We start from the raw sequence: 69,594 nt of genomic DNA, 5'->3' as shown, positions 1-69,594 counted from the left end.
ACGGATTCCCTAAAGCCGTTAGGGAATATTCCATTAAATATTAGAATATACCATTAAAGATACCAAACGCCATTAGAATATTCTGTCAACTTTGACGGAATATTCTCCTCCTTCTTCCTTGGTTCGCAGAAGTCCGGCGTCGGCCACCGTTACTATCGCAATATTCTGGAAAACTTCAAACCTTAATAACTCATCCATTTCTCAACCAAAATTCAAAAAATTTGCACCAATTTGAAGTTTAGGACGAGAAGAACATATCCTTACCACTTTTTGGACCTAAAATCAACGAAATCTCGCAGGAAAAATCTCGATAATCCGGGCACCCCCACAACTTGTCGAACTCAAGTGTTCCAATGTCCAAAACCTTCCAAAACTCCTCCCTAAGCTTCATGAGGAAGTTTTAGGACTTCCTAGGACTCTAAAACTCAACGAAACCTCCGCGATCACGACGGATGAACAATGCACTTCGTCGAAGCTCCCTGGTTCTAGAGTTTTCGAGGTTCTCACGTCCAACCCAAGGTATAGCTGAGTTCCAAAGGTTACAAGGAAGGTGATGATGGTATCCACAAGCTCAATCCGTGAATGGAGAGCTGGTTTGAAAGAGTGATCGTACAATTGTACGAAAAATGGAAGAAAATCCAAGAGGGGGAGAAAGAGAGAGAGTCAACGTTTTGTGTGGGTGTATGTGTGTGCTCCAGGTTTGGGCAACCAAACAAAACAACTAAAAAACTTAATTTCTAATTGGATCCAAAACTTAGGAAGAAAATGGATTGGTCCCAAACCTAAGTTCAATTACACTATCACAACCAAACGCCCAAGGCAAAATTGTCATTCCGCGCTTTCAGAGAATAAAATAGATTATATTTCGGGACGAGCTGTCACATATACCTTGTTTTATATGAACTAACAAAAAAAATAAGCTATTATTACGATATTTTTCTTTTAATATTATGGAATCTTCCTCTTGAATATATATACCTTGTTTTATATGAACTAACAAAAAATTAATTGGTTTAAAAGAAATTAGAATGTTGGCAGAAGGGTAGTTATATATGGTAATTGGTAAAAAAAAAGCCTAAAAGTAGGTTTTGGTCAGCAGGCGTCGACCCCAGGACCTAATCAAACCACTAAAACCTGATATACCAACACACCACATGTACATTACTGCAAAAGTCACTACACAATCGATGTAACTTTAATTCCAGGATGGGCCCTAGACTACCCTAGTTTCCATGTGGCTTCACCATTGAAAATGAGATTTTTGAAGTGCTAATAATATTTTTCATAATAAATGGTCATAATCAGTATACTTAAGATGTGAAAAAAGAGAAAATCGGTGTGCATTAATCAGTTCACAAAAAGTATTGGGAATTGTTATTAGCACTCAAAAATCACATTTTACACTCCTCACAAATATATTTTTCTTTCTAATTATAGAAAGTTTGGAGTGCCAAATGAAATTTTTAAAGTGCTAATATCAATTTCTAAATTATTAATATATAATAATAACAATATCCATGTATTGTTAATTAGAAACACGACAAAGTTTCAACGGGGACCAAAGGACCCCAACCAATTCCTCATTAACCTTCACTATAGATGTACAATATTAAAATGAAGTACCTTTGCTTGTGCCATATTGAGACCATAGCATCCAAGGAGCTAAAAATTGAAATTACTGGAAACATAGTTTGTATATCATATGATGTAACGGCTGATGGTTTGACTATTTTTTAAGTATTGAAAAATAATCTGACCATGAACCGCCACATCATGTAGCTTATAAATGTGGTCGGAAAACATGGTTCAAACCAATATTGTGGACCAAGAAATGTTTTTTTTTTAAAGAAAAGAATAGTTGATGGTTTCATCATGGCAGTCCACCCTTCTAAGGGCCAAGAAGACTCACAAAGACATTTTAGCGTTCCTTTAGTCACCATCGTGTGAGTCACCAGTGCTAGAAATCGAGCTTAGAACGTATCGTGTGGAATACATTTTCATTTTGCATTAAAAGCTCAAACAATATCATGATTCATCCACGAAACAAACCGAAAACGTAATAACAACACTTTGTTTTATACATTTTTGAAATAATTCTTGGTCTACATGTTCATCATAAATATTGTTAGATTTAGAGACATAGTGGTCACTACCATTTTGAAGCTCAGATGAAAACTAACTTTTTTTTTTTTGAACAAACAATATTAGCTACATTAAAAAAGAGGGGATGAGCTTAGTCTCACAATGTGTTAGCAATAATGTGGTTCAAATTTGTCTTTGGCAAAAATCGAACTTAAAACCTCTCACTTACAAGTTACAAATAAAGAGGAATACCATTAGACTATAATACTAAATGACGATGAAAACTACTTTTTGAATACAAGCGATATGTTTATTCAATTTACAGTAGGAAGAAGAAATATATCTTATTCACCAGAGAAATCCAACGCTTACAAATTTAGATGAAAACTTATTCCCAAAGTAAAGAGGGGTGCATAACTCTAATGGCAACTCCACTCTATATCTTCTTTTTCCCCAATCATTAGACCCATAAATTAAAAAACAATAAGAGAAAGAAAAGCAAAAACTTTATCTCCAAATTAGGAAGACACTCAACCTCAGAGTGATAGTATATGAATTAAACTATAGGATACACATCAAAAGTTGCTAAATCATTTTCCAACTATGCGTTACACAACAATTGGAAGATGAAAAAGAGACATCACAAAAGTTGGAAAAAGTCGGGTAAAAATTAAGCAAAATAGTTGGTGTGTCATTGTGTGCTTAGAAAATTAAAAAAGGTTTTTCTTTGGTAACTTTCCTGCTTCAAAAGGTTAAATTGTTTTTTTTTAACCCGATTGTCTCTTCATAATTTGCAAAAGGGGTGTACTATCCACACACCCCATTTTACTTCTCACACACCTCTTGATGATTTCTGTCCATTGATCTTCTTCAATTCATCTGATCCGACGGTCGAAAATTAAAAAGATGTGTGAGAAGTAAAATGGGATGTGTGGATATCACACCCCTTTGCAAAATCATCCGTTCCTTTTTCGTATAATTGGACTCGTTCGTAAGTGTTTTTAAATGTTTGAAAATGTTTTTAACAAAAACACTTTTAAAATCAATTCTTAATAAAATAAAAAATAAATTCTGAAAAAAAACATTTAAAGTGCATGAAGCACATAACTCCTCATTAGTACCTTGTACCAACTAATTTCTTAATAATCTCTTTTATAATGTTTTTACATAGTGGATGCGTATAATGTTCTTCTCAATCCCTCTCTTTAAATTAGGAGCCTACATGACAAACTATTGTTTTTCCCTTGAATATGGTATTATTTATATATATATATATATATATATATATATATATATATATAATTCAGCTAGTAGCTTCGTCACAACAGTTCACCTTTTCGGATGCCGACGATGACTTATAGAGGCATTTTAACCTTTCCTTAGCTATCACCATGTGATTCACTTATAGAGGCATTTTAACCTTTCCTTAGCTATCACCATGTGATTCACCAGTATCAATAATTGAATCCAAAACATATTGTGTGAATTAAAGGTTTGAAATTCGTTTATAACCACTGAACTATACCATAGTGGTTCTTTGAATAGGGTACTTAATTTCATAAAGAATGTAGTCACTAAATTGTGAATTATTGTCCACTAGTTGACAATTATTGTGTTATACTTTACATAACGAAATGAAATCTCTACAAACAAGCATATTAAATCATCAAATCTTCTTCTTTTTAAAGAATATCAACAACCATGTCCATGTCCAAATGCCATATTTAACCCAAACACATCCATATTAGAGACCAAATTATTACACCATCATAAATCTTTTACCAAAGTAATTAACTTTTGTATCTCGCTAATGTGCCGTCCAAAATTATATTATACTTTGCCAATCCACCACAAATTATTAAAATGTGAAACCCTAGAATGGTTGCATTTGTAGAGAGATTTTTCAGTGTCTTAGGAATACGGTCAGGTACACTAAATGTATATTACAATTGGTTGGAAAATTAAAAAGAAAAAAAAAAGAAATTTCAACCATTTGTATACGACATGTAGTACTGAGCTCTCTTCCCGGCACATTAAAAAACTTATCGTATTAGTAACATTTTGTTTATGTGGACATATGGAATTTTTGTACATGTGAGGTTGACAAGCAATCTGCCAGTGGACAAAACGTTGCCGTCTGAGGCTTCAATAATATACGAGAGGGGAGAAAGAAAAGTGTGTTCACGCGGCACACGCGCGCTTTAAGAGAGTGACGTGGGGGGGGGGGGGTGTTTTTGTAGCTTAGCGTAGAACTGAGGGCATTCTTCGTGATTTTGTTCTTTGTAAAATCGGAGGACACCGACAGCTTGCAGTGAAGCCTTTTGAGCTACCCACACGCTTCGGCTTCGGCTTCGGCTTTATTCACCAACTTACATGCCACCTCATCTTATACCAACTCTTTCTAGGTTATAAAAAAAATAAAAATAAAAAGGACTTTTTAATTTATGTTTTTGCGAAAATAACTTTCTTTTTTGTCAGAAGAAAATAACCTAGTTAGTCCCTTAAAATACGAAACCTCTTTTTACTCCCTCAAGGAACCCCTACCAAAAGAAATGAAAAAAAAAAAGAGCTGATGCAACCCAACGATGTGAACTTTGTATAGTAGACAAATTTTTTTATATAATGGGAACACGGCTTGATACATCAAGTCTCATAATACAATTGGTTGAAAATTTATTTTTTAAGTTTCTTATTAATAATATTACTACATTTGGTGTAGCGGGCCTCTGACACATTAAAAAATCTCTTTATTGTTGTGCACTTGTGTTAAGTAGAACATTAAAGTAATTAGCTGCATAAAAAAATAATTTGTCTGAAATGACGCAACACGAAATAATTAAAAGGTTACCAATGTAATCCCTCCAAGAACAAATATGGAATTCACCATAAAATTGAGAGAAATCTCAAGGGTTGATTGTGTTAATTGATAATTGAATGAAAGGTTATTACACTAGGAGCCAGGCAATGGCTTAAAAACCTTGGGGTAACTCAAGGGCCTTAGAAAAATTAAATGAAATCAAAATGATAGTAATTGGACGACAAACGAAAAGTCTGATTTTTGTTACAAAATTTAAAATGCAGTTTTGAAAATTTAAACTACGTCGGATGGCTTTAAACACGATGGACTCATGGCTATAAACCACGAGTCTTGTTCTTCTCACAATTCTCTTCAAAATAGACATATTGTACGTACTTTTTGAACACGTGACAATCACGACAGTGACGCTACTAAAACTTCATCTTGCTTGCATGAGAGAATCTCTTCTACTACATCTCTTAAAACATTCCATGCTACTTTACCATCACAATACACCACAACATACCATGGGTGGTATAGAGTTCGCTTTATACTTAGAGACGATGGACAAACTACGTATGAAAAATAAAATGAAACTAGCGAGAAGGTCACATTTTATCAAGGGACCCACCTGTGGAAAACAAAAACAAAAGGTAACAGAATATTTAAGCCAATAAGAATTGACTAATCCTCCAGCCGACACAGTCAAAACTAAACTGCAACCGAAAATCCTCTATTATTTCATTCGACAACCCAACACACACACACAACATCCTCTTTTTTCCTACATTTTTCTGTCAAGACAACAACAACAACGCCAACTGGCGTGGCTTCGACTTCAACTCCACAAGCTTCGCTTCGCTTCCACACAACTCAACTCTCTCAAACCCAAAGCATTTTAGTCTGAGAGAGAGAGAGAGCACAGCAGCAGCAGGTGGGGAGTGCTTGTAGAGAGAGAGGAAGTCTCCGTGTGGTCCCCACCTCCAGCCTGTCAATGAACTTAACTCTCATGCCTCTCACCACTTTCTGAAGCCTCTTTATCTCACAAACCCCGAACTCCTCTCTCTTGTTCTCTCTTCTTCTTCTTCTTCTTCTTCCACTTCCCACCACCGCCAAAACTACTACTGCAGCATTACCAGGGCCAGCCAGCGAGCAGCAACTCTGATTTGTTCGCCGTATCTTTCGGGCGCCATGGGCTCCCAGATCTATGGTCGCTGCTTCTTCTTCGTCTTCGCCCTCATCCTCTCCGCCGCCTCCGCCGCCTCCGCCGCATTGCCATCTAACAAATCCTCCACCACGGCGGTCAACTCCAACTCCGTCCTCGTCGCCCTCCTCGACTCGCATTACACCGAGCTGGCCGAGCTCGTCGAGAAGGCCCTCCTCCTCCAGACCCTCGAGGAGGCCGTCGGCAACCACAACGTAACCATCTTCGCCCCCAAAAACGAGGCTTTGGAGCGCCAGCTCGACCCGGAATTCAAGCGGTTCCTGCTCGAACCCGGCAATCTGAAGTCCCTCCAGACGCTGCTCATGTTCCACATTATCCCCAGCCGTATCGGGTCGACCCAGTGGCCGGATTCCGGGTCGGGTCGCCACCACAAGACCCTTTCCGGTAACCACGAGCACCTTCATTTGGCAACCCACAAGCCCACCGGCCGCAAATCGGTTAACTCCGCACAAATCATCCGACCCGATGATGTGACCCGACCCGATGGCGTCATCCACGGAATCGAGAGCCTCCTGATCCCGCGCTCCGTCGAGGACGACTTCAACCGGAGGCGGAATCTTCGGACCATATCCGCCATTCATCCCGAGGGAGCTCCCGAGGTCGACCCAAGAACCCACCGCTTGAAGAAGCCGGCTCCGGTTCCTGCCGGCGCCCCGCCAGTTCTGCCGATTTACGACGCTTTGGCTCCCGGTCCGTCTCTAGCTCCGGCTCCCGCCCCAGGACCCGGCGGGCCCAAACATCATTTCGACGGTGAGAGCCAGGTGAAAGACTTCATCCACACTCTCCTCCACTACGGTGGGTACAACGAGATGGCAGACATTCTGGTGAATCTGACGTCTTTGGCGACGGAGATGGGGCGGTTGGTTTCGGAAGGGTACGTGCTGACGGTACTGGCGCCGAACGACGAGGCGATGGCGAAGCTGACCACGGACCAGCTGAGCGAGCCGGGGGCGCCAGAGCAGATTGTGTACTACCACATCATACCGGAGTACCAGACGGAGGAGAGTATGTATAATTCGGTGAAGAGGTTCGGGAAGGTGCGGTACGACACATTGAGGCTGCCGCATAAAGTGGTGGCGCAGGAGGCTGATGGGTCGGTGAAATTCGGGCAGGGGGACGTTTCGGCGTATTTGTTTGATCCCGATATTTATACGGACGGGAGGATTTCGGTGCAGGGCATTGACGGGGTGCTTTACCCGACGGAGGAGGAGGAGGCCAAAACGGAGAAGAAATCTGCACCGGTTGTTAAGGTTGCTGCTAAGCCGAGGAGAGGTACTTTCAGGAGCTTTTTTCTTTCTCTGCATTACTAATTTGCTTCCTGTTTTTCGATTCCTTGCTTAAATCTGTGTTTGTGAGTAATTAGATTTGTAATGTGTCATAATTGATGTTTTGTTTGAGGTTAAATTAGGTCAAATTCTACTAAAGATTGGTGTTCATAATGGAGTAGGTCGAAACAATTTAGAAATGGTCAATTATGGTATGCTAGATGTTAGAAGTGATTAGGATGATGTGATCATTGATTTATTGAGGGATGGTTTATCACTAGTTCTCTCTTTCTTGGATTATCGGCTCGATTTGTCCAAGTTTTCGTCAATTGAGCTATCAGTGTGCAATGTCAATGAAGTTTCGAAGAGGCTGATGGCATCTTCAGCTATGTTTATAAAGCCGGAAAAACCCCTCTTCCGGCCTTTCTCCCTCCCGATATAGCACCTAATAACCCTTGTTTAGATCAGTCCCATCCTCCTCTGTTGATATTCTTGTTTCCAAAGCTTTTCATGGACCTCTCACGACTGCTGCTACAGTTGCTGCTAGCTTAAGCCAAGGAGCGCCGTGCCTTGTCTTTCTGCGATTTGTTTCAATTCGTTTTCGATTGATTGATTCAGTTAATGTTTGTTATGTGTTGTGAGGGGCTGATAAAAATGCATTTGATTGCGAGGTTAGGCCGGAACTAGTAAAAATTTCACTAGTCATTTTGTTTTGTTTTCGGTTGAATTCTGGAGAATCAGTTTACAAATGGGTTGGTACTAATTCATTCATAAAAAAAAGGGCAGTTTATTATATGCTAGATGCCACAAATGATTAGAAGTGAATGGTTGATTAATAGATGTTTTCTAAGATTCGTCACTAGTGTGATTGGCATAGACATATAGACAAGAAAGCGACACCCAACAACCCTAACAAGTTGTAGTCTTTCATGTAAACCATTTATCAGCGTGAGATTCACATCAATCAACGGTTATGGGTTCCCTAATCGTGCACAAGCAACATAAAACACGATGTTTTTACTCGTGTTTTATGTGTAGAAATGTGACCATGGAGTTTCTTGGGGGCTAGAAACTGTGACCATGGGTTAGGCGGCAAAGACTGTTGGTGCAAAGGCATAAAATGTTTGATGTCACGGACTTTGGAGTGTGGGAGAGGACAGGCACACTTCCACTACCACCGGTCTCTGATTCCATGTGACGCCAGCCGAGCAATACCCAGCTGTGACCTAATGCTATATGACCCACCACACCACATCCTGTCCCTTAATTAACTCCCATTTGCTTCTGCTAATTGAGAAGTCAGCTGGCATGTCTTTTATTTTCCCTTTTTTTATTTAATTTTTTTTAAATTTTATATATTTGCATGTGATATTACAGATTTATTCAGTTGACTTATTATTTTTTCCCTTTTCCACTTATATTTTCAGGGAAATTGATGGAAGTAGCTTGTAGAATGCTTGGAGCTCACTTCTCTACTTGTCAATGAAGATACTGGTCTCTCTCTCTCTCTCCCTCTCTCAAAATTAAATTTCTCCCCCGACGAAAGAAAAAAAAGATGAATGTCTTCACTGTAAACAGTAATCGATAATGGTAAATACAGTTCTTTCTTCTGCGTCGTTGTAATTTGTTTTTCGAAACACGTTTGGTTTTTTGGGGGTAAAACAGAGTTTTGGTAAGCATGTCAGTGTAGGATGATCGATCATGAGTCTGCATATTATATAAAGATGAACTGAATGAATGTATAAACAGAGGGAGCGTTTGGGTTGCGGGATTTCTTTGGATATCCATATCCACCCAAACAAAAGAATCTCCACCCCCTCTTGATTTCTCTCCCTTGATTTGTTATCAAAACTGTAATTACATACTCAATTTTTTAATTATTATTCTTATTTTGTTTGGGTTACTATGTTTGCACCAACTTCCTTTTTGCTCCATTGGCTTTGCTTGTGAATCAAAACTTCATCCTGATTGCTTGCGGTTCAAACAAACAAAGTTCTTGTGTCCTTTGGAATTAGATCCTCTCCGGATCTCCTCACTGGGGATCCCAGGAATCAGTTAATACCAACCGGTTTTTTTATGAACGGTAGGCCTCGTTTTGAGTAAAAAATATATAAAAAAAAGAAAAAAATTGTGACTACGATTTTTGATGAATGGTTGGTATTAATTGATCTCCGGGATCCCCAGTAAGGAGATTCGGAGAGGATCCAAGTCCTGTCCTTTTGGCGTTGTCCGCTGACGTGTCACCACGCGACCTAATTTAGCTGAGGTGTCACCACGACACAACCTAATTTAGACGACGTGTATGCCAAGCAAAAAAAAAATGTGACTTGTAATCTAAACTTGTGTTACAAGCAAAACAACAGCCTACATGTTTTAAGTGTATGTTTGCTATGTGTTTTTATAAACAAATGATATTCCTACTCTAAATTAAACTACAGTAAGGGTTTAGGACCAATTCATAGTGGATTGAAGAAAAAAATCCTAACCACCGAACCAATTTACACTTGGAAATCAATAAATGAAGATCTATATGATCATTGAGGCATTGACCAAAGAGGAGATAATAGAGTTGATAAAATGTATTAATCAATGAGATATGATTATGACATAGGAAAAGTGTGAACACTAAAAACTTAAAAGTAAGCACTCTTTAAGCAACTGATCAGCATTAGTCGTCCCTTTGGATTGCTAATTTGGTGTTCTTTCAAAATCATGTCATGTTGTTCTCCAATCTAACCTTGAGATTGGACTTTAGACACAAGTTGTATCGCAGTTTGAATGGAAAATGATTACGTGTAACTGATACATTACGTGACATGTTGGCATGATGTTTTTTATTTTATTTACAAGATATATTCTTATTTTAAACTACACTAAGAAGAGGTGAGAGAGTTTAAACTTGAGACGTAGTGTGTTGAAGAGAAATAGTTGGGAATGAATTTCAGACCGGTATTTCACACGGCACATTGTGTGTGTCGATTCCTAGTATTGGTGAATCGCACGATGGTAACCAAGAGGAGGTTGAAATGCCTCTGTGAGTCTTCCCGGCCACCGAAAGGAGAATTGCCGTGGGGAAAGCCATTAGCTGGTTCCCTTTTCTAAAAAAAAATAAAATAAAAAAAAAAAAAAGCAATCTACTGTATGTGTGTGTTATAAAGAATCAAACAAGAACCAAAATCCATTATAAATCATGATTCTCCTATGGGTGGTGTTGTTTATTAACAAGAATCAAATCCACACGAAACATAAAACTTACAATGTGACTTTAGTTGATAACTATTTCGTTTTTAGTTTTTTCATTTTTTTTAATTGAATATTGACATCTTGTTTGGGTTAACTTTCATTTTTAGAAAAATGAAAAATGAAAACCAAAAAATAAAAACTCAAGGCTAAATTTAAAAAGCTCAAGAAAGTAATTTTCAGTTTTCAATTATTTTAACTGAAAACTGAAAGTAGATACAACAAAATTACAGTTTAAAAATAATGAAAACAATAACTGCAAACGAAATAATTATCAAACCGTCCATTAATAATTCTTTTTTGCTATATGAATGTAGACCTCAAATTTGGTTTTGCATTAATTTAGGATATAAAAAATATGTTGATATTGAGGCTGTGGTTGGGTACAGGAATTAATAAAGGAATCACAAGTTGGTGGTCTTTCATGGTATGATCAGTTGGTATTATTTGTCACTGTGTGATCAAATGGGAAGAAAAAAGAAAGAAAGAAAGAAGAGATTTTGGTCAATCAGTGGTACTTGTTTAATTAAGGAAAACCCCTTCTTTGCATGCTCATTTTATATCATAAGTTTGTTCTTTCTAATCATACTTAGCATATATATATATTTTTTAAAAGGAATATATCACCAATCTGAGTATCATTAGTAGCAAGATCCTTTAGAAGTGGAATCATCACTGACTAGTCCCCACGTGGAACATGTAATTTTGCATTTTATTGTCAAAAAATGTAAAGTGACCATAATGTAATATCATCATTTTCGTGGTTCTAATATTACCAATTCATTCATATTGTAATACGTGTTTAAACACAAATTTGACTTTTACTATGTTGCAACACGTAAGTTAAATAGCACCACCTGACACACATGGGGATTCACATAGGGACCTCAGTGGTTTCAAGACCCTCCGGAAGCCGGAGATAAATAATGATAAAGGTCTTTCAGGGATCACTCGAATGCTCGGTGCAAACTCGTTTGTGCCCACCTAGTGTTCGAGGGAATGCATGTTCAACATATCTCGATAGCACGAGGAAGGAGGCGTCGACATCCCTTGACAAGATGCGTCGGCATCACTCGGCAACGAGTCTCGACAAAACTCAACATGGCCTTTCAGTAGAATTCATCAGATATCAATATCTATCAGCACACATCATGGTTCGACAAAAGACGACATATATACCAAATGCTCGACGAAATGGCCAGCTGAAAAAATTGATTTGTTTTTTAATTTGTGAATGACTCAATATTAACAAAAAAACACAAATCTATCGTTCAAACTGTTGCAACAAGTAAGTTAATAACACAACCCGACACGTCTAAAGTGGTTTAGTCTCAACTCGTGCCTATGAAGAAAGAAGAAAGAAGAAAGAAGAAAGAAGAAAGAAAAAGAAAAGAAAGAAGAAAAAGGTTATAAGCCAAAGTCTACGTAAATATAAGAAACCCAAATTCTCAGATGCGTAATAAAATGGGGTTTTGCACCAATAAATTCAACCTTCTTAACATCATTGATTGGTCAGTAATCAGTGTCAGTGTCAGCTGCTGCCCTCATCTCCCTTCTAAATTATGTAGTAGGACCCTTAACCTTTATCAACAGACAAAGCTAGGAACAATTTTTTGCTTTATTTTCTTTGGGGAATTAATATGGCTTCGTGCTTTTTACACACTTATTTTTATTTTATATATATATATTTTTAATTTTTGATTGTCCAATCAAATGAATTGAAGAAGATTAATGACAAAAAATTAACAAAAATGTGTGAAAAGTAAAAATATGTGAATGAATAACGCTATCCTTAATTTAGAGACTACTATTAAATAAAAAGAAAGACCATATTTTTCATTGGAATTTAATTTATTATATCTATTTCTATAAAGACAAAAAAAAGTGAATCATTCATAATTTAAAAAAAATTAACCGAATTGACAAAATAAAATTAACCATGCCGTGGACAGTTTTTTTCTTTAACTATTTAAAATAAAAATATAAAAAAATATTTAAAACAAAAATAAAAGAAATAAATTACAAGTAAAAATATAATAAGAAAAAGAGCAAATTGCCAAGAAACTAGTGTGTGTGTATTTGATTACCAAAAATAAAAAGTCAAAGCTAGAGATAGCCTTGGTTAATATTATGCTTAGTCGGATCATTTGGCTGACTAGATAATTTGACATTTGGCATTTCTTATGACATCACTTACCTAGTTGTTAAGGGGTTGATGGTACACACATTTGGACATAATCAAAGCTTAAAACTTTATTAAACATGTGGCAAAAAATTGATAAAACAAATAAAAAAACTAAATCAAAAATAGAAAAACAAAAGAGTAACTCCAAAGCCAATGCTATTATATATGTATATTTTCTTTTTCTTTATCTTAAACATTAAGGTGTGTTAAGCGATTTTTTTTATACATAAATGGTAGGCTCTTACAATTTTTTAAGTAAAATTGGTGAGCCCACCTACCCTTTGGTTTTGTGGTGATATTAACATAAGCAATAGTTGTTGGTACTGCAAAAAGTTACTAAGAACTTCTCCTTTGTAAAAATATAAAGAATAGATTGCAATTTGATATGACAAACATTTTTTTTTGCGTTCCAATAAGGACTTCCTTTGATCATAAGAAAACACTTTGGTTCTATAGGTACTCATTCTTACTTGCTAATTACAATTTAACATATGCACACACATTTTTGTTTGTTTTCATGTTTTTTGATGAAACATATATGTCAGAAATGTAATTTTAACATGAACATATTAGTTTTTTCATGGTCAAAGAAGCATAAAACATGTGCAATATCTGGAACTGAGATCCTTTTCGAATTTCTATGTTCAGTTCCGACGGATCTGAAAATCTGAACCACTCAATTAAAATCATGTGGTGCCTACTAGCCAATCTCACCAGCCTACTTCACACAAAACCAAGCCCTTGAATAACTTGAATTTCCTTTTCTTTTTAACAGTCTAGATTTTTAAGTCCGTCGACTCCGAACATACAGATCCGTGGAGTATCTCAACTTCAATATATGCGGTAAGTTTCAATCAATATCCTCTTTGTCATGGGGCATGTTTTTACTTTCGATGACAAACTTGAAAATTATCTTAAATATCTTCTTCTATTTGTCACAAAAAAATTCAAAGATCTTAATTTCTCAAAATTCGACAGGCTGTGCCCAGCAAGTGCAGTGGAAGTGGAATCAAGAATTTTGTTTGATTAGGGTCAAAGCAAAGCCTTATTCCTGAACCACTCGATTTAATATTTCAACACCAAATATTGTAAAGCGAATATTAAGATCCCAATAGGCAACTGCATGGAACGTCTCATTTATTAAAATAACAAAATGCATGGAACATGTGGTTGGGAAAACCGTTCAAACGTGTTGATTTGAAGACAAATTCATGAGATGTAAACTTAATGTGTTTGAAACTCTTTTTAGGGACTTGGCTTGGATTTTTAGGTCCAGTTTGGGATTGCTGTGCTTTTTTAATAAATGGTTATTGTTATGTTTTAAGAATAATCAGCTGCAAAATAAAGCAATTGAGCGTTTGATATACTGTATTTTCTAAAGGCTCAACTCCACTTTTTATTAAACCAGCTTTTAAGAGCAACCTACAGGCTGCTTTTAAAAACTGTTGTCGAGAGGCCATTGTTTTTAAAATAAGCGGTATATTTTATATTTACCAAACATTTTTTTTAATACATTGATATATTTACACTAAGGGAATGAAGAGTTCGGCTAAACCATACAATGGGCAACCTAATTTCATATCGAATTCGCCATCCACGAGATTCGAATCTAAGACCTCTCACTTCCAAGTGAAGAGGAATGTCACCAGACCATAATAATGAGTAGCTTACCAAACACTTTTTTACCGCTTAACTTTAAAGCGAAACAATTTTTGATGAAAAAAAACAATACCAAACTGGGTAAATCACTCAGTAGTATTGTAAAGACATTCAACAGCCATATCTAATTGTCAATGAGTGATTATATTAAGGGCTAGTTTGGTATTGTTGTACTTTGAAAAAAAGCTGATGTGAGAATAAGCGGTTGTGAAATAAATCAGCAGAGTGTTTGGTAAACTTTTTTGTAAAAGTGCTTTTGGAAAAAAAAAAGTAGTCTGATAGTGGGTCTTTTCATTAAAGGAGCATTGTAGCTCCGTGTGCTTTGAAAAAAAACCAGTTTTCCAAAGCTGCAAATAGCTGCTTCAATTTTTTCCTTTGATTTCAGCTTATTCTCACAACAGCTTCCAAAATAAGCCTTTTTTTTTTTTTTTCAGTTTACCAAACACCTAAAACCCTCACAGCTTTTTTTCATGGGTGTTTTTTTTTAAGCACCTCACTCCCAAACCACCCCTAAGTACTTCAATGTATTAGAAATGTTATCTTTCATTTCATCAAGATAAAATTATACAATGGTATATACATATATATACTAGTGACTCACTAGTCTTAGCTAACCAGCTAATTACAAAAATACCCAAACAAACATTCACTAATTACAAGCTGTCATAACCACCTTATAACAATTCTAACTAACTGTGCTTTTAACAGTTTTATCCTTATTATCCCCCCGCAAACCTAACTGAGGGAACCGAAGAGAGAGTTTGGTGCGAAGGAAGATGAACCGAGGCTTGGATAGAGGTTTAGTACAAATGTCAGCAAGTTGATCCTCCGTGCAGACAAAAAGAACTTGCACTTGATTGGCGAGCACCTTTTCTCGGATATAGTGATAATCTATCTCCACATGTTTGGTTCATGCATGAAAAATAGGGTTCTTAGCCAAGGAAATTGCAGAGATATTATCACACCAAAGCTGTGGAGAAGAGGGAAGAACAAGAGCAACATCAGTCAGTAACTTGCAAATCCAGGTGAGTTCAGCCGCAGTGTTTGCAAGAGACCGATATTCAACCTCAATTGAGGATCAAGCCACAGTAGGCTGTTTCTTTGCACTCCAGCTAATAAGAGAGTCTCCCAAAAAAATTACAAAACCACTAGTGGATCGTTTGTCAATACTGCAACCTGCCCAATCTGCATCGGAGAAGGCAGTGAGAGTGAGAGACTTGGAACACTTAGGAAACCATAAGCCAATTTGCAAGGAACCCTTAAGATATCGAAGAATGCGCTTGACGGCCTGGAAATGTGCTTGCCGAGGACTATGCATGAATTGACAGACCAAATTCACTGCATAAGATAAGTCGGGCCTAGTCCAAGTTAAATACTGCAAACCACCAACCAAAGATCGATATTCTTCAGGATTATCAAGCATAGGAGATTCATGATCCAATTTAGCTAATCGGGCTAACACAAGGCTTGGAACCCTCCATATGAGCTTTAGTGAGTAGATCAAGAATATATTTGTTCTGAGAAAGCAATATCCCCGAGGATGATCTTGTTACTTCAATGCCAAGAAAGTAATGAAGGGGGCCAAGATCTTTGACAAGAAATTGAAGGAAAAAATTTTGTCCTAGCTAAGAACATGTGAGAATATTTGAACACATATGCAAACTATTAACACATTAAGGTAGGCATGCATTCAAAAACAATTCTAAAATCCATGACTTTCAAAGCCTAGTTAATGGTGAACCAAAAGACTCTTTAACAACATTAAAGAGAAGGAAGGATTTAGAGATTTATTACCCTTGAATCTCATCCTTGTTTACACAAGGGATTCACCCAAGTGGAGGGCCTTCAAGTCACCTCCTTGCTCCTTGGATCTTGCTTGTGATTTCCTTCCCCTTTTGTGCTCCTTTGGTCCTTGAGGATGTGAGGAAAGGATCTCCAAAAACACCAAAGATTTGATGTCTCTAAGTCTCCACATCAAGGATGTGATGTGAAGATGGAATGGATGACATAGAGAAGAAAAGATTGCTAGCTAAAACTTCCCTATGTGGCCAGCCTCTTTGTAGAGAGAAAGAGAGAAAAATGTTTCACCTCTTTGCCTCAAAGAAAACCCTTAAAATGAAAATAAAGCTATAAAGTTGAATTTATACTTCATCACATGTGAGTGGCAAACTTGTAATTAATCCAAGTTTGCATCCACTCACCTTATGGCCGGCCATGTTGATTTTATTGGGCTAATTGCCCATTTTGTTTTAGTTGTCATACAACTTAAACATAATGGGCCTTGTGGACCAAAACGCTTTTGGGCCCCGAAGCCCAAAACCAACTTAAAAGCCCAATACGAACATTTCGTATAATTAATTAACTTTGACCATTCTTCAATTAAACCGTTTAATTGCATATCCATTTCATTTAATTTCTTCACTTTCATCCTTACTCGGCGTACGATCCATTAGGTTCCATTTAGCGAGGTAGTGGGCGATTGTTACTCTTAACGATCGATTGTGAATTGAAACCACATTTCAACTCTCCCCTTAAAATTAGTGTTTGCTAATCATTAGGGCTTCCACAAACCATGAGTGACACCTAGCAGCATGTCATGGTTACCCAAGCTAAGTAGAATTGGTTGGAGAACCTATCAGTTACAACTACAATGCAATACGGTTCTTCTATAATACAATACTCTTAATCACATTGTTTAAGTGATAGTTTGTTTCATGTCTACTATCCAATGTGATACTTCTCCATATGATTCTATTGAATAAGATTTGGAACAAACTTCCTAAGTCATATTCATATGCTTTGGCCAAAGACTCTCGAATCATATCTTAGAGTATTCTCCTTCCACCATGGAAGGTTAGATATCCCTTGTTGTGCGTTCATATGCCTACATTACTAGATAGCTTGACCCCAACAATGCCGTGGACACTCCAATGGAATGCCTTTGACATGATCAAAGGTCAAGGACCTAACCATTAGACATCTATGATGCCTCAGGTCAAAGGACTACTTTGCATATTGCAACTATCGAGTTATTACATGACATGTATGTTCGAACTCTCTTTTTATTGTTGTTCAGTGTACTCGATTACTCTTTCGAGCACCTATGTGTTTGTCTTAGTGTTCAACACCAAATGACTTGAGACTAGTCATACTCACGCTTGAGTCGACATAACACATATTAACCTTAGTGGATTGTCAATGCCCAATTGGCAATCCTATGGCTAGGAACGTTTTAGGAATGAACATAAGAGAAAGGTCTCGTTAATCTAACTTACTTAAATCACTTGTCTCTTAGATCAAATACATTCCTTGGATTCCCTTATTGCTTAAACACATGATACAATAAATAGTGATTAACAATAAGCTTTGCCCTTCATTAAACATATAAAAGTTTAATACAATAAGTATTCCAAAAGCTATTACATCAAATGATTGGCTTTGTGGGCATACTTCCAACAGAAATAAGGCACCGAGTTGAGTTATAACCTCTTGGCAAAGATGGGAACTTGGACTAGTGACAATAATGTCATCAACATAAATCAGAATGAAGACTAGAGCTGGTTCCCGTTTTACAAACAGAGAATAGTCATTCTGAGAACCAGAGAAACCGAGAGACTTTAAGGCAGTTGTTAATTTCTCATACCAAGCCCTGGGGGCTTGCTTTAAACCATACAAAGACTTATGCAAATGACAAACATGAGAAGGCTTTGTAGGGTCTTCAAATCCTGGTGGTTGTACCATAAACATAGATTCAGTGAGATTACCATGCAAAAATGCATTGCTGATATCAAGTTGACTGAGGAACCAATCAAACTTGGCAGCCAAAGTGAGAAAAAGCTGAATGGTAACCGACTTTACAACTGGAATAAATGTTTCAGTGTAGTCCAACCTTGTTGCTGATGAAATCCTTTGGCAACAAGCCTTGCTTTGTACCTGTCAATGGTACCATCAGGCTTGCGTTTAATTCTGAATACCCATTTTGCACCAACCAAATTCTCAGAAGAATGAGAAGGGACCAAAGACCAAGTGCCAGTTTGAATAAGAGCATTAAATTCTTCCTACATAGCTTGCCTCCAATGAGAGTGTTTGGAGGCTTGAAGATAAGTGGATGGTATATAGTCCAGTGACATCTCAAAGGAAATGGGATGTTTGGTTGCTAAAAAAGCCTTTGGTTTGACAATACCGGATTTGGAACGAGTTTGCATGGCATGAGTGTTTTGAGGTATGGAAGGTGCGGCAAGTGGATTAGGAGCAGAGATGGGATGAGAAATAGGAGGAGAAGATGAGGAAGAGGAAATAGGTGCAGGAAGGGAACTAGATGCAGCAAGGGAACTAGGTGCAGTAAGGGAAGGAGATGGTAGTGGTGAAGGTATAGTGGGAAAAGTTAAGGTTGTGGGAATGGTGTGATGATTCATCAGTATTGAAGAACTAGAACTAGATGGGAGAGACTGAGATAAGGCTTGTTGAGCAAAAGGAAAAGTGACTTCATCAAAAATAACATGCCATGAGAGATATACTCTGCCAGTATGAGGATCGAGACATTTATAACCTTTGTGATTCAAACTGTAACCCAAGAAGTTCTGATAAAGATAAAATTATACAATGGTATATACATATATATACTAGTGACTCACTAGTCTTAGCTAACCAGCTAATTACAAAAATACCCAAACAAACATTCACTAATTACAAGCTGTCATAACCACCTTATAACAATTCTAACTAACTGTACTTTTAACCGTTTGATCCTTATAACAATGTACCCTAACCATTCCTCTTCTCTTAGAAAAGATTTGATGGTAAACTCTACTTCGGTTATATGTGAGTTTCCATAATCTCTTGTTACGTTGTCAATTTCTTGAAAGTAAGGTCGTTCTTGAGATCTTAGAGGGTCAAGACGAACGTCTAAAGTAATAACGCCATCATATTTATAAGAACTCATTTAGAATTTTTGAACACAAAAAGAATGACTTAAGATCCTAGTGCATTGGGCTATAACCAAAATGGAGCAAGGCCGAGGAGTCCTCGCAACGCAGTACATCATAAAAAACAAGGGAACTTTAACGAAAAGCACCCGGTACTGTTCACTTTAACGAAAAACCACATTTTTACACTAAAAAGTCAATCCTGGTACTATTCACTTTACCCTTTATTTTGTCCTTATCATTAAAACTCAAAGTTTTCAAGCCCTTTTCATTAGTTTTCCTAAAAAACAATGGTGGGAATCTCAATTCCGAATAATTTATCCCTTGATAACAATTAACTATGGCTAAGAGTATGGATGGGCTTGGTCACCTCTCGGACTTTTATTTTATTTTATTTTTTATTTTATTTTTAACAAACAATATAATTTACATTAAGGAAGAGTGTGTGAACTTAGATTCACAACAAGCAGCAATAATGTGGTTTAAATTCGTTTTTGACAAGAATCGAACCTAAGACCTCTCACTTACAAGTGAAGAGGAATACCATTAGACTGTAGTACTAAGCGAAGACGAATATCATTAGACTGCAGTACTATGTGAAGAGGAATACCATTATACTGTAGTACTAAGTGGCGTGTCACCTCTTGGACTTTGTATGGCATGTGTTCACCGTTAGATGACGTTATCTGTCAATAATATAAGGACATGTGCCATTTTCTTTTACATCTCTTTGTTATTAGCACGGCACATCCCCGTGGCAATGCATCTATGCCATAAGTGGTTCTCCACCACCACACTCCCTGTTGCAAACAAAGTAAAGAAAAGCTTTGTCATTCCAACAAATCAAATTGAAGCAGAAGATGAAGAAGAGGAGGGTTGTGGTGGAATCCCTGGTATAGCTAATCAAGTCTTCGTTTTTGCCATTGCCGTCACCAGGTTGCGAACGATGGGTAGAAAGTGGAAACAAAGAGCGTGTCTTTGTTTAGCTTGAACCCGACTAAATTATACAAAGGCTTTGGGGTGTATAAGTTAGCGGGGTATGACGTGTATAAATAAGTGGGATCAAATTAATTTAACCGACGCTTATTTAATACTTAAGAGTGTGAACACTAGATTCGTATTAAATAGTTCTATCCGGTATTGAATACGAAGTGCGAAATGTAGCTTACGTGTTATAAACTTATAATATGAGTGGACGCTTGTGTATTGCCTTGAGGCTTGTATTCTGGTACACCGAAAAGTCTGAATTTTTTTTGGAAATTAACTAAAAAGAAGTGAAATATATACAATAGCGAAGGGTAAAATAGTAACCCCAACACTTAAACCCTAGTACATTAAACACTTGTACCCTGCGCCGTTTTATTGTCTTCTCCAAGCTCTCTCACCCTCGTCTGAAACTCCAGCCTCCAGGTCAGTGTCATGGAATCTGCTACTTACTATGAACTTCTTAATTTTTATTACTATTAATGCTTCATTATGTTACTGTTTTATTGAGAATTAAAACCCGTAATTAATTAATTTGTTCAAAATTTGGAAGATTTGAGGCAGGCATTGTCAAGTAGTGATCAGATTTCTGTAATCTCATCTGCTGGATGAAGGTGTTTTAATCAACTAGGGTTTGGAGCATTGAGATTTTCTAACTTTTGTAGCTTGAATTGCGGTTGTACAGAAACCATGGCCGCTGCGGATGTTGCTGCTCCTGTATTGGAACCAACGCTGGCGCACTATGACGTGAAGCTCTTCAACCGCTGGAGCTTCGATGATGTCCAGGTTTCTGGATTTTTTGCTTAAATCTCGTACCTTTGTTTTCCATGATCTGTGATGAATTTGATGAATATGGTTGAGTTTCGTAACAATAAGTGTAGCTGGACTGTTATTATTGATCGCGTATATTTAGAGGTACATTAGGTTTGTTGTCGATATACTCTGTGATATTAGATAATTCTTCACAGTGAACCGATGGTTGGTTAACCGTGGAGGATCTGTGTCTGTTGTGCATTTCCTTGTTGGTTGTTCCCTTGCTTTTTAGAAATTTTAGACATCTGTGTGGCCTCCTTGCTATCGATTAATTTGTAGTTATGCGTCAAATTGTTTTTGTTTAAATGTTGACTAGGTCTTTTGTTATGTATACGATGAATTTCATTTTTTTTCAAACATATTGATTAATTTGTTATACTCACATTTGCTAATTATAATGTGAACTGCGACTTGTAGGTCAGTGACATTTCACTGGCGGATTACGTTGGAGTTGCACCTTCCAAGCATGCAACTTACGTACCACACACTGCTGGGAGATACTCGGTCAAGCGATTCAGGAAAGCTCAGTGCCCTATTGTGGAGAGGCTTACAAACTCACTCATGATGCACGGCAGAAACAATGGAAAGAAACTCATGGCTGTCAGGATTGTTAGGCACGCGATGGAAATTATTCATTTGCTAACTGATCTGAACCCAATCCAAGTTATTGTTGATGCTGTTGTTAACAGGTACATATACAATCTTCCTCGTAGTAATAATTGACCTCTGCTTTGTCCCTTGTTTGATGCTTAAGGAGAAGCTCATGTGCCCTTTACTATAGTTTTCCTGATTACATGTTGATTTTTATCTGTTGGGATTACGATGAATATGACAATGGATATGACATTTCTTCTTCTTTTCAATTCTGTATATTTGTTTTTGTTTTCTCTCATGTTGTATGTCTTCTTCGTGCCAATCAGCGGTCCACGTGAAGATGCAACTCGTATTGGATCTGCTGGAGTTGTTAGGCGTCAGGCTGTGGATATCTCGCCTTTGAGGCGTGTGAATCAGGCTATCTATCTCCTCACAACCGGTGCTCGTGAGTCTGCTTTCAGGAACGTCAAAACTATTGCCGAGTGTTTGGCTGATGAGCTTATTAATGCTGCCAAAGGTTCCTCTAACAGGTGCTGCGCTTGTTTGCCTATTACGTTATTTACTCCTAAGTTTTTTTTATTGTCTCTTTATTTTCCATTTAAGTTTTGCAGTCTGATTTCATTCCTTTCCCTTGATTCTTTGTTTCTTCGCTGACGATTGGTGGTGTTTTATGTGCAGTTATGCAATCAAGAAGAAGGATGAGATTGAAAGAGTTGCCAAGGCCAACCGTTAAGAGGCTGCAAGAAAAATTTATGCAGGGAAGAAAATTTTGTATGCGTTTTTGTTATTTACGCATTATTTAGAATTTGTCGGATATACCCTTGAATGCGAGACATGTCTGTCCTTTTATGTTGCGAAAACCAGGTATTATAAAAGAGGAGCACTTCAAATGTTAATGAAGATAGGCATTGAGGATATGTTTACTTATGGTTGGAGGTTGATAAAATTGATTCAACACTTTATATTTCAGCTTGGATTTGGATGTTTCACAGAACATTTGCTTATTATCAACATATATCTGCATCATCTCTAACTAGCCTCTCCATACGCACGCGTGCTAATGTGAGTGGATAGGCTTTTTATGTTGTGCGTATTTTGATTCCGGTGAATGTTTCTTATCCAACTACACCATCTCTGACTAGTACTACGGAGTAGTAATATTTGTCAGTGAGAAGTCTAAGGTTCGACTAACATGGATGACGAGAATGTATAATATTTTTTGTTGAGTTTGATACCTAGTGTTGGCCCATTGTGTGACTTGGCACAATATGGTGGGAACTCAAATCCCCCACCAATTTTGTTGTGTTTCATAGAGGATTTTGAGCTTGTTCATTTCTCGATGAGCTTTTATCACTGGTTCCAGAAACTTGCAGTGTCTTAAGAACGGCTTCCAAGGTCAAAGGCCTATGTGTAATCCTAATTCCTTTTTTTTTTCCTTCAACAAACGATAATCTACATTAGAGGGAGTGGGGCGGGGTGAGTTTAGCCTGACAGTGGACTAGCAATAATGTGGTTCAAATTCGTCTTTGGTAAGAATCGAAACAATAATTTGAAAAAGTAAAGAAAAATACTACTAGACCGTGGTACTAAGTGACTGTAATCCTAATTCTTAGACATGGTGTTTAATGCAAATTGGGAAAACGGGGAGAAACAATAACCTGAAAAATGGTTTCAGGTTATTTTTCTTGAGTGCTTAGTACATGCAAGCGCTACACATATTTGACCATTTTTGGATTTGATCCAATAATCATTGATCACCTAGTTGTCAAACACGTATCGTCATTGAGTGTGCAGGTACTCAAGGAAAATCTCTCCAAGTTCCAAGCTTTTTGATATGTAGGGAGAAAAAGAAATCATCAATTATACATGAAAGACTCGTAATCCATAGATCACTGAAGACAACACTATTGTCTTCAAACTTCCACGGTAATTTGATGACTGAAAGAACAAACAAATTACATTTGACCTTTAAGGATATCAATACACGACTTTCATGAGTATTCCCACGATGGTTCCATCTTCACAGCAATATGCAACTTAAACCTTTGAAGACTATATGAACACAATCCATCGGCATCACAAGTATGTCGTTAAACTCCAACTGAAACTTCATGGGGCCTGATCTCGGGGATAGGTGCACCGAGGACTGGTTCTTCGATCTGGCCAACACTCACTGCAGGCTCTATCTCATCTTTGAATTCGGAAAGATGCCCAGATTGGTCCTGAGCTTCTGCAGTTTTTCCAGTGCGCGCTTTCTGGTCGTGTGTTTCTTCTTCGGTACCCTTTGCTTCGGTTTTGGTAGCAGCAGTTTCCTGAGAATGAAGCCTAGTTTGAGACTTTTTAATAGGCTTCTTTGGATCTATGACGTCCTTTTCGCTTTTAGTCTTTAATCCTTTCTTTGAATTATTCAGTTCTCGATTCAGACGTGGGCTAAGAGACACCCCAGCAACTTCTGAAGAATTGTTTAGTGAAGAAATGGAGCTCTTGTTCCTTCCAAGCTTTGGAGATTTTGGACGTGTGGTTGGAATCTGAATTGATTGGTAGAGACGAGTCACGTACAATGTTGCTATACAAAAGCAAACACCATGAAGCAGAGATGGGAGCAGAGTAACAGTTACCTTCTTGAGTTCAACTTTCGGAGGAGGCTCTTTATAGAAACTTGGCATGGGCGCCGCCTTAAACGTCAGGCTCTTCCGTAGTCGCTTGATCTCTGCTTCTTGACTCTCCTGCAAAATAAATATATGGAAAATATAACGAATTTGAAACAGAAATTAGAAATAAACAAGTCAATACATCAAGAACAACAAGAGTATAATTGTCCGAGTGCTGTAAACTAGTCTCCACACCTTTGATTTTGCTTGCGAGTTAGTTTTTTCTTCTTCCTTAGCCTGTATCTTCTCTTCTAGCTTTGTAAAAAACTGATGAACGATGAATAAGGTTCGTTAGTGATACGAACTGAACTTTATCACGGTAATTGTTATCCTACATCCTAAAGGTTAAGCTTCTGAGAATGGAACCAGAAAACTTTATCACGGTAGTTGAGCAGGAGATCCTGCATCCAAAATGCCTGCAATTGGATCCTCCCAATAAGTTGAATTCCATATATTGGGAGGATGCAATTGCAGCACTCTAATGGTGGATCGAGACCCACATGAGAGGGAGTGTTTTCGAACAATTTCTGGCTCGCATCCTGATTTTCAAGCTTTTGAAAATAGTGGTAACTTGATCAGAAACTAGAGGCATGTTTTACCAACCTCCTTCCGTTTTTCAGCACGTTCTTCCAACCTGAAGGAAAATCCAGAAGCGCTGATCCTCCGCCCACTAGGTGTAGTACTTTTGATATAATACAGAATTCATATAGTATCAGTACAACAGAATAAATAATTCAGATACTGGCAGTGAAGACTAAGAGATGAGAAACAATTAATGCTCTAGGATATGAGGCATACGAAGCAACAGAGTGAGCATCATCGTCCTCTTTGATTGGCAGAGTTGTTTTTACAGCATTTAAACTTTGATCAACTGATCTGTTAGCACACCAAACATCATAAAATGACTAATCAATATCATTAAGCAGAATTAACTTTCAGTGGAGTAATTTTTTCCTATGCGCAGATTACGCATAAGCAAATAGTACAACGATCTATAATGTTTGAACCAAAAATATAAAGGTTAAGTAAACTCGGGTATTGAATCAAGGTTGTAACCTACTGGATCACATTAGATGGGCTATTGGCGGATGTATCCACAGAACCAGACTTGCCAGACTGATGCAATTAAGAGCGGGCATTAGCTACATTTAAGAAAGAAATAAGAGTAAAATACGGAAGCAAAAACTTGAAAATGTCTTACTGGAGAGGATCTAATGCTGGGTATTGATGCTAAAGAAGTCCTCTTAATGGCAGCTCCACCAGTTATGTTCCCATCCTTTGAATGAACTCCTGTGGAGGCACGCCTAGTTGGATTATTCAGACGAGAAACTGAAATGGGAGCCTCAGCTTTGGTTGCATTTCCTCGAGCGTGTTTAACTTCTGTTTTCACTGGGTACACATCAATGCTCTTTTTCATGGGATCTGTACGAGATCCTTTGGCTGGGAAAGACCGACTCTGAGAAAGTGTTGCCCTCTCCTTACGAGAGAATGGAGTTGCGCCTTTCACAATAGGTTTATCCTTGGCCAGTTTGCTCTTTGAAAAACCATTGTTCGGAGCATGAGGATTCTTAATAGAAAACACAAGTACATAAGAGCATTGGTACATGTCTGTCATGAAAATTGAAAAGAGAACTAGCTCAAACAAGAAGGAATGCTGGCATGCAGTACCTTTCTAGTTTTTGAAATTTTACCAGGCTGAACAGTCGCAGTGGCTGTGACTGCAACTTCAGAAGAGTTAATGCCTTCATCTTTTGTCACAGGTTCAGATATTCCGTTCACCGCAGGAACTTCTATATTACCATCTGCATTCTTGCCCTGTTTGCTCAAATCCAGTACTGATACATCTACATGTTTTTCCTCAATAACACAACTCTCATCCTCGAATGTAAGCCCATTTTCAGACTCCATTTGTGAAATACTTCATGAAATGAAATGGAAAGTAAGCAAAGTCAAACAATAGTTCTACTATTTTGACAAAAAAAAATACAATAGTTCTACTATGCAAGAGATTAACATTTGGATTAGTCCAATAAATTACACAACTAACTATAATATTGAACAATGACACAGAAAAATTGTGGAAATAAAAACACCAAGAAATATTATCTTTAATACCATTTTGATTAACATGAATGATACAACTTCAGTATATACCAGTTAGACATAACAAGGTAGGAAATATCAATACTAAGACATCCAGAATTCTCTATAGTCAGGCAGGCAACGGTCATGAATGGTTGAGTATCCTATCCTCCCGAGAAGAACTCAAATGTCATAACAAGTCCTATCATTTTCGGGAGTGCCAAAATCACTTTTAGAGTGTTTGGCAAAAGCTTAAAAGTGCTTTCAATGAGAGTAAAGGCACTCCCAAGTGAGAGTCACTCAGAGCTCTTGATGAAACTTCTAAAATACCAAAATATTCTAAAAGAACACTCCCAAACGAACACTATTCTTTTCAGGTTCTCGAAAGGTAAGAGTTTATTCTGCTATTTCCCAATGTGCCAAAGAACAAGATGAGGAGATACCCTCAAGACGTTCATTTTTCTATTTGGCTGGCTTTATCCCTCCATCCGAAAGAGAAGTATAAGGCACAATGTGTAGCATGACAAATTGCAAACCATAAACACCATGAAATTTTTATGATGAAATGATCCTAACATAGCCAACTGGGAAAGAATTCTCATCATTTCAGTCATGAAAAGCTTGATAATTCTGAGACAATAATGTATATCATTCTAATCCACAACACATAATCCTCAACATTCCAACAGTTCTGCGAAATTCGTTTAAAAACCAGACATGTGCACAGCAATAGAAGCTAACCCTTTTACACTCAACACTCCATCACGTCTGCAAAATCCCAATTCCCACCAAGCCTTTCATAGCAAATACGCGGCTCGGAATTGCTTCAAAAGAAAAAGAAAACAAATCTAACCAAATAAACAAATTGTATAATTAGTCAACTAAGATTGTCACTAGAGTTTTTTCGGAAATTATGTATAAAAAACAACACTCTGAGGCGCATGGATTTAGTTCTTGTGCACTAACATTTTTAGCAAATCATCAATATATGCAAAGTTATCAAAACATACCAAGAAAAGGGTAAGCAACAGAAACAAAGAAAACGCAGAAACCCAACAAAATAAGCAATTAAAAGGTTAAGAATTTAAGGTACAGTCATCAAAGATCATGGAAAATAAGAACTTACAGAGATTATCAGGCAGTTTCCGAACTTGGGTTTTTGAATTTGGGATTAAACGACTTAAATAAGCACTTGAAAGAGTGATTGATAGCGAGACCAAAGAGCAATGGAAGCAAAATTCTACGACTGAATTATGATACAGGAAGATAGGAACAAAGCAGAGAGTATAGGAATATATTGAGTGCTTTTGGATTAGAAGCACTTTGTGATGGTTAAGTGCTTCTGATGGTTGGAACTTGAAAGCTATGGAGGGAGTCGGTGACGCACGCTCTGGTTTGGTTAGAGAAATCCGAGAGAGAGAGAGAGAGGGATGTGTCAATGAAGTGGATAGAGATAGGAAATAGTAGCAAAATGACTAAACTGCCACCATGGAAGTTACTAGCAAGTTTTTGAATTCTGAATGGTGACAGAGGGAAAGGGGGACTTTCAGTATGTGAAGAAGTTGGAAGGTATCAAGAGATGTTCTTGCTAAGATAAGAAAATCCACATTAGATGTTTCTCTCCTATTTAAAGAGAGATTTTCTAGTGTGCTGGAAATACGCTCCCGTTGTTCAAGTGTCAAACTAATTGTATTATGACACTTGGTGTATCGGGCCGGTTTCTCGGTACCTTAAAAAATTTATCCTCTCTAATGAGGTTATGGCAAATAAATTGTGGATTTTATTTTGCAAAATTTTAAGGATTTTTGTTTACCATTTATGGAAAAGTAGTTTTGAGTTTTGGAGGGAAAATTTGATTTCTAAAGAGGAAAAAGTTTCTGACCGTTGAATCGGTTATAAACAACGAGAATTTAAATATATGCAAGCGAGATGCTATTCATGACACTTGGCTAGACGAAAATTATTTTTGGGATGACAAGACGTCGGTTTGACTTATGAGTATAAGTGACCTTATTCATCCTCAGTTACTGAAATTTTCATTTTTTTTAAACAAACAATATTTTCTATACTATGGGGATAGGGGAGTAGACTATACCTCACAATGAGCTAGCAATAATGTGGTTCAAATTCGCTTTTGGCGCGAACTGAACATAACTTATCACTTACAAGTGAAGAGATATTACTAGACTGTAATACTAAGTGACTTGAAATTTTCATTTTTAATAAAAAGAAATGCATACGACTAAAAAAGATATGTTCCAACCGAATAAGGGACCCACCATTAAACTAATAAAAAATAAATTTGACTCATAATCACAAAGGTTTCAAATCCAGTTAGCGCATAACATTTTTGTTGGATGGATTTTTTATATCAAATATGCACAATGACATTTCCATCGAAAATTTGACATCTCTTTTGGAAGGATATTGTCAATTTTGATTAGGGTAGTACTATTGCCTACACCACCCAATATTGTAAAATTTCCCAATCTTGTGATGTTCCTCACCATGAAAGACGATGAACTCTAGATTGTGACGAGTTATGATGATGATGTTGTTACCTACTAAACTATATTTGGTAGATAAGAGTCAAATATTTTGAGGATTTCTGGTTGCTGTTATTAAATACTTGGAAACATGATAGACTTCTAATATTCAACTAGGTTGGTAGTTACCAAACTAGATATTCGTCAAAAACCAACCGAATTTTGTAAGAATTTTGGTTTGTTAACTATTTAATCGTTAGTTTCTGGTTATTTCGGTTTAGTTACGTACCATACAAGCTGGGCGCGCAGTCGTTGAACATATTTCCAAAATCTTGAGTGGTCGATTTAGTTAAACTGACATAAATTATGGGAAATGTGTCAAAACTTAAAAGTATGAGTCTTGAGAATTCAAACCCTAAACTTCCTACATTGAGTGTTTGGGCCACTACAACACCAACATTGTTATGATATTAATTATATTTCTGAGATTGGTTCCAATTTGGCCATTCTGATAGTCGCCAGTTCAGTTTTGGTTTTAAAGAATCAATAGTATAGCAATTTGTCACTTCCAGTGTAGTAAAGTGTCAATTTCTAAAGAACATGAACCAAAGTACAAGGGCGCCTTTATGGTTTGTCCTAAACTACAAGGGTACAAAATATAATTTATCAATAATTAAAAGCCTAATTAAAATGGAAGAAGTGGATATCCAAATTCTCCACCTTACATGATTGTGTAGACTATCCTTACCACCAAATCTTCCACACTTTACAAGGACGATCAAGAGCATTACTAAATTAATTCGACTAATTAATCAGGGAAATTTCTTATTTCATTGTCAATCTCCTTCAATTAGTGGGTGTGATGGATAATCTGATGAATATCTATTAATATTAACAAAAAAATTAATTAATTATTATCCACTAATTGGAGATTAATCAAACATAGCACAAGGTGACCTAGTAGTACGGATATATTTCAGACCCGTATTTCACACGGCACGGCCTCGGTTCGATTCTTGACGTTGGTGAATCTCACGATGGTCCTTAGAGGAAGGCTGAAATGCCTTTCTAAGTCTTACCAACCCTCGAAAAGTTAGACTGTCGTGACGAAACAATTAACTGAATTTTATTTTTTAATGAAAAAAATATAGCAACCAAAAACAAGAAAAAGGGTAAAATGGTCAGGCAGCATAATCGAATGGAATAAACTGTAAGGGGCAAAATGGTCAAAAAATAAGTTAACCAATGATTGAAAACAGCCGGAGGAGGTTACTGTTGGAGAACGTTGGGACTGTGTTTTTATTGGGTGTGGGGTTCACAGGTGGTGTTGCTGTCTTTCCCGCTGACGTGGCAAGACCGCGCAACATGATTAGTCTCACGTTAGGCCAACCTGGACACCCCACCACGCCCACCAACCGCGCGTGAGCTGTAACGACGTGCGTGAGAGATGGCCATCCTACGGTGGTTTTTAGCTCACCACTCACCAGACAATCGCAGCCGTCCATTTGGGATTTTGCGGGTGGTGCGTTGCATTCAACGGCTAGGCTGGATTCTCAAGTGTACTCTTCATTTGTGATTTGGCACTTTGCCCTCTTTTGGCCCTCAATGCCATTCTTTCATGCAATTCCATTATTGACAATTTATTAGTTTTAATTTTTAATTAAAAGGGGAACTTATTTTATAATTCACCTGTAAATAAGAGATTTTAGGTTCGATTATCATAAAAAACGAATTTAAACCACATTATTGCTAGCACATTATGAGAATTAGTTCATTCCCCCATCCCTTTAATGTAGATAATATTGTTTATTAAAAAAAAAGTAATACTTCACCATAGCAAACTGAAGATAGCATCGCTTTAATCATTATTTGGTTTAGTGACATTTGTCTTAACTTAGCTAAAAGATATTGCTATTACAATTGATAATGATCGAATACCACAAATGTTTAAATATCGATATAAGTGGACATAACAATACGCAAATTTATGAATATATCGATGCATATATTCGATTGTCTTCGATGGAAATTTGCAATTGGGTGGGTATATCAATTGATTCAGATTTAGTCAAAATTAGAGAAAAAAACTCTCAACAAAAAATATTGTCCCAATATTCATTGATTTCCTATATCTCGTCGACAGTGGGTGAAGTTTGCATTTCACCCTCCATTTCCATATCGATCATTGATTTTTTGGATGTTACGATGGAAATGTCGACAATTTCGTAAATATTGTAAACGCTGAGTACGACTATCAAACACCCTTCCAACATTTGACATCTCTCAAATCTCCCCTAACAATAAAATCAGTTCCTTTTGATCGTGTTCATAATTTAATCAAATAAGCATCAATTTTTAGAAAGGAAAATATTTGACTTCTATCAAAGAATTTGTCATTCCACATTATAAATAGATCACACTTTGACACGCGATCATAATTTTTTATTTCTTATTTTTAATGAGTTATTTTCCATCTCTGTTTCATAATTCATAAGTTATAAGGAACCAACCATTGTTAAGTTTTACTAAAAAGGTTTGATGAAAGTGCATCCAATTTTTTTTCGGTAACATAAAGTTTAGGGGGAGATCGGCCACGCTCACCACTAGCACTAGGGCATACTCACAATCTCAAGTGCATCCAATTTAAAAACGCCAAGGTTGGTAAGAAAAGAAAAGAAAAAGTGAAGGAACAAAAATACTCCCTCTAAACTTTTTTGGTGAGATAAAATCATGGTCACAAAAAATCCAAAATAATTTTAAGCTTATAAAAGAAAAGGTATGCCAACATGTGTAATCTCAAGGAAAAACAAACAAGAAGAAGAAACCAAAGCAAAAAAAAAAAAAAAAAAAAAAAGAGGACCAAAAAATTTCACAAGGATGGCCCCGGGGCCAAAAATTGACTCATCATTGGCCTTTGCCTCATAATTTAAAGCTCATTATTTGTTTGTAGTCTAAACTGCAAGTTTTCTACGACTTTATGTATTGGCTCCCGGCCCCCGGGGCCACTACAACGTCGACATCCCCTTTGCATCCCAAAGCATCATTTTCTACTATACCCAAGCCATGTATTATGTGAGGCATTATCGTTCATATTTGTAAGGGTACTTACATTTTAAGCCCTCGATTATTTCTTCCTCATTTTTGTTTTTTCGGTCTTAAATTAAGAACACTTATCAACTAGATTTTGATCTACTGATATTTATCTTTCTAATGTTGAAAGAGATTCCAAGTTGAAATTAATAACAAAAATCTTAACAGTATTTCTATTCTATATATTGAACTTGTGACCTATCTTAAACCTAATCTCATCGTTACCACTCCGGTTAGATTCAAAGAATTCATGTCGACTACTTTTCGGAAATGGAAGTGTAAATATATGGTGATCTATAAAAAGACTTTTTGTGCAAAATTAATGAATAAGTTGAATGCCCCACTTGGGTATGTGTCATATATCTTGAATGCCCCGCTTAAACAATCCCATAATTTCCGCAAACGCTATATCATTTGCTCTTAAAATATTGAAATCAAGAGATGTGAAGCTCGAAATTTGTGGCATCAACAAGACTTGCACGTCCACTTTTGAGCTGGTGATCGAGCTTTTATCATGTCACGTACATTAAAGTTGTGGTTGGAAATAGATCGCAGGTTCTCAGGTGGAGCGGAGATTGAACGTTGGTGGATCAAATAGCTTTTAATTTGTGTTTTCTTCATCATTTAATTTGTGCAACCGTTTTAGGAGCGGATATCTGCACTGAAAATAGTAAGAGATCAGGAGTGTCGTCGGGGCAGACTGACGTTCGGCCTCCTGTTATCGGTGCAGACATCTGCCTACCTTGTACGAGAATACTTTTTGCCTGCACAGATTTAGAACACAATTTAGATTGTTCACTATGTTAATCTTGGGATGAATGGTAGGTATATGCCAAGGACGGAGCCAATGAAGGTGCCCTCACTCAAGTAATTCGTTTATTTAGTTGCAAACTACAATTATATAAATATACACGGGTCATCTTTGAAGAAAATTTATGTATCTAATATCTAATATACATCCATTCTACTTATACTCTATATTAAATATTATATGAGTAATAATGCTCTTGTTCTGTCAAACCGAAAAAACCCTCTCCCGCCTATCATGTACTTATATTTTTCTCATCACTTTATCACTTTCCACTACTATATTGAAATTTTTGTATTATTGGAATTGTGATACATCATCATTTGAAATCATTCTTAATATCATATGGTGTATAACCATACTATAATAAGGTTTTTTTAGTTGTTTTCGATTGCCCTCACTAAAAGAAATTTCTGGCTCCGTCCCTGGTATATGTCATATTGCTATTAATTCTTCCTTGTATCTATGATTAAGGATGGCAACGGGGCGGGATGGGGTCGGGTACCACCTCATGCCCGCCTTTGTTGGTGACTTTTTTTCTCAATAACCGCATTTTTATAACCGTTCTTTTGAAACAGGGATACCAACACCCCCACCTCTGCAGGGGAAGGTATCTATAAATCAGCATCCAACAACCTGCCTAGCATGAAAAGTTTATCTTTAAATTTTGATTATGCAAAACATGTTAATCAATAATCAACTAGCATTAAACCTAAAAGCTAGTAACAAGGTAAATAATTTTTTAAAGAGATCCACCCTTGTAATAGTAAGGAAATATGAGACAGTACAAGACCAATAAAGATGACTCACAAACATAATTTATAAGAATTGTATTGATAATTTAATATATGTATATAATCGGGTCAAGTTCTAGTCAGGGGATGGCAATACCATATTGCTTCATATCTGAATCGGCTTTTAAAGCATTCTCCAAACTCACCCCATAATCGTTATATCATCGGATACCCAAATTCTTGGGGCTTTTGCCATCCCTACCTATGATCTAAATTGACGATAATAAGTAATAGATTGCCCTAGTAAATAAGGTTTTTTTTTCTATTCAACTACCACGTCCAAGGTCCAAACTTTCACTCTTTCATCCTCTTAATTTAGTTTATCATAATAATATCATTTTTAATAAAAAAATCGACAACAAAATAGTTAAAGCAATTGGTTTTAACTTTTTTTAAAAAATTATTAGATTGCGTTTCACCACAAACTCTGATTGTTGTACAATGTGCACGAGTTTGGGGATGCCTAGGAATAGGATGGGTCGGGCTTTCTGCACCGGCTCTATGGCCACTTAAGAAGCTCAACAAGTTCTCTGAATTCAATTTTCTGTACACCGTATAAGATCATTTTAAATCTTTTAATTATGACAATTAGATGAAAGCTTTTTACCCCATGATATTTTATTTTTCTGACAATGTTTTAGCAAGGCAACATTAAACGCATTCAACATCTTATCAGTGACTCGTAAAATGTTGTACTCTTTCTCTTTCGCCTAGATTTTATCACACCGGGCCAATATGTAGTATCTTATTAATTAGTTAAGTTCCTTGATAATGAAAAATAGTTGGGCGTAGCGTCCAAGTAACCCAAGTCTTATATAAGAACAATCTATGAAGAATGAAAAGACACTTAGAATTCTCTCAAACAGTTCTCTCAGTATGAATAAAATGCATGATTCAAATAATCACATAAACATATACGCAAAAACTATATGTAAAGGGAAAATATATTCTACAAAGAAAACAAAAATGAAATCGTATGAAGCGATTAAGAACATTCACCTCACTACTGACGTCACACGTTCCGTATTTGAATGCTTCCAAACACCCTAATTAAAAAAGCTATATACAACCCTGAGTTGAACGGAGTTGGGAGCCTTACCTTCCTCTTTTATTAAGTAAAAACCATTGAGAAAAAGAAAAAAAAAACACATATACCCAGAAATTGAAGGTTATTGTGTTTATGTACAGTCAGTTTTCTCTATCAGAAGATAGTCTGTTTTGATACAAAGTAGTGAGTTGAAAACTAATTGATTAAATTCATATTTACCAAAGACCTTAATTCTGATCTGTAAATCTCGAAAAGCTGCAGAAATTCACAGGTGGTGGAAGGAAAAATGGAGCCAATTAAGAAAAATGCCTCACTCTACCACTGTTAACAAACAGATAGTGCCTCCCTAAATCCAACGCCAAGGGCACTGGTGTGAAGCCCCTTCTTATCAAAATCTGCATTGCCTTTCTTCATCATGGCGACAAACTCGTTGTAGTCTATTCGCCCGTCCTGAAAAAAACACAAACACGTACGGTAAGTACATAAACAACTTGCCATTTTCTTTTTAGGGTCAATCCTACGATTTGAGAACTCTTCGTGTACTTACATTGTCCTGATCGACTTCTCGGATCAGTTCTTCCAAGTGAACATCGACAATGCCAAACTCCTCGCAGGCTTGTTCAAGTTCATCTTGTGTGATGTAGCCACTGCCGTCCTTGTCAAAATATGAGAAAGCTGCAAATAAATGGTCTTCTTTCTCTATTTTGTTTAGATGCAATGTTGCAGCTATAAACTCTCCGTAGTCAATTGTGCCACTATTGTCAACATCTGCCTGCAATTCAGAACAAGTAAAGTTCGTATGAGAGCAACTAAATGAGAGAATAGTAAGGGATAAGTCTCAAAGGTTTCGGAGACCTAAAGGCGGTAGCATCATTCAGTTTGGAAGGATAATCAGTGATATAATACTTACAGCTTTCATAAGATCATATATTTCAGACTCATTTAGATTAGCTCCAAATCTTTGGAGTCCATCTCTGAGTTCATCAAAACTAATTTGACCGCTATTGTCGGTATCTATCATCTTGAACATTTCTTTCAAACCAGCAATTTCTTCTTCCGAGAGGTTCTCTGCAATGACCTGCACACAATAAAGTCGATTTTGGAGGAGAGTATTCACAAAGGTTCATGAAGTTTTAAGTATAAAAAGTAATTGCAAGACGTACTCTTAGAGCCATTTTCTTAATTTTGTTCATTGCAGAAAACTGCTTCAAGCGACTTAAAACAGCGGAATCAAGAGGCTTGTCTGGAGCCACTCCATCAACCTGAACCCATGGGTGGCCTGCAAGAAATCAGAACATACATTATTGCTTTGGAATGCTGGTGGCATCTTCCGACAGAACGAAATCAATTTTTTCGCTTATAAAAGTTTCACCCCCCTGAAGTTTAATTTTAATCGATGATGGCTTCAGTGGTACAATTCATTCTACATTCTAAGTTAAACGTATCACAGGGAGGATATGATTATAAGAGAAATATAACTGAATACGCAAAATGAAGAGCGAATGCGTGCGTCAAGCATACTATTGACAAGGGGACTATAGTGTCACTTTCTTGATGATATCTACAATTATATTAACTTACACAGAACTTGATGAGCAGTTAGCCGCTTTTTTGGGTTTCTAACGAGCATTCTCTGAACGAGATCTTTGGCACTTTCAGAAATACTAGGCCAGGGATCCGATGAGAAATCAAGATCGCCATGCAGCACCTCTTCAAATATCTCTTGCTCAGTTTCTGTTTGAATTGAAAAAAAAAAATAATAAGAAGAGGGGGAAAAGCAAGAGTGCTCTTGGCGAAATTATACACATTCGAGACAGGAAGAAAAAAAATCCAGTACTAGACAGATTAGAACTCTTACCACCCCAAAATGGAGGCACCCCACTTAAGAGAATGTAAATGATAACACCAGCACTCCAAACATCTGCTTCTGGACCATAACGCTTGCGCAGGACTTCTGGTGCAACATAATAGGGGCTTCCAACCACATCACCGAATATATCCCCTGTAAATTAATTGCATCAGTAATAGAAAAGACAGAGAACATTTTTACGTAGCACCAGAAAATTACCTAAAAGTCAACTAATAATTGAGAGAACTGGAAATTGTTTGACAAAGTAAAGGAAATATGATATAGATAACAAGACGTTCTTGACATCATTCAGATACTAATACCAATCCGATAGGTGTTTCGCGTGATAAGTTACCAAAATGTGAAAGGGTATCGATTTTAAAATGATCTAAGTTAACAATAGACAAAATCATAAATGGAACTGAGATGGATCGAAAGAAATTCAATGATAATAAGATGGATCAGTAGGTGAGAAAAAAGACAAATCGTAAGACATACCTGGCTTGAAGAATATTGATAGTCCAAAATCGATAGCCTTAAGTGATGAATCCTCCTCCTCGTTCACAAAAAGAAAGTTCTCCGGCTTAAGATCACGATGCATGACACCCAAAGAATGGCAGGCTTCTATAACTCCAACTATAGTCCTTGTCAGTTGAGCTGCCTTTCTTTCGGTGTAATGCCCTCGCTTGATAATCCTATCGAATAGCTCACCCCCTGCACATAATTCCATGACAACATGAACCGCAACAGCATCCTCATACGCTGATTTAATCGCAATTACATTTTGATTCCCTGCCAAGTGATGCATAATCTGAATTTCTCTCCTCACATCTTCCACATCTTCTGTAGTCTGGAGTTTCCTTTTTGCAATGGATTTACAAGCATACTCCTTTCCGGTTGCTTTCTCTACACACAGAAACGTTGTCCCAAACTGCCCATGTCCGAGCTTTTGGCCCAAATTGTAGTACTCCTTCAAATGCCCTGTTTTTGTTTGCAAGACAGACTCGACCTGAAGCCCTGCGCTTGCCACCCTCTTGACAATAGGGGGCTTCTTGGGTTTCACATTTGCCGCCGCTGCTGGCTTAGTCTCTTCCTTTTTCGCTACTACTTGTACCGGTCTAGCCTCTCCCATGTGAATTGTTGGTGGTGCTAGTTTACTCTCTGCCTTCTGAAGTGTTACTTGCCTCGCAAGTAACGTCTCCTCCTTGTGTTTCTGAGGCTTTGCCGGTTCATTAGGCTTGTCTGGATGAACCTTCACCTTTTGATTTGTAGCCTGCACTGATTTATAGTCTCCCTTAGCTATCTTAACTGCTTCCGGGGCCTTGTTTTGAACGTATAGAGGACCTTCTGACGGATTCTTACTCAAATGCGGTGTTGCATCAGTACTATTGATTCCTCTACTGGCAACACCGTCCGTTGATCGCGACCACCAGAGTGATCTCGAGACTGAATGGATGAGTGTATCCTTCCTTGATCCGACACAGTTGTTTCCAACACAGTTGTTCCCCATTGGAATATATATCAATCTCTCAAATTCTCATCAAAATTTTAAATGCAGACACATATCATACAAGGGCCAAAATCTCATCTCTTTTCTCTCAAAAAGGTAATGTATATTAAAATGGAGGCCAAAAAGGGAGCACCATCCACCAATGTAACCAACTCAATCCCAATCACTTTAAGAAGAATAAATATTTGAATCAAACAAATAGAAAAATATCACAATCTTCTCAAACAAAGGTTGTTTCCCTCGTACCGTCGAGGTTCTCTGGAGAAAAAGCTGCAATCTTTAACCCCAGGAAGAGCCTCAGAGTACATAAAAAAAAGTCAAAAATAAACTAACCAAAAGGAGGACCCAATGGCCCAAAATTCTTTCTACAAGTTAGAAAAGAAAATGAATTTTCCTCAAAACCATTCAACCTTCCAATGCATACCCAATAGAGAAGACGACTGCCGGGAAATGGACAAAACCCAATATTTTGGGCTGAAATGTGGACAAGTTCCACGTCAAGAAGGAAGAAGATTTCAGATTATGGAGAGAGAGAAACAGCAGAAGAATTAGAGAGAGAATGGTAAAACACAGTCGTATTGTGCGGTTTTTGAGATTGTGAGAGAGTGTATTAGGGTTTTCTCTCTACGTTTTTTCCATGTTATATAATCACATCCGCACACGAACGAAGGAAGAAGGAAGGAAATTATGGGGAGAGAGAGAGAGAGGGAGAGGGAGAGAGAGAGAGAGAGAGGGACAGGTTTTTCTGTTGGAATGTTTCAAGACGCGTTTCTTCTTTCTTTTTTTTTTTTTTTTTTAATTTTTAATTTTTTACAATTTTGACTCAAACAGAGAGAAACTTTTCACCTTCCCATTTGAAAACCGGAATGGACGGCTGGGATCTTTGTGATTTGGAGGGTTTAAGATTGGTAGGATACGACCGGCATGCCACAATGGGGGTTTGTACAACTGTACAGCTGGGTTATGGCCGATTTGGTCATCCTGTCTTTGTGTGGGCTGGCCACTCCACCGCCGGCAGCCGCCCCTGGCCGGTCAGATTTCTTTTTCTATTTTCGTGTATAGAAAAATTTAATCTAAATTATCACTTTTCTCTGTCTCATCAGCCACAAACTCGTAAAATAAAAATCTACCAATAATGGTAACTTACTAAATTTCCTCATCATATGGATAAAGACTTAGTGACAGCATTTTTTCACGTGACAAATTGAGTGACAGATATTGTCCAAAAATGATACATAAATCTGAATTATAAATAAAAACTTATAGTACGTAATATTGTTTTAATTAGATGATATCTATCACTCAACCTACCACATGGCATGAAGAACCGGTCCATATTGTTTATCCAACTCAGGGCATCACGCCGCATGCAACAATGCCAATAAAATTACTCTAAATCAAGATTACATATAAATTATAAATATACTATAAGCATACTTGTTTGTGTGTAGGAATTGAAGAATCGTTACACTCTTAAGAAATTTGGTCGTCCAATATATTCCAATTTTCTCAAATTCTCAATGCAAGTTGTTGAGGGAGTGTGAACAAGCGAAAGTGACAATTTTGTATGCCAAAAAATAAAAATAAATAAATAGAAAAGACCATATTTTAATTTGTGTTTGACTTTGACTAGACACTAACCCATTGTACTTGCTGCAATAAACCTCGTAGTCGTGGGAACATGTTTGACTCCACGGCAACGTGGTCGGCTTTCGTTGGTCAATCATGGCTTACGTGTACTTGTGTTTTGGACTTTCGTACTGGTTGGTACTTGGTAGGCTGTTGGAAACTTCGTCAAAAAACAGAGGATCCTATTTAATATCGAACATGCAACACTTTGAGGCTTGCCACTAACTAGGCACCAACCAGAGGATCCTACTCTCACAATTATTGTGAAAACGATTCAACGAAACAAGAAAAGCATAATGTCTACTCGGATGTCTCCAGTCGAGACGGGATTAAAGGGATAGACACGTAATTGTATTCAACCGGTTACAACCAAGAATCTCTCTATCCAATCGTAAGAGGACTTCTTTTGTTGAGAGCATCAAGGTTCAAGAAAATTCTGTGATACATGGACGTGTATCGCGTAGAATTGACGTATTGCGTAGATTGCGTTTACATGAACCAATACGATATGATCAGATAATGCAATCAGCAAATAAGATTCGTATAACATTACCAGGCGCATTCACATCGTACGGCAGGATGATGGATTCATGCTAAAATTTCATGTTGTACTCTATATTAAGTAGAAGGGGAAGATACGATACTAACAGGTAAACCGATGTGGTCATTCTTTTAACTTATCACGGGCAATGGACAACTCTGCTTCAAACTTCTCTTGCCAAGCCAGAGAGATCAACGTGTCCTGAGTCGTCGCTACCGCTTGCTTTAGGAAAAGCTTCCTGCTGATGATGGCCTTCTATGGGTACCTCGCGCCTCCTAGGAGGTAGTGGGGAGGAAGGTCCCTCATCAAAGATGTTCCCAAAAGCACTGAAGAAGCCGCTCTTCAACTCCTCAGCAGCCTCAAAGAATCGGCTGAGGCCACCCATAAAGTTGCGTTCAACGTCTTCAATGTCACCGCGTAGCCCTGGGAAGTCAAATGCTCCGTGCTGTGATGACCCAAAGGTGGCAGACCCTTTGAGCACCTCTTCAGTGACGTCATCTTCAGTGTACTCTTTGTTGGATTGCACCACTTCTACAGGCCTAACAAAAAGCAAGAGTGCTCAGCAATTGGCTCTACATTGGTCAATGTTATCGCAACATGGAAACCGCCCATACTCAAACAAGGGAAGAAAACGAAAAGGTTCTTTTTTATGCACTGCAGCACTAGATAGCTCCAATTACGTCCCAAAGACTGCGAAAGACATTCGGAGATATGGTGCTTACAAATGTTTTACCACATTCAGCCCCATACCAAACAATTATAGTGTTCAGCTCTAATGTCAATGTAACTTTTTTCGCACAAGCATAAAACGTTTTACCAGCTGCTAAACCAATTCTACACGCATACTTGTTGATGTTTTCGGGGCATCGTTCAAATTAATCTCAAACAATTTATCAAGGAACAAATAGCATAAAGAAGTGCTGAAACTGATACTGATGCTCTAACAATAACCTATTTTGCATAACCACAAAACGACCTTTAACTATATTCACAATTCATCAGATGTAATACAAATCAAAGCCACTACTCTTTCTGTATGCAGAATCAATACAATCTAATCAGACGTCTTATGCGTCGCTCTTATTAACACGCTCTTATTAACCACACGCTATATATACTTCACTGAACTGTAAACAACGTGCACTCGAACAATTTATAAACGAATGCATAAAGATTAAAGACGCGGCATATTCTCATCTCTCTTGTCTCGTATTTCCATATATATTTTTCTTAATTTAAACACTGTACAAATTGGATCCAATGTCGAATCGTGTTCTAATGAAAATTACAGAAAAACCAATATTTCCTACAACAATCGATCAAATATCATAACGTTATGATTCTCGACAATTTCTATCCTAAGCCATAAGCCCAATAATAACACCCCAACAAATAAAATTTTAAAAAAAAATCCCAAAATTAAGATAGATATGACAAAATCAAAGTGACACCAACAGGCAATTTCCAACAATTCACGGAAACCCTAGATAAAATATTCCCAATTTGCCATTGGGTCTTAGGGAAATGGAGAAATCGATAGAGAGAATGAGAGAGATTGGGATTTACCGGCCGGCGCAGTCCCTGAGAAGCTGCTCGGTCTTCTCGCACTTCCTGACGAACTTTCCAGGCTCCACCTCCTCAGTCTTGCACTGCGTCTTCACCACCTTCCTCGTCAAGCATCGATCGCCGTCCGATCTAGGATTTATGTCAATCGCCGTTGAATTGTTGTCATCATCCTCGTCGTCCCTCCACACCCACCCCATCTTTCTCTTTCCTTCTGTGACTCTGTTCTCGCGAACTCCAGAAATATTTGCGATGCTTTACTTGGGCTCCAAGGCGGCTTGTTGGGCTTGAACTGGGCCATTGTGGACCTGATTGGAAAGGATGTTTGGGCCCACCAAGAATGCAAAACAAGTAGAATGACTTATGTTCTAGGAAAGCAAAAACGAGGCTTTCTCTGGTGCACATTTAGGAAATGTTTTTTAATCACACACAATAAGTAATACGTCAAAAGTGAAACAACATATAGTTACCGTTAACGGTATATACGTATATCGCATTGATGACGAAGTGAAATCCTTTTTGTTATACTTTTTTTGAGTTAAGTAAGTACAATGATTTCAAAAGCGTGATATGACAATAATGAAATGACACGTAATTATCATTAACAGTATATATATTACATTGATGATGTAGTTAAACAATTAATCTTTTTTTTAAAGATAAGTATGTACAGTGATTTCAGAAGCACGATAATCAATTATAAAATGATACGTAAATACCGATAAAAGTACGTACGTATATAGCATTGGTGATGCAGTAACCGTTGTTCTTATGCTTTCTTTTAAAGTATGTTTAAGACTAACTTTTCCTACTTTTCCAATCCGCCTTGCTCTTCCACCCTTTTTCCATTTTCGATCTACCCTCACCTCCGTTCTCCTTCCAATTCCATGGCTCGCATCTATCCCTCTCACTCTGTTTTTCCAATTTCTTCTAGTCCCACTCCGGGTTGGCTCCAACCCTTCTTGTTGCTTCCTCTTTCCGATTTGCAATCTCTTTTCTCACATCACTCGGCTGTGGTTTCTTTGGAAGGTGCGTAGAGTTTTTACTCGAGTGTACACACCACCACCTTCCATTTTCTTGCCTTCATTGGCACTGTTGTCGGTGGGTTCTCCACCGGCTTCTTTCATATTTTGGTTGCGATCGGCATGGTGGTTGTTGCAAGTTGTAGGAGCCACCATCTTCTTCGTTTCTGGGAGGTGGATGCTTGACGGCGGTACGGGGTGTTGGTTTGCGCGGGCGATGATACTCTGTGTACAATGTGGTGGCGTCTGCAAAAGACTAATGTGCTTTGTTTGTGCTGTGTTAGTTTTTGGGCCCCAACTAGTGTGTTAGGCCCTGTGTTGTGTAACTTTATTTTTTGTTGTGTTTCACATGTTTTGGACCTCTTATATTTAGTTGTTTGTTGATAATATATTTCGTACCTTTGTTTTTTTGTTGTATTTCACATGTTTTGAACCTCTTGTATTTATTTGTTTGTTGATAATATATTTCGCACCTTCGACCAAAAAAAAAAAAAGAAGCACGCTCGGTGGGACTCGAACCCACAATCCTTTGATTAGAAGTCAAATGCCTTATCCATTAGGCCACGAGCGCTTTTGTGTTTACATTTGAAATCTCAATATATTAAACATTAATTATCATCATATCCGCTGGTTTCTTCCGCACCTGTGTTGGAGCTCATCCTGCAAGATTATCCATTTCCGCTTCTCAAACTTGTACAAGATTGATCGTTTTGCAACAGTCGCTCAACCATCAAAGCCTAATAAACTGCGTCCGCTGGATCGATGTGGTTTTCGGGGTTCCAATGAACTGGTGTTTCGCTGCTTGCTTGAGCAACAAGAAATTTTCTTTCTCGAAGGGCCATCTGCCGCCGCAGGAACGACATTGTCTTCTAGTTCTTCATGAGTTTTCCTAGAATTTGTATTCGAATCTTTTGATTTATATTCACGAACGGGACGTCAAAACAAATCCCGAAACAGTTAACGGTATTATCCATCTGGGTTTCGAATTTCGATTCCTCTTTCACTTGTGCAGAATTCAGGGACACGAATCAGGCAAACAACACTTTGGACTAGGAACATACCATATGCGATGAACTCAGCATGCTTACAAAGCAATTACTGCCACTGAACTCAAGTAAATTCGACAGACGCGGTTTAGAAATTTACAACAGTAAAAAGCATGAGTGATTATTACTGCCATAAATTTAATACAAATGACAATTTATTCAACATCATATTATTAAGAGCTACCTCTGAACCATCTTCAGAAGATTACAGAATCGAACGATGGAAAAATATTCGCAGCTCCAACAAATCTCAGCCCAATCTTCGTATTTCCAACATTTAATTTATATCGAAAGTAAGCCGGAAAAATCTCTTCAAGTAAAACCTGGCTGTAAAAAGGGGAACAATCTAGTCTCAAGTTACAGATTTCATTAAAATGTGATAGGCCAAAAAAATCAAGCATTTCTTAAATTTAACGTACTCACACTTTGTCACGAAATCTTCTTGTCACGAAATCTTCTTGTCAAATCATGCAGTTAAACTTTGTTTGCTCAAGAACCACTGTTTGAGATCCTAAGAGCCTGAAAGCTGCCAGATGATAGTGTCATTAGCATTATCCATCTGTTCATATGTTAACAACAAAAACTATAGATCCAATCTTTTCAAATAAATATTCAATTTACTACTTGACATTACAGGATGACGGCATAACTATATAAAGCAAATGGTACCCTCCATTCTCCCATAATCCCGTCAAAAGTGAGGTTTCTGGGTCAATACCCTTGAGGTCTCTGTCTGCGTGTGTGTTCTTGTGCATAACCATGCCAAAGAGAAAACCAAACAAATGTGCATTGAATAGAACAGAGCCCTTTTCCCAGAGTCACGTTCTTGAACACAGATATGATTATACACCCTCTGCCCTATACGTTGACTCCTACACTCATTTTGTCTATTGAACATTGATGATTTAGCTAAGTAGTTGCGTAGGGTACCTTTATTACTGCTTCTTTACAACACTTTCATTTACACGCTCATAGTAAGTCATTCTCCGGATAGCTTTTAGAGCTTCTCCAAAGTTGCGGCTATGAAATGCGTTTGCAAAAGCATCGGACCAATGCTTTAGTTTCTCTTTCATCTAGATGAGCAAGAACAGAGGTGAGTTCATAAAACATAAACGAATAAAAAGGAAATAAAGTTGGCATCATGCATATTTTTATTAAAAAAGAGGTGAATTAAAAAGGTAAATATGCAAGCTCTTCATCATGGGAACTTGAGTAAACACAGAACCGTTACAATAAGACCCCCTCTCAAAAGATCATAAAACACTAATTAATCTTGGTCGAATCTAAAGAATCACATTGAAGGCCCCTTAGTAGCTTAGTCCTTCACTTAACTTTTGATCTTTCGGCAATTTCAATGTGTAATAGTTTTGAGAACTACATCTAGGAAATTGCTCTACAAATTAGACTGCAAGCGATTTGTGAGAAGAATTGTCATGCTTCTTGCTAATTATTCCCACATGTATTAAAAAGGTCTAGGTTCATACCTGAGATTGAATCTCATCCAAAGCCTGAGAGTCAGCAGCCTCTTCAACAGCTTCCCTGATTTCCAAAATCTGAACTTTCCGAACCAGAAGGTATTAGAAAACCAAATTAATGTTCACTGAATGACCCTTAACTTCAGCATATCCATCAAAACAAAAGAAAAACAACTCGGTGACTCCAAAACTTCTATAGGAACTATGCTTCCTCCAATATTAGCAACACAAATTCATTTCTAGAAGGAAAAGAATTCTAGAATAGAAATTTATAAACACATCCGACCATAAACCATCGCAACTGTAAAACTTTATGACACAAGCTTCAACTAGATTACAAAATTTTCTTACGGATGATATTTGTCCCAAACATGTGCACTCCAAACATGTCAAATTATCCATCTAGCTTAGAGCAATAAACTCTTATCATTTTTTTCAATCAATAAATCACTACACTTTAGATTAGGGATAAAATTGTAAGGAGATAATAGATTGCATAAATACAACAATTTCAACTTTTTCAAATTACCTCAGTTAGCAAGTCTGATTCTGAAAGTGTCTCTTCTTCATCAACATCCACACCTTCAAGCTTCATCTGAAAACAAAATAGCACAATTTAATTCAAAACTTGTAGAATATGAAAAGCAAACATTAATAAACTACATCTTTTGAATCATGGGACCATGAAACCAAAATGCAGTTAAGGAAACCTACCCACAGAGGGAAGTGATAATATACACGCAGATTCAAAATGTGACCTATTGAATAATAGGCTTATATCATGACACTGTTGTAAATGAAGAATGTGAAGTCATCTATGCTTTAACTACACGCGTCATGAACCTTTGTATCATGGTCACAACACCCAAGTGCACCCTTTCCCTCAGGACTTGTAAATATTCATTTCACTTAATGCGCACACACATATAAGCGTTTATAAATAATATCAGGGTCGAGATTGATTTGTATCTGTACCAAGTAATCACATTTGACTTATATCCTTTTCTACTAAACCAGTCCAGTTCTCAGAACATTGGTCTGAACACAAGAAAAATGCATCAAATGAAAACCTCATAGGCAAAAAGCACAGTTACCATGTAGATTGCCCTTGCCAAGGGCTGGCTAAGCGTGCGGTATGCATCAATCACCCGAGCAGACTGTTCAGCAGCATACTCTCTTTCCTTCTAAAACCATAAACATTAAAAAAAAAATTACATTTACCATAGCCGGAAAGTATTATCTTTTACATTTGCCAATTGATGAAAGTGAAGATATGTAAAAGAAATACCTCTGATTTCGTATGAACAAGATCAGGGTGCAGTTTTTTCTGCCAGGCTTTATATTTCCCCTCCAGATCATCCACTTTGCTATCATACTTTCTCTCCCTGTTAATTTTAATTTGAACAAAAAAATTGAAAACAAATCACTGTAAGCACTAGCTAAGATCTTCAAAATTTATACTTCCAATTTGTTGGAAATGCTCAATTAAGTATAACAGAAACTAGCAATTTGTAACCATTAAACGTTCACTGGGGCTTGTAGCTCAGTTGGTTAACAGCATTCGTGCATGCACCCGAGGTCCCGAATTTGATTATTCCCCTACCCCAATATCTCTTGTACCAAAAAGAAACAAAAAAGGTTCAAAATTTTCACTTTCTTTCTACCTTTCTCTCATTTTCTCAGCAACCAAACAAACAGAAACCACAAAGGGAGAGAAAACGTAATTGTTAAAGCCTTAATTACTTACAGTCCAAATATCTGAAAGTAATCCAACGACTGATCCACGGGCTGAATGCACCGACAAGACGAACACAACAGAAACGGCACCGTATCGGCCCCGGAGGCACTGCAGTTCCAGCACTTAGCGTCGGCTTCCTCCACCGATTGGGAGCTGACGAAACATTTCCCGGGAATTCTGTGATCCCCGGGAAAATCAAATCTGCCCAAGGGAAAAAGGCGGCGGTCCGTTTCTACTTTGGGTGAGAAAAAAGCGGGGGATTGGAAATTTCTTGAGGAATTGAAGGTGAAAAGAGTGGTCGTCGGAGTTAGGGTTCGCCGGAGAATGGCGGAGAGAGGAGCGAGCAGCTTCTTATTCGACATTCTTTGGAGCATACAAGACCTGTTCGAATGCAACTTCCAAGGGGTTTAAGTGAGAGTTTATCTTGGGGACATAGCGGGAATTTGGCTGAATGAGAAGGGTAAAAAGGGTAATCTTGATTTTTGGAGATGATTTTAGGCCCAAGGTTTTTAAGGTTGTTCCCTTTATTATACACAAGTGTCGAATTTAGGGCATCCCAAACAAAAACTAAAAACGAAATGGTTACCAATGATTTCTTAAGCGTGTGAACATCAGATCTCATATGGCTTGGGGGCTAGGGAACTACAACAAAGAAAGAGAAGTCACTTGGCATGTGTGTTCCTCAAGGCTGAAGTAATGTGGAAAGAAACTTACATGTCACAAATGATTGTCACCTTCGTTGAGCGAAACTAATATGTCACGGGTGTATGCCACTTATGGCAAAGGAAAACTTACATGTCACGGACGTGTATCCTTTCGTTGGAGTTATTTTTCGGAATGTAAGACATGGCAAATGGAGTTGCATTAATAAAACATTATTGTAGATGATTATTCTAAAATATTGTACATCAACCTCCTAAAAACAGTATATTATATCTTCGAGCGTCATATCAGTTATTCTCATGACTCATAAGTATCATGTTACAATCACAAACCCACTCTTCAAGTCATCTACCGGGCTTAAAACCATAGTGACTTCAACAAAATTCCACTCTTTCAAATTTCAGCCTCTTGCCACCTCTTAAAAATCTGCGTGTTTAACTGATGCTGAAGCAACAGAACCGTTGCGCTCCATGCTGCCTCGACTTCGTTGTTCTACTAGGGCTACTTCCATGATCACCGTTTGTCTCGGAGTTCATCTGGTCTGTTCGATGCATAATATGATCCACAACAGGTACCTCTGCAGTTCCGTCCTTGGAGGAACGCAATGCAACCTGGTTACTGTCATAAGAAATCGAAAGTTCCTGCTCTAGGGAAGTAGGTACTATTCTGTTAGGGTGAACATCCTTCGACAAGGAATTCGACCCTGCATTACTGCAACATAATTTGAATAAAAAAAGGTTAACCTTTTGGATCCTAGATAAAAACAAGAAAGTAAAAGATTGATCATGATGTCTTGTCTTAACGCTAAATGAAGCGATAAAATATGTTTAAGGAATAAGTTTCTGAGCTAAAATTATGCGATGTATGATTTGGACCCCAAACAAGAAAGTATGATCAGTATTATTGACACAATTATCTGAAGTAGTGAACGACAGACCTATTCCTTGCGGACTTGGGCAAAGTCGTCTCGACTTCTTTAGATACTTCAAGAACATGTTCACCACTTCCGCAAACTCCACCTTCTAAATATTTTGGGTTACCTACATCATTTTCCTTTGGGGGGATTCCATTGGTGAAGCCAGAAGAGGACTGAATTTGAGCATTCGATCCATTTTGCCGAACCTTATAAATTACCTTTTCTAATGTTTTGAGAGCTTGTTCCACTTCAGAACTGATCAAAACATTTCTCTTTCCATTTACATGATCCCTTTCAGCAACTCTGTTGGGTGTTTGAACCTCAACCTGCCTGCTTTCTTCGCTCTCTACCTCCTCAATCTCACCAAATGAGCTTCCACCTATAACTTGTGCAACTTCTGAAGCAGCTTCACTTGCAAGGTTAACTTGTGCATCATCTGGAGCAGCTTCAATTGCAGGGTCATCATTATCGACTTTCTGATCCACAACTACCAAACTCTCATCTGTCTTATCTTTTTCCAGATGTTCTTCCGAGAGACAGAATGTGTCACTGTGTAGCTTGTTTTCTTCCAAAGCCCCATTTGATTCATTATGTGAATAAAGAGCTTCACGTATCCGAGAGTACAGCGGGCCACTCAAGACCTTACTGTAATCTTCGTTGCAGTTAAGCTTAGAAGACACTACCTGTAAGTTTGTAACAGTGTTAAGCATTGGAAAAAGTGAAGAAAAGTGATAAAAATAGAGTCCCATAGTGAAGGGATGCTTGCATGCAGTTTCGGCAGAACGCCCAACGGGCAACCTCAAGAAATTTCTCTACCCTCCCCTTCCTTTTCGAAATATCTCTGAGTATATACTTTGTTCCATATGTCTAATCTTTAGCTGCATCGTTTTATACTTAAATACGAAACATATAACCTTTTGATAGAGTTTGAAACCACTGCCAATGAGCTGCCTCGAGATAAAATTTATAAGGGATGGCGGGACAAAATCCATCTTTATATCCATACTTGCTATTGTCCTACAATAATAAACATTGTTCAAAGCTTTAATTACAAACCACAGAACAAAGTCAACAGATATTACATTCAAGTAGCCATAGCTTACCGAAAGTAACTTCTTTCGTTGGTAACCTTCTGCAAAGCAAAGCCACCCACCAAATCTATCATTACAGCATCCTTTGATCCAGCAGTAGCCTCATTGATGGGACAATGAGTACCATCAATGCTTTCCAAGTCGGAGATCTGAGACGAGATTTGTGATAAATCAGTTTATTCAGGTTTCTATTTTGGAATTGCAGTATTGGGAATATGGGTACCAAAATAAAATTGAAGCCAAAAGACTTTCGGTTACCTACCGATTTCAAGAGCACAACAATCAGATCATCTTGGAAGTACTCAAACATAAAATAGTACACAGCAACCTCCCTAGGTGAAAGTGGCCATGGAATTTTCATCCTTTCTTCCAAAAATATAACAAAAGTCAGCATTTCATATGGAAATATTTTCGAAAGTGAAAGAAATCAAATAAGAAATTTTTAACACATGATATAGTTTTATGTTTTGTCTTAGACAAACCTCACTAAAGATATCTGTTCACCGATCCGGACCTTCTGCAGACATTTGGTAGAGAGGACTTTGAAAGTTGGAACTGTAGACTGAGGCCACCTGGAGGAAGTTAAAATAAACCCATTTATTGTCTAACTTGAGTTAAATCCCTTCAGTACATAGTCATTTAGCTCCTTAACGACACCCTTGATGCGAAATTGCAGCCCACTTCTCTCAGGTAGAAGCACTATAAATTATTTATGAAAGAAGTGTAGGACAAAACAGAAAAGAACTTTTTCGATATAAACTCCATCAAGCAGACCATATCTCATTACAAATATATGCATAAATCAAGTGCGCATGCAGTGACTGAAATGACTTACCATTTCTTGTAAAGGTCTGACTCCCATGAGATGCATAAACCTACAACAAAAGGAAACTTGTTAGTCTTGACTTATTTAAAGTTCGATATTGTTAATGAGGCATATGAACTTTCAAGTATTTTAATTTCACTTACAGACATCTACAGGCCCGTCTACATAGCCTTCAGCAAGTAATGTATGAAAGGGACTGCCTTCAATCCCCTCACGATACATCACACGGAACTCTTCATTATCCTGTTTTAACTGTAACAGAAGTATATTTTTAACGTAAGTGTCATGATATAGGGGTCACAACACCTTGTCGATTAAAGAATAGAACAACTTAATAATCATTATAACATTTAACGACTACTGATCAACATCCCAATTGAAGACCGCCCCACCCCTCCACCCCCCCCCCCCCCTCTTCTAAAAATACAAACCATTTTTCAAACAAGCGAAGGTAAAAAATTATAACTTTACAATGTTCATGATAATGTTAAGTTTTAGAAGTTGTACACAAAGAGAGTCAAAACCTCTTTCCCCTTGTGCATGACAACAAAAATCAGCAGCCTTAAATCTCTCAATTATTAAAACGCAGAGAATTGATTCTACAGAAGCAAATTTATAATCGAGGACATGAGGGACAAAGCAGGATTTGAAGAACATAATGCAGATTCGATAACATACTTTCCATTCGGGTTGGGTTGTGGTCTCACGGGTATTCAATCCCTTGTCATCAACAAAGGAAGCACTTCTTAACATGTCCAGTAAATTGGATACTTCAGCCGTCTTTTCTTCAACCTCATTCTCACTGCATCCTGCAGGAGCCATAAATCTAAACATTATTAAGTGATCACATATTTGCTTACACTATCTTAAGATATTGGTGGTGCATGATTGGTGCCGGACTAAAAATGTCAAACTCGAAAGGGAAGTTGTTAAGAACTAACAACCTTCATTTTCATTTTCCTTGGAACGAATCAGCTGATTCTTGACGAGGGTTTTCAATGCTTCCTTATCAGTTAGACTAGGAGATGCTAGTGTTCTGTCCAGCCTCTCCCTGTACTGAGTGATCTTTCGCGGTTTCTCCATGTTCGCATCTCCAAGAAACTGGGAAGATCCTTCTCTCAGAAACTTATGCTAACAATCAAGCCAGATATTCCCAATATTTTGCAGTTTCAACCCCTTAACTAATTATATTCAAAACAAAAATTAGAGTCTGTAATAATCAGGAATAAACCTCTAAATCCATATATGTGCCAAAAAAAAAAGACACAAACAGCTATACCAAATACAGGTTTTTCTTTTTTACTTTAGCCAAGTTGGTTAGAGCAGTGCGTTCTCCGCACCCCAAAGTTCAAATTCTATTTCCCGTAGTTTAAATGAATTTAATGTAAAATATGCTCGCGTCAAAACACTCAAATATTCACAACAACAAAAATTCAGTTTTGAACAGCTGGGTGCAGAATAAAACAGATACACTAATTCTTGAGCCTAAAAGAATCCAATTACCATGAAATTCATAAATAAATAAAAATAATCCATAAACAGCATCATAGATAACAAAAACGAAAAAATAAAATAAAAACATTGAATCAAAAGTTTAAAACTTGGACTCACAGGAAGCTCTCCTACCAGTTGCAGTTGCTGCCCAGTTCACAACTGTGGAGTCTGCAGAGAACCCAGAATTTGAATACTGAATTCTTGAGGATGTGCAGATCTCAATAAAAAAGTAATGATTCCGAGCACTGAGAAAATAGACAAGGCCACCTGATCGTTGATACCACCCAGACGGGTTTCGAACATGGAAAAAAAATAGGCCCTTTTTCCCCTTGGGCGTAACGATTGCAGACGCCTAGCTGATAACTAAAACCATATGTTGACAGTTGAAGTACGTATCATAAATTAAAATACGTAATTTGTTTTTCATTTTTATAAATAGTAATGGGGACGGGTTTTTCAATCCGATAATAATTAAGTATCGTACTTGTTATTTAAAGAAAATATAATCTAAATTCTTTTTGAAGATTACCACTTATTATATTTATCCAACTCATTATCAAAAGACAATTGAATCTTAAACTTTTTAAAAGAAGATTATCATTGGACCGTACTTTTAAACAAACAATAATTAAGTATGGACTCTTTATTTAAAGTGAATCAAACATGAAATTTTTCAGAAGAAGACTATCACTCAACCGTACTTTATTATTAGTATCGAATTTATCATTTAAAGACAATAGAACGTAAAATTCATAAAAAAAGAAAAATTATCACTAGACCGTACTTATAACTTAACATAATTCATTGGTGTGGAGATATGTATTGTCTCTTTAAGACAAAAGTGGGAGGGGGTCGTTGTGGAGCGGTATGGGGCGGTTGAGAAAGCGCTTGAATGTGTCCTACTAACCACATATACTTTAATGGGGAGGTTGGGGGGAATTAATACATGGAAAAGGATCTTTGGGAATTTTGGGGATTCCGTGATCGTGACCGTTCATCATACATTGTGCAGTCAATTTTCGTTAGGTACTATTTATATTTAATTTTAAATTTTAAATTTTAAATAATTTTTTACCTTAACATGTACGATGAACGATCATAATCATGAGATCTCCGAGAATTCTTTTCCTTAATACATACTGACAAACGAAGAATCTATGGACTGAAAAAGCAAAATGGAAGTAAGATTTTGTTTAGATGAACAAATGCGATGAACGTTTGGAAACAAATAAACTTATTTTTTGCTATGAACTTTAAAACTTTAATTCAATCTCACTTTGTTCTCTGAAACAAAATTTGCGCCACTGTATTTCTTAAAACTCGACTTTTGTCACATTCCGTCGAATTTGTTAAAAAAATGTTAAGTTTGTGATGTGGCACTAGTGGAGCCCACTTATGATATCATATTTTCCAGATTAGCTTAAGAATATATTTAATATTTTGAATATGTAAGAAACATTAAATCACGCCAGTGGTTAAAAAACATGGAGAATGATTCTCTGGTCTCTTTTTTTCCCTCTTCTTCCCTCCACTTCTATTTAAATGATCACAACTAAGTCACGTCAATATCTTATATTAATTTTTTTTATACAAAAAGAAAGACAAAATAGAGAGTGAGAAAGGAATTGATGAAAAAAGGATAGAAAGAGTATGAGAGAGAATCCTGGTCAAAAAAACATAACAATGTCTTTGTGATTGTTAACAGACTTCACCATAAGGCGGAGAATATCAACTTTTTCATCACAGGGATTGAGTAGGAACCACAAAAAAAAAAAAAGGCCAATTTATTTTAACTTAACAAGAAAAGTAGATAACGTGTTGATTGTAAATCATATTTACTTGCCAAAGAAGGTATAGGTTCATGGAGACAAAATTAACTTGCTATTGTTGCCAAATATGGGGAAGCGATATGGGTTTTCAATTTTGACTTTGTGCACAGCTCTGCCTAATTTTGTCTCTTAATTCTCATCAGACTTATCCAATAAACAATATGTTATCATATTTGGTAGAAATCATCTAAATGAAAATAGATGTCAAATTTTGTTAGCGAGAATCTAAAACTTGTACGTAGTGAGCCACCAAGAATTGTTCATGCGGGTGTTGTCAAATGTCAAAATACTGATGCCTGAAGACAGATATTTTTCACACACTTATTTTTACTCTTAACAAATAGAAAGTGAAAAAAGTGAGACAAATTATTTTAGAGTTTGTCACATCACATCTAGATATACACTTGTGTTTGTTTTTTGGTCAGTTCACCTAAATATACCAAACATCAAATATTTATTTCCATAAGGTTAGAAAGATCATCTTTTTAAATTCTATGATTTGTTTGTTAACGGTTGATTTTTTTTTTCTTTCAAAATTTGTAAATCATGAAGGTTTATTTACTGCCACGATTTACAAAATATATATATTTTTAAATTCTCTCAATATTTTTCTTTGAATAATCAATGTGACGGGTGCAAATGAATAAAATACACGTGACATGATGGTGATTGCAGCAAGAGGGTGGTTGACACGTTGAATTATTCGTCAATCAGTTAGGGACGTAGGGCATTCAGTGACGTGGCCCTTTGCATTTTCTTTATTGGTTCGGTTGGAAGGAATAGGCAGCCACTACTAGATTCGGGCCATTAGTATTAGGGATCGGATTCCCTCCGAATCCAAATGAGCTAAGCTTACTAATCAATTATCTCGGGTCATTGAAATTTAATTTAACGGTTATAATTATCATAATTTTTAGATGATCTTCTGTTTGTAACCGTTGGATCAAATTTCAGTGGTCCGGGTTAATTGATTAGTTCCGGGCCATTCATGCAAGCTAGCTAGCTTTCGAATTGACTACTACTTTTGTTTTTTTTTTTGTTTTTTTTTAACAGACAATAGTATCTACATTAAAAAGATGAAAAAGTGGGTTAAACTTTATAATGGATTTGCAATACTAATGTGATTTAATTTCGCATTTGGCGAGAATCAAACCTAACATATCTCACTTACAATTGAAGATGAATACTATTAAACCGTAGTACTAAGTGGCTGACTATTAGTTAATCTAGTACTTGAGTTCATTCTTTTGAAATAGCGTACTTTTATTGTTAAAAGTTTTACATGAAATTGTTTAACTTCTGCCATTTAATATTATAGTGTAGTGATATTTCTCTTTATTTGTAAGTCAGAGGTCTTATGTTCAATTCTTGCAAAAATAATGAATTTGAACTCCATTATTGTTAATCCATTGTGAGACTTAAGTACTTAACATACCCCCTCACTTTCTTAGTGTAGATAACATTGTTTGTTAAAAAAAATTTGTTTAACTTCTTAATTATTATTATTTAGTCATTCAATATTTTAAATAAATGAATGGTTCATGGTGAATACATTATTTGTTATATATACAATTAAGGATTGCTACATATATAGTTAAATAACTTTTGGTTCAAATGATTTTTTACACACCTCAACTCGGAATGTCCACTAGGACTCCGAATTGAGCTGCGCTGGGTGACACCTGGAAGGTGACGAAGCCATAAAGTGTGATGATGTGGGAAAATGTGAATAAATTTAAACCTAAGAGTGCCTAAATACCAGAGTGCTCTGGTGAGCGGGAAGGAACCTACTTTGTTGATGCACAAAACCGGAGGGGTCTTGGAACAACGTAAATCCGACTGTGAATCTGCAAGAAAGTAAAGAACACAAGATGTATCGTGGTTCACCCCAATGTTTGGGTTACATCCACACTGATGTTGATATTGTTTCACGCTGAATAATGAATATACAAGAAGGCTAGAGGCAGTATGCTCTCTAGCCTATTTTCTCTCTTCCCATGGCCTAAATCTTGACCCCCCCTAATGAGGAGAGTGAGGAGTCATTTTATAGAATAATGGATCCTCACTTATTACATATTTGCCCCTTCATTTGTTACATAATTACATTCAAGTCCCCGAGTATTTATACGAGGTCTAAATACGGAGGCCCTAAATATGGTACAAACAGTAGTCCCCCAAGTCTTTAGTCAAGAGAGTCTTTTGGCTGGAGACTTGAAATTCAGTCCATGTGTGGGCCTAAGTAACTAAATGTCGTCTAGAACTGATACTCTATATGAGGCGGTGCTCAATGTGAAATGATGCTCAACTAGAAGTAGCACATGTTGCGAGGCTGCTTGGCTTGTGGCTTATGTTGCCTTTGTTGGCTCGGCTTGTGGCATTGAAGGTGAGGGATCTCTTTTATAGAATAAGGGCTCACTCCTCAATACATAAATGATGGGCTAGAGTTGATGCTTGCGACGAAGCGGTTGCTCATCAAACAGCGATGCTCTCTAATGATGGTGAGGGAGTCCCTTTTATAGAATAAGGGATCACTCCTCAATACATAAATAATGGGTGTTCTCTAATGAAAGTGAGGGAGTCCATTTTATATAATAAAGGTTCGCTCATCAATACATAAATAATGGGCTAAGTCCCCCAAGTATTTTTCATGAGGCCTAGTTGCGGAAGCCCAATATATGGTACATAGTGTAGTCCCCCAAGTCTTCAGTCAATAGAGTCTGTTGGCTGGAGACTTCAAATTCAATCCATGTATGAACCGAAATGGCGGTTGTTCGGAGGCTGTCTTTGTATACCGTGCACTGAAACTTTGTAAGTGAAGCTTTGAAAGTGAAGCTTTGAAGCTGGAGCTTTTGTAAATGAAGCTTTTGAAGTCGGAGTTTTGTAAATGAAGCTTTCGAAGCTGATTGATATAAGTGATGCTCATGAATATTTATGTTGATTGACATGAGTGATGCTCATGAATGTTGACATGAGTGATGCTCATGAATGTTTATGTATGATTGACATGAGTGATGCTTATGTATAATTTTGGAGTACTAGACGTACTTTTGATCACCTGGTTGGTGATAATAGCAGCAGGCTGCCGAATAATTTTGGAGTACTAGACATACTTTTAATCACCTAGTTGGTGATAATAGCGATAAGCTGCCGAATAATTTTGGAGTACTGGACGTACTTTTGATCACCTGGTTGGTGATAATAGTGGTAGGCTGCCGAATAATTTTGGAGTACTGGACGTACTTTTGATCACCTGGTTGGTGATAGTAGTAGGTAAACCTTAAGTGGGGGGATGGAGGTTGGAGTTTGAAGCCATTGGGCCTGGCTCTTTTGGGCATACGGGCCTTCGCCCTCTACATAACATTTCATCCCACTATCTTGCCCTTTTTTTTTTGGGCATGCTGCCTTCTTTATACATCAGTATAACTATGTTGATAATTGCTCCAGTTTGCAGAAGACAACTTAATAAAATATTCATCAATGACAGAGGGTATGGGTGTGCCATGTTTTCCACTTCCTCCTCGGCTTTTCTCCATCTCCAGACATCTTTTCCTTTTTCATTATTTTTTTCCCTTTTTCTACTTTTGCTTTCTGCTTTTGCTTCTTCTTTGGTTTTACTGGTTGTCGATGCCCATGGAATCTGAGGAGACTGCATTGGATGCTTGCAATGATCTCCCGCACTTGCATTTCTAGCTCATTGGCTTTCTACTTTTGCTTTCCACTTTTATTCCTGTCACTTCTCCTTTCTACTCATTTCTTCCTTTTTTCTTTTTCTGAAATATTCTCTCAACAACATCATAGTACAACCCACATTTAGCCTATCCTTCGGTGAAAAGTCAGATAACCACAAAAATCAAAGCCGTGATAAACAGGTGTTGAAAAATGAAGGGAGTTTCGGCGGCGGAGAACCGATTCAAAACGACACCATTAGCAGGAACTGGACCCTCGGAGGGAGATCCAGAACCTAAAGAGGGAACGGTCGTCGGGGAGGCTGTGGTGAGCATCGTCGTCGTATCGCTGGAGGAGCCGATTCGGGTGACATGCAATGGCCACAGCGCTCCACGGAAGAGCGAGGTATAGCCTCCTCAGTTGCATAGTTTCTTGAGCTTCCAAGCAGATGGGAGGATTCTATGATCTGGGCTGTGCGATAGAGAGTTCCAATCTGGTGTCAACTTCTGAAAGCTATCGTTAATCATAAATCTTTGAAAACTCCAATTTGATCTTCTGTCAGCAACGTGGAGAGATCGATAACAAAGAGGACTTTGGGAGCCTACTCCAACTTAAATCCCATAGACATGGGCTTCTGTCCAATTTGATCTTCCAGTGACGATGATGGTGTTAAGTTTGAGATCTGCATGTCGAGGAAGAGCTGCGTGTGCCACTCGAGCTTCTCCACCAGCTAAACCGCCCGGTCCTCTTCACTCTGGTAAAACCCCAAATTCCTCAGCCAGGCCTCGATGTAGGGAAGGTTGTGGGCTTACAGTGGCTTCTTCTTGTCTAGCAGCTTCTTCAACCACTCGTCCTCCGGCTCCAACGATAACTCATTTTCTTCCTCCGCCTTGGAGGGCTTGGAAAACACCAGGACCGAGAGCTTTCTGGAAGAGTGAGTGAGGGGATACGGTGGGAATTTTGGTGAAAGTGAAGGGTACAGAGTTGGATACTTTGGGAGACTTGAGGAAGAAATGGATGAGAAGGTGATGAATTTGGAGAAAGAAATGACGAACATGTTGAGACTCTGTTGTCATTTTACAATATTTCAGGGGTTAGATCTTAGAGAGAGAAAGTTTGGAGCTTTCGGGGTTAAAGATGGAGAGAGGGAGAGAGGAAGTTCATGTAACTGGAATTACACAAAATAAGAGGGACATGATGTACTCGAGGAATGAGGGATTTGCTCAGATCCAAAGGAAAATCCAGGTTTTGGGTTTCTGCAGATTCACGGTGGATATTGTGAGGTCTCACGGTGGTGAGATGAAAAAATGAAAGAGAACCGACATAGCTTTTCGTGTCGGTTCCCACAGACGGCGCCGAATGTTGATGCACAAAATCGGAATGGTCTTGGAACAACGTAAATCCTACCGTGAATCTGCAAGAAAGTAAAGAACACAAGATGTATCGTGGTTCACCCCAATGTTTGGGCTACGTCCACACTGATGTTGATATTGTTTCACTCTGAATGGTGAATATACAAAAAGGCTAGAGGCAGTGTGCTCTCTAGCCTATTTTCTCTCTTCCCATGGCCTAAATCTTGACCCCCCCCAATGAGGAGAGTGATGAGAGTGATGAGTCCTTTTATATAATAAGGGCTTCTCACTTATTACATATTTGCCCCTTCATTTATTACATAATTACATTCGAGTCCCCCGATTATTTATACAATGTCTAAATACGGACGCCTTAAATATGGTACAAACATACTTCACACGTGACGTTAGAGCATAAGTAAGTACAGTAGAGTGGATTAAGAATCGTACCCTCGAAAGAATCTCCAATACTAAGAATCGCCATGAATCTTCAACGATAAGAAAGCTCAGCTAATAAAGCCTAGAGGGTGAAAACAAAAAAGGGTGAGTGGTCCTCGAAATAAAATTTGAATAGAAACCATATAAAACATTATAATCCCTCGCTACAACACCTGGATAGTTTCTAGAAAAATCATACCATGTATCAATTTGAATTCAAAAGTACATCAACAGTAAAACCATAAATATACCACAACATAGCATCTCATCAGCAATATCAATAATCATGTGATTAATAACTCATACTAGCACGCAAGTCGGAGTCACCTATGGTGACATGTACGGCTGATATTAACTCCTAAGTTTGAGTCACCTATCACTTGTACGACTTACCCATATTTCATCACATATGCTAGCTCATCACATATTTCATCACATATGCTAGCTCATCACATATTTAATCACATATGCTAGCTCATCACATATTTCATCGCATATGCTAGCTCATCACATATTTCATTACATATGCTAGCACATCACATATTTTATCGCATATGCTAGCTCATCACATATCTTATCACATATGCTAGCTCATCATTTATTTCATCGCATATACTAGCTCATCACATAACTTATCACATATGCTAGCTCATAAGTTGAAGTCACCTCAAGTGACCTGTATGACTTATCCATAGCTCAATAAGTATACCTACACACAAGTTGAAACCACCTAAAGTGGTCTGTACAACAGGACTGGGTGTAAATAAATACGCTTAAGTGCTACGATCACGTGAAGACTGTGCGAATAATCGCAGGTCACCTACGAGTCGGAACCACCTATAGTGGTTTGTACGACAAGATTGTGCACCTACCTTGGATCCAAGGTGAGCGTAAGGTGCAGGAGGTGAACATCACGTGAAGGACTGTGTCCTGGCCACGGACGGGAGCACTAACACCAAGGTGTAGGTTTATGAGCTCTCAATGTATCTCAACATAACATGTACGACTCATGGGCAACCCGTACGACAGTGTTGGAGTTGCTTAAAGCATGCATGTAGTCATGTCATAACTCCATCATTTCAACTAATACCATAAACTTACCTGAACTTACCTGGGTGTCCTGCGTTCACCTTTGCACTTCAAGCGTTCACAATAATTATGTGCAGGTAATATACACATGGATATGCCATAATGCAAATCTAAAACTCAACCATATCATAGTATTTTTCCAATACACACACACACACACACACACACACATATATATATATATATACATATATATATATATATATATAATGTGGCGTAAAATGCACAATCTATAACGCCCTACTCCCAAATTATTTATTTTCGGAAATAATTATCGGGCATAAATCCAACTAAACAATAGTTAAATTAACTATCATTACTTACGTTTCCTTATTTCAATTTCTTGATTCCTTCCACATTGATTTATGACCAACATCCAATCACTAAAAACATAAGGTTAAATCTTGTGTTTTCACCAATTTCCTTCACATTGCTCAATTCCCAAACAAGATTTTTGTTTCAAAAATTGTATGGCTGCATCTAACGTCTTGTTAGATTGCCCATGTACCATAAACAAGGATCAAGTCATTCGTAGTTCACATTAGTACTTCAAAGCATTCACAATAATCATAATTAATAATCAATTTATAAACGTTTATGGAATTATCAATCATATATATATATATATATATATATATATATACACACACACCATCACATCCTGGCCCGGGGCGGACCACTTCCCGAGCCCATTCCACCACTGTAGCACGATATTGTTCGCTTTGGACCCTGACTACACCCTCACGGTTTTGTTTCTGGGAACTCACACGAGAACTTCCCAGTGGATCACCCATCATGGGATTGCTCTCACGCGCTACTCGCTTAACTTCGGAGTTCCGATGGAACCCGAAGCCAGTGAGCTCCCAAAATGCCTCGTGCTAGGTAGGGATGGGAATATACATTTAAGGATCACTCCCTTGGGTGATGTGGGATGTCACAATCCACCCCCCTTAGGGACCCGACGTCCTCATCGGCACACCACGGCCAGGGTTAGGCTCTGATACCAAATTGTCACATCCCGGCCCGGGGAGGACCACTTCCCGGGCCCATTCCACCACCGTAGCACGATATTGTCTGTTTTGGGCCCTGACTACGCCCTCACGATTTTGTTTTTGGGAACTCACACGAGAACTTCCGAGTGGGTCACCCATCATGGGATTGCTCTCGCGCGTTACTCGCTTAACTTCGGAGTTCCGATGGAACCCGAAGCCAGTGAACTCCCAAAAGGCCTCGTGCTAGGTAGGGATGGGAATATACATTTAAGGATCACTCCCCTGGGTGATGTGGGATGTCACACACACGATAGAAAAGAAAAGACCCACTTACCTGAGGTTCGCACTATGACTCCCTAGCACGCATATCGAGATATCACAAACCATCATCGCCTAGAACAATTATCAAATCACATCTTAGAGTTCTTACCGATAAAATACATAATTTACATAAAACACATCTATACGTAATTCAATTTGGAAGATCTACATCACAGATTTCCTATCTGTTACTTCCAAGGACCCACATTATGTTTCTAGAACAACGTCGTAAGGTTTCATTATGATCCAACGGTCGGATCTCCGTCAATTGCCAAAACCAAGTAGCAGTCAACATTTTATTTTATGAACTTACAATTCCAATTCAGGAAGATCCGTATATCGGATTCTCGATCCGTAAATTCCTATGATCTTCAAATATTATGTATTATAACATATTAAAGTTTGGTGATAATCCAACGGTCCTCTAGCCACGCACCGCCGCACGTGCCGCCGTGGGTGGCGGTCGGCCATCCCGACTTGCCGGAAAAATCAACTATTTCTAAAAATTCTCAAACTTCACAGAAATGAAGATCTCATTGAGTTGAACAACTTGTATACCTGTGACTAAGACCAATTTGGCCGTGAAGAGCTCCAATTTCATTCAAATCGGCTGGAAAACCTTGAATGGGTGCTATTCGATTCTCCTTTCTCGGCATTCCAACATCCCTACAACTGTTTGGGTCTTGTTCTTGGGTCCAAGGGGAGTTGATTAAGGGTGGTAATGGGTGGTAAAACTCGCCGGAAAGGAGGAATCGCCGTTGAGCACCTCCGGTGCTCCGGTGAAGTTCCTCACGGGTTAGGACCTAAAAACCCTTAAATATAGATGGAGATGGTAAAGGGAAGGGTGTGGAAGAGGTTACAGGTGATGAATGGGTGAAACCTATTTGAAAAATGGCGGAGGACCGTCGGAAATCCACCCCGGGCGAAGCCGAGTTTTCTGCATATGTATGGCTACGGGAAGAGGAAGGGAAAGCTGAGAGCTTCCCTCTCTCCTCTCCTAATTGGTGGAAAGGTTATTATTTTATTCTTTTCTCATCAATTGGTTCTTATTTTCTATCCTTGAAGCTGATTGGTTTCTTTCTCATGGTGGGAGTTCAATAATTTAGTAATCTGAAATGTAAATAACCAATTTCAAACGTCTGTAATTATACCGTTATAATCCGGACTCGCAAATAGCTTTCGCCTATGCGTTCGTACCATCGAGTACTACGCAAATACGTCAAAAGAATAAGTCATACGTTCTTCTAGACAATGGTCACTAGAAATCAAAATCCTTGCCTCTAGACATTTTTGTCAATTCTCTCGATTAAAAATAAATAAATAAACGAAATTTTAGGGACGGGTTGTCACAATTTTTCGTTCAGATGTTCTTATAAAAAAATTAAGTACTTGAACATTTTAAATTATAGTGGAACTTTAATCTTTTTCATGATACTAGAACAAGTTATTTTACGTGTGAAGTCTAATAGTCATACGTGCTACATATCATTTTGCTTGTGTTGTCCGTGCGTTTGACTTGAAAATTTCAACACGTGAGAGAATGTGTTAAGAATGAACCTCATATTGAAATTATAAAAATAAAATATATAAAAAATAAAAAAAAACACCTAATTATAATGAAGAAGAAATACGTATTTGTAAATGATGTTCATCCCTAATAAAGTATTGAACGTCAGATCTGAGGTCCTCGCAACTTGCATGGGAATGTTTCCTGTTCCACATAAAAACAAAAGAATGTTGTTTAAGTAGGCGAGTAAAATATATCGATTTCTCTTTCTCACTCAGAATTAAAAAAACACGAAACAAATAGTTTTGGATAAGAATATAAAATTTGGATGTTGAGCATGTGAATGGAATCACATGATACAAAAAATATTATCTTCACATTAAAGGGTTAGGGAGTGAGTTATGCATCAAACTCATTTTTTGACAAAAATTTATTTTAAAACATCTTAATTATAAGTGACGATAAATATCACTAAACCGTGACACTAAATAGCGGCTTTGTCTGGATCATTGGATGCTCCTATTGGTATTTTTGGATTTCAGTGTTTAATGTAAGAGTTTAGGGAGGGTTAATGAGATAAAATTATAATAGGCCTACGATGCGATTCGCTCAAATGTAACAAACAATAATGCATGAAGTGTAATATAAGGATTTCAAGTAAACTATAAATTAATTGAAACAAACGACATGAAATGTTTATATTCAATTCTAGGGCTGGAAAAAAATCCCAAAAATCCCAAACCAAACCGAAAAATTCCCGAAACCAAACCGAAAAAATCCCAAACCGAAATTCCCGAAAATTTCGGTACGGGAATCGGTCTCAAGTTTTTGGGATTTTGGTATTCCCAAACCAAACCGAAAAATATGTATATATATTATTTAATTTTTAAATATATATTTAGATCGACAGAGTCCATAGAAAATGAAGGCTTCAATAGTTGCACATATTTATGTATGAATGATTTAAATCGACAGAGTCTTGCAATTGTAGCATCTACATTTGAATCCAGATTGGCAGTCTTGCAATTGTAGCATCTACATTTAAATTGACATAGTCTTACAATTGGCACATATTGCAACGGGTTTCTTAGCAGATTGCAGCCCAAAAGTGTTAAAAGGTTCAATTTTAGCCCAAAAACATAATAATTTAGTCCAAAAGCCCAAAAGCCCAAAATCATTTCGGGATTCCCGATTTGTCCCGAAATCCCGAAACTATTTCGGGATTCCCGAAAATTTGGTTTGGGATCGGTATTGAAATTGGGATTCCCGAAATTTTTGGTTTGGGAATCGGGACAAGGGTTTCGGTATGGGATCCCATACCGAACCACCCCTATTCAATTCTCATGCTTCCCATCTTCTATTTCGAATGAATCCTTAATTCTCATATCCAAACAGACTCATATCCCATGTTTGGTGGGTTTGCTTGGATTGGCTTGGATCGGGCTTGATATTGGCTTGGGCTGGCTTGGAAACCAAAGGTTGCGTTCCAAAATCTCATTTACTTTAGACATGGATCCGAGTATGTATTTAATCCGCGATACACTTAAAACTCCATCAAATGATATACGTAATTCATGTTGAATTTAATTAGATTATCGTATCCAATGCGGCCCACCAAACAGAGTTTAATGTGGTCGCCTGCTCGGTAGCCTCTGTTTCATCATTTAGCTTTGGGACCATATAGCAAAGAGTGTTAAAATGTTCCACATCAATTATATTTATGAGAAAATAAGAGTTTAAATATTATAAACTCACTCTAACTAATACCGATGTATTTTTTGATAAAACCCCACACCTGACGAATTGTGCAAATGATAATTACCAAGTTGGGGACAATATCGGTGTTGTTAAAAGTGGGCCGTCTGGCTCGTCTCTTTGATAATTTCTACATGGTATCAGAGCCAGAGAGCGAGCCCGTACTGCCACGTGATGGGTGGGTTTCCTTGGCCCCACGCGATGATGGTGGGTCCTTTGGCCCCGCGTGCAGGCGGATCTACATAGGGACCTGGGAGGTCCCAAGACTCGTCGACGACCTTAAATCATTGTTAGAAATTTCCCAGGGACCCTCGTACTTGAACATGAGGTCTGTGCAGGTTGTAGGTTGCAAGTTGCAGTGTCTGTCTTCTTCTCGGAGAAGATGATTGCGCATGAAGAAGAAAGAAATAGGGACCCTTCCTGCCTCTCTCCTCATTGCTTCTGCCATGGTCTCATCCGTCGGTGCCACCCATTTCTCCTCCAACCTTTCTCAGTCATCTGTTGAACCCGCCCCTTAATCCTCCTATCTTTATCGTGGAAGCCATGGTAGCACTCCGTCGTCATTGTCGGACTTCTCCGTCATGGAATTCATAACAGTACATAAGCCCAAATTTCCCCAAATTATTTCAACCACCTTAGTAATTTTTCTTATGGGTGAAATTTCCTTCATAAGGTTAGTAAGATGGATATGATCTGTCATGGGTTGGTGAAATTTGGGGGTAGAGCTGGTTAGGGGAGAAAGAGGAGGGAGGCGGTTGGTGGAGGTATGGCTGCTGTGTTCTTAATGAGAGAGAAAGTGGATGTTTGGAAACTAGTAAAAGATAAAAATGGTGTGTTTGGTTAGAAAGATAGTGGGAGTTTGGGGAAAGTTTTATTCTACTGGTGTTTTAAATTTAGTGGTCCACATTAGATGATCAATAACTTAGGTATTCCCTAGTAACTTATGGAACCTCGTAATGGACGCTTGAATTAGGATTTTTAACTTGTAATATTGTTTTGCATATGATTTTTGAATGAAATGTATTACATTTAAAATTTCAATGTTATTTTTGTCTATAAATGTTTGACCTTTATTATTAGGACCCCCCGAGTTTAAACTCCTGGATCCGCCACTGCCCTCGTGTAGAGTGAGTCCCTTTGGCTCCACATGTAATCCACTAATTGGGTTTCACATGAGCTCCACGTGGTTGTCGATGTAGGGATTCTCATTCCCACGTGTGACCCAATTAGTGGGTCTCATGTGAGAGGGCATGTTAAAGAGCCAGTTTGGTATTTCTTTTTTTTTTTCCTCACCAAAAACTGCTTCACTTTAAAGTTAAGCAGTAAAAAGGTACTTGGTAAAAAAAAATATATTGCTTATTTTAAAAGCAATGGCCTCTAGACAGCAGCTTTTAAAAGCAGCATGTTGATTGCTTTTAAAAGCTGCTTTAAAAGAAGGAGTTGAGACTTTAGAATATTTTTAATTTATGTAATGAGCTCATTAATTTTAAACAATGACATTATTTATCCTTCTAGACATTGTTTTTCATACTCACAACACTTTTAAAATATAGTTTATAAAACGCTCAACTGCTTTATTTTGCAACTAATTATTCTTAAAGCACAACACAAACAATTTATTTAAAAAGTATAGCAATTCCAAACTAGCCCGAACTGTCCCACATCGATCTTATCTATGAGAAAATAAGAGTTTAAATATCCTAAACTCACTCAAACTAATACCGAGACCTTTTGTGATAAACCCCCACACCTCACGGATTGTGCAGGTGAAATTACCAAATTGGGGACAATATTTGTGTTGTTGAAAGTGGGCTGTATGGCCTGTCTCTTTAATAATTTCTACAGAGAGCATACGAGTGCTGGCTAAGGAGACATTCGATGAATGGGCGAGGGAAAATGTTGTAGCAAACCAAAATGATAACGAATATTTAACGGATAAATTTGATATTTCATGACATATTTGTTACCTAGCTTGTATAGTTATAAGAAATACCCCATGGTTAATTTGTGATTATGAAATAGACATCTGTCTGTGATTCGAAATGTTGCATTATACCGTTCACGATTTCCTTCTTCTGACATAGCTTGAATAAGAATATAAATAATAAATAATGGATTCACTTAGTAAGTATTATGATATAGTGATATTCATTTATACTTATAAATAAAATGTCTTATATTCAAAATTTGTGAATCACAAGTTCAACACCAAATTGGCCCAAATCCCAAGTGTTTGGAGACGAATTTCAGGCTTTTATTTCACACGACAAGTCCTGAATTTGATTCTTGACGATTTACATGATTGTGGCCAACGGGTTGCTAAAATAACTTTATGAGCCTTCTGAGCTCCTAGAATAGTGAACTGCGGTAACGAAACCACATTTTTAGTAGAAGAAATATCAAAGCAAAAAAATTAAAAAACTAATGCAAAGAAAACAAATCCAAAGCCAAACGGAAGCATTCTCTCTCTTATCCCAGGACTACCTTATTCCCCATTTGTCAGCCACAGCTCGTTGGCTCATACGGCAGTCACAACGGGTACTTCGCAATTCCTATTCTTCACCGCTGTTTGTTTCATCGAATTTCTGATTTATATTATTTATTCATATAATATTGTCATCGAATCGATAATTTATATTTGCATTTTATTTTCTCTGAATATTTGGAGAAATCGTCCAGAAACGTTTTCTCAGCAACCAAACAGAGGATTAGGGTTTCCATCGAATAGCTTTGAAGCAATTACGCGTTTGGGAAGTCAGAATTTTGATCCCATTGAAATTGAAACGGAGAAATTTCAACTGATCCGACTATCTGTAATTTCTTGTTGCATTTGGCAGTTGAGAGATCGTAAGAATACTATACAAAAATAATGTGAAAAAAAAAGAGTGAAATTTTGGTAACTTCAGTGGGATTATAGTGTCATTTGGTACGCTAAAGTCTTTTCGGGAAGAGAAGTGATCTCTGCACACCCCATTTCTTTCCCTGCACACACTTAATGAGAATCGAGGGACATAAATAAACTGTGGTGTGCCGAAGGAGAAAAGAAGTGTGCGGAAATCATTTTTCTTTCAGTATTCCATGGAATTAAAGTTTAAAATTGCCATAGTTAAAACATTTTAGCAGCCTAAGATTTGTTTTTTTACTATTTCCTTTGGAGTTGTAAGGCTGAAAGTGAATTATGTAAGAAGGAAAAAAATATATGAGAATAGTTGGAAGGAAAAGGGGTAGTGTCAGAAGAAAATGGTGAACAAGGTTATGTTAAGGCAGTCTTGGTGGGGAAGGGGGCAATGTAATAAGGAAATGGTAGAGCCAGTTTGAAAATTTAGTTGTGGTGCTGGGCGGCACGGGTGTTGCGGAATGAACTAGATTGAAAATTGTGTATCCATGAAGATTAGGATAAGACGCTATGTTACAAGTATCTAGTAGGTGACAATACATATTACATACAATACTGGTAGCGGTGACATTATTAGTCTAAGCGGTCTAAGTTGGTAAAGTGATGATGGTGGTGGCAGCTGTGGAGTCGTAGCAGTTCTGTTATAGTGAAGGTTGTAGCTATGGAAGGGGGAATAGAGAACGAGACGGTGATGGAATGTGTGAGAAAGAAAAATGTGACTCTATAAGTAGTTTGCATTTTCTTCCCAATTGGGAAGAAAATTGTTTTCGCTTCTTCAACTATGGCATACAACTTCTTTGTCGTTTTTACTTGATTTTAGAGAGAAAGGGAAACAAACGTAGTATAGTGGAAATGCAGCTTGATATGTTTAACTGAACAATACTTTGCATACGTTTATCTACGGTTACAAATCTGGTCTTCATCTAGCCAATATGCGTATTGGGCTCAACTACATCTATGGTTATTGCAATTTGACTAGCGTGAGCTATCCTTTCTATTGACAAAATTCTTAAGTTGCAGGTTAAGGATGTATGCCGGTTCTTCTACCACCAGTGACCATGTAAGGGCTAACTGGACTCCATCACAAGACAATTTCTTCATTGACCTTATGCTAGAACAAGTGAGCAAAGGGAACAAAACTGGTCATGGATTTAGGAAACAAGCTTGGGCAGATATGATTGTACTCTTTAATAATGAATTTGGGTTTAAGTATGATACAGATATTCTGAAAAATCGATACAAAAGATTGAGGAAGCAGTACAGCGAGATGAAGAGTCTTGTTGATCAGGGAAACTTTAGATGGGATGAAACGCAACAGATGATAACAGCTGACGATGATGTGTGGAATAATTATATCAAGGTACACCGTTTAATCTTTAAACTTTACTGTCCACACACGAGAGTTATATTAGGTTGCACATGTTCTATGCAGGCCCACCCTGAAATGCAACCGTACAGAACAAAAGTCATTTCGCATTATGACGAGTTGTGCATAATATGTGGCCATGCAGTTGCTGATGGAAGATACAGTCTTTCATGTTACGATATGGACTTTGAGAACGAAGGTACATAGTGTGGGAAATCGTTATTAATTGATGTTTTGGCAAAGCTAATTTTCTGTTTGATAAATATGTGCAAATGCATTGAAATATTGTCTG

General features: G+C 37.6%; 8 protein-coding genes and 1 non-coding gene across 23 annotated transcripts in view; 3 read left to right on the top strand and 6 right to left on the bottom strand.

Moving 5' to 3' along the window:
* Nucleotides 1-5,747: 5,747 nt before the first annotated feature.
* LOC103454190 (fasciclin-like arabinogalactan protein 16) lies at nt 5,748-9,272 on the top strand. The gene is made up of 2 exons (XM_008393782.4): nt 5,748-7,376; nt 8,797-9,272. The coding sequence occupies exons 1-2, from the start codon at nt 6,071-6,073 to the stop codon at nt 8,853-8,855; spliced, it is 1,365 nt and encodes a 454-aa protein (XP_008392004.3). The 5' UTR covers nt 5,748-6,070; the 3' UTR covers nt 8,856-9,272.
* An 11,378-nt stretch (nt 9,273-20,650) lies between these two features.
* LOC103454186 (small ribosomal subunit protein uS7) lies at nt 20,651-22,795 on the top strand. Of its 2 annotated transcripts, none has more exons than XM_008393777.3 (5): nt 20,651-20,788; nt 21,048-21,148; nt 21,593-21,864; nt 22,096-22,299; nt 22,448-22,795. In XM_008393777.3, the coding sequence occupies exons 2-5, from the start codon at nt 21,053-21,055 to the stop codon at nt 22,500-22,502; spliced, it is 627 nt and encodes a 208-aa protein (XP_008391999.1). In that variant the 5' UTR covers nt 20,651-20,788; nt 21,048-21,052; the 3' UTR covers nt 22,503-22,795. The 2 variants fall into 2 exon arrangements, with proteins under 2 accessions (XP_008391999.1, XP_070667759.1); XM_070811658.1 differs by having other exon boundaries at nt 20,748-20,788; nt 20,916-21,148.
* Nucleotides 22,796-23,577: 782 nt separating this feature from the next.
* LOC103454187 (protein WVD2-like 4) lies at nt 23,578-28,104 on the bottom strand. Of its 3 annotated transcripts, none has more exons than XM_029092472.2 (10): nt 27,629-27,934; nt 27,244-27,326; nt 26,089-26,338; nt 25,622-25,987; nt 25,481-25,536; nt 25,219-25,296; nt 25,024-25,102; nt 24,616-24,687; nt 24,388-24,495; nt 23,578-24,297 (listed from the first exon to the last, which is right to left on the bottom strand). In XM_029092472.2, the coding sequence occupies exons 3-10, from the start codon at nt 26,326-26,328 to the stop codon at nt 23,860-23,862; spliced, it is 1,437 nt and encodes a 478-aa protein (XP_028948305.2). In that variant the 5' UTR covers nt 26,329-26,338; nt 27,244-27,326; nt 27,629-27,934; the 3' UTR covers nt 23,578-23,859. The 3 variants fall into 3 exon arrangements, with proteins under 3 accessions (XP_028948305.2, XP_028948306.2, XP_028948304.2); XM_029092473.2 differs by having other exon boundaries at nt 27,244-27,350; nt 27,629-27,928; XM_029092471.2 differs by lacking the exon at nt 27,244-27,326 and having other exon boundaries at nt 27,629-28,104.
* A 6,648-nt stretch (nt 28,105-34,752) lies between these two features.
* On the bottom strand, nt 34,753-38,698 carry LOC103454185 (calcium-dependent protein kinase 26-like). Its single transcript, XM_008393776.4, has 7 exons — nt 37,076-38,698; nt 36,587-36,730; nt 36,310-36,462; nt 35,892-36,007; nt 35,639-35,806; nt 35,276-35,500; nt 34,753-35,178 (listed from the first exon to the last, which is right to left on the bottom strand). Exons 1-7 carry the CDS (start codon nt 38,085-38,087, stop codon nt 35,053-35,055), a joined length of 1,944 nt encoding a protein of 647 aa, XP_008391998.4. The 5' UTR covers nt 38,088-38,698; the 3' UTR covers nt 34,753-35,052.
* A 1,476-nt stretch (nt 38,699-40,174) lies between these two features.
* Nucleotides 40,175-42,147, bottom strand: LOC103414934 (fra a 1-associated protein). The gene is made up of 2 exons (XM_008353291.4): nt 41,824-42,147; nt 40,175-40,796 (listed from the first exon to the last, which is right to left on the bottom strand). The coding sequence occupies exons 1-2, from the start codon at nt 42,018-42,020 to the stop codon at nt 40,421-40,423; spliced, it is 573 nt and encodes a 190-aa protein (XP_008351513.3). The 5' UTR covers nt 42,021-42,147; the 3' UTR covers nt 40,175-40,420.
* Nucleotides 42,148-43,340: 1,193 nt separating this feature from the next.
* Nucleotides 43,341-43,413, bottom strand: TRNAR-UCU (transfer RNA arginine (anticodon UCU)). The gene has a single exon. It is a non-coding gene; the product is annotated as a tRNA-Arg (tRNA).
* Nucleotides 43,414-43,885: 472 nt separating this feature from the next.
* Nucleotides 43,886-47,521, bottom strand: LOC103454183 (iron-sulfur cluster co-chaperone protein HscB homolog). Of its 2 annotated transcripts, XM_029093028.2 has the most exons (9): nt 47,111-47,516; nt 46,894-46,974; nt 46,652-46,748; nt 46,458-46,547; nt 45,893-45,958; nt 45,373-45,441; nt 44,819-44,961; nt 44,312-44,414; nt 43,886-44,215 (listed from the first exon to the last, which is right to left on the bottom strand). In XM_029093028.2, exons 1-7 carry the CDS (start codon nt 47,473-47,475, stop codon nt 44,824-44,826), a joined length of 906 nt encoding a protein of 301 aa, XP_028948861.2. In that variant the 5' UTR covers nt 47,476-47,516; the 3' UTR covers nt 43,886-44,215; nt 44,312-44,414; nt 44,819-44,823. The 2 variants fall into 2 exon arrangements, with proteins under 2 accessions (XP_028948861.2, XP_017192765.3); XM_017337276.3 differs by lacking the exon at nt 46,894-46,974 and having other exon boundaries at nt 47,111-47,521.
* A 427-nt stretch (nt 47,522-47,948) lies between these two features.
* Nucleotides 47,949-52,554, bottom strand: LOC103454182 (uncharacterized). Of its 6 annotated transcripts, none has more exons than XM_029092374.2 (11): nt 52,209-52,554; nt 51,542-51,778; nt 51,276-51,406; nt 50,741-50,849; nt 50,607-50,646; nt 50,254-50,343; nt 50,034-50,133; nt 49,784-49,920; nt 49,595-49,697; nt 48,702-49,363; nt 47,949-48,475 (listed from the first exon to the last, which is right to left on the bottom strand). In XM_029092374.2, the coding sequence occupies exons 2-11, from the start codon at nt 51,678-51,680 to the stop codon at nt 48,199-48,201; spliced, it is 1,788 nt and encodes a 595-aa protein (XP_028948207.2). In that variant the 5' UTR covers nt 51,681-51,778; nt 52,209-52,554; the 3' UTR covers nt 47,949-48,198. The 6 variants fall into 6 exon arrangements, with proteins under 6 accessions (XP_028948207.2, XP_028948208.2, XP_028948212.2 ...); XM_029092375.2 differs by having other exon boundaries at nt 52,224-52,544; XM_029092379.2 differs by having other exon boundaries at nt 51,542-51,698; nt 52,224-52,469.
* A 14,858-nt stretch (nt 52,555-67,412) lies between these two features.
* Nucleotides 67,413-69,594, top strand: part of LOC103414933 (L10-interacting MYB domain-containing protein-like) — a 3,338-nt gene continuing 1,156 nt past the window's right edge. Inside the window, exons 1-4 of one of the 6 annotated variants that reach the window (XM_017326712.3) lie at nt 67,413-67,578; nt 68,957-69,056; nt 69,147-69,296; nt 69,369-69,501. In XM_017326712.3, the coding sequence (XP_017182201.3) occupies nt 68,964-69,056; nt 69,147-69,296; nt 69,369-69,501 (376 nt within the window). In that variant the 5' untranslated portion in view covers nt 67,413-67,578; nt 68,957-68,963. Of the gene's footprint in view, nt 67,579-67,889; nt 69,297-69,368; nt 69,502-69,594 lie in introns of those variants that run through there. The other 5 variants (XM_029092794.2, XM_029092788.2, XM_029092792.2 and 2 more) reach the window with 5 other exon arrangements.

This window comes from Malus domestica, chromosome 14 (assembly GCF_042453785.1).
Source record: "Malus domestica chromosome 14, GDT2T_hap1".
NCBI classification, from domain to species: domain Eukaryota; kingdom Viridiplantae; phylum Streptophyta; class Magnoliopsida; order Rosales; family Rosaceae; genus Malus; species Malus domestica.
This window is presented reverse-complemented; position numbering and strand designations above follow the sequence as displayed.

Coding starts and splice junctions, on each gene's coding strand:
- LOC103414934 (XM_008353291.4), bottom strand. CDS start 42,020: ATGGGGTGGGTGTGGAGGGACGACGAGGATGATGACAACAATTCAACG. Junction 40,797..41,823: donor CTCAGGGACTGCGCCGGCCG/GTAAATCCCAAT, acceptor GCTTTTTGTTAG/GCCTGTAGAAGTGGTGCAAT.
- LOC103454186 (XM_008393777.3), top strand. CDS start 21,053: ATGGCCGCTGCGGATGTTGCTGCTCCTGTATTGGAACCAACGCTGGCG. Junction 21,865..22,095: donor GTTGATGCTGTTGTTAACAG/GTACATATACAA, acceptor CGTGCCAATCAG/CGGTCCACGTGAAGATGCAA. Junction 22,300..22,447: donor GCCAAAGGTTCCTCTAACAG/GTGCTGCGCTTG, acceptor TTTTATGTGCAG/TTATGCAATCAAGAAGAAGG.
- LOC103454183 (XM_029093028.2), bottom strand. CDS start 47,475: ATGCTCCAAAGAATGTCGAATAAGAAGCTGCTCGCTCCTCTCTCCGCC. Junction 46,548..46,651: donor TTGTTCATACGAAATCAGAG/GTATTTCTTTTA, acceptor TTATGGTTTTAG/AAGGAAAGAGAGTATGCTGC. Junction 44,962..45,372: donor TGGATGAGATTCAATCTCAG/GTATGAACCTAG, acceptor TTGCTCATCTAG/ATGAAAGAGAAACTAAAGCA.
- LOC103454190 (XM_008393782.4), top strand. CDS start 6,071: ATGGGCTCCCAGATCTATGGTCGCTGCTTCTTCTTCGTCTTCGCCCTC. Junction 7,377..8,796: donor TGCTGCTAAGCCGAGGAGAG/GTACTTTCAGGA, acceptor TTATATTTTCAG/GGAAATTGATGGAAGTAGCT.
- LOC103454187 (XM_029092471.2), bottom strand. CDS start 26,328: ATGGAGTCTGAAAATGGGCTTACATTCGAGGATGAGAGTTGTGTTATT. Junction 25,988..26,088: donor AAATTTCAAAAACTAGAAAG/GTACTGCATGCC, acceptor TTTTCTATTAAG/AATCCTCATGCTCCGAACAA. Junction 24,298..24,387: donor CGAAAGTTGAACTCAAGAAG/GTAACTGTTACT, acceptor CAATCAATTCAG/ATTCCAACCACACGTCCAAA.
- LOC103454182 (XM_029092374.2), bottom strand. CDS start 51,680: ATGGAGAAACCGCGAAAGATCACTCAGTACAGGGAGAGGCTGGACAGA. Junction 49,921..50,033: donor TTGTTGTGCTCTTGAAATCG/GTAGGTAACCGA, acceptor ATCTCGTCTCAG/ATCTCCGACTTGGAAAGCAT. Junction 49,364..49,594: donor GTTTCAAACTCTATCAAAAG/GTTATATGTTTC, acceptor ACAAACTTACAG/GTAGTGTCTTCTAAGCTTAA.
- LOC103454185 (XM_008393776.4), bottom strand. CDS start 38,087: ATGGGGAACAACTGTGTTGGAAACAACTGTGTCGGATCAAGGAAGGAT. Junction 36,731..37,075: donor ATCAATATTCTTCAAGCCAG/GTATGTCTTACG, acceptor ATTAATTTACAG/GGGATATATTCGGTGATGTG. Junction 36,463..36,586: donor GGTGCCTCCATTTTGGGGTG/GTAAGAGTTCTA, acceptor CAATTCAAACAG/AAACTGAGCAAGAGATATTT.